General features: G+C 43.0%; 1 protein-coding gene and 1 pseudogene across 2 annotated transcripts; both read right to left on the bottom strand.

The window, feature by feature from the left end:
• Positions 1-13,602: 13,602 nt before the first annotated feature.
• LOC147852570 (uncharacterized) lies at positions 13,603-15,113 on the bottom strand (annotated as a pseudogene).
• Positions 15,114-16,437: 1,324 nt separating this feature from the next.
• EMB2786 (COMPLEX 1 LYR-like protein) lies at positions 16,438-25,907 on the bottom strand. 2 transcript variants are annotated; one of them, XM_087334497.1, is made up of 6 exons: positions 25,802-25,906; positions 24,726-24,808; positions 18,519-18,563; positions 17,166-17,263; positions 16,985-17,073; positions 16,438-16,903 (listed from the first exon to the last, which is right to left on the bottom strand). In XM_087334497.1, the coding sequence occupies exons 2-5, from the start codon at positions 24,756-24,758 to the stop codon at positions 16,986-16,988; spliced, it is 264 nt and encodes an 87-aa protein (XP_087190623.1). In that variant the 5' UTR covers positions 24,759-24,808; positions 25,802-25,906; the 3' UTR covers positions 16,438-16,903; position 16,985. The 2 variants fall into 2 exon arrangements, with proteins under 2 accessions (XP_087190623.1, XP_087190624.1); XM_087334498.1 differs by lacking the exon at positions 18,519-18,563 and having other exon boundaries at positions 25,802-25,907.
• Between the last annotated feature and the right edge of the window lie 46,182 nt (positions 25,908-72,089).

Consider the following 72,089-nt stretch of genomic DNA (forward strand, 5'->3'; position numbering starts at 1 on the left):
CGAACCGTTCCGTTATCTTTTGGTCCAAGCGCTTGTATTAAATCATTTCATCCTCGAACTTCTTCATCATTCCCAACTCATGATTGAAGACAATGGTATGCATATATTCCTTGTTGGCCCTTCAACAATTCTCTACGATATTAAGCTTTCATCTTAGTTACTTACTTTTTTTTGTCTAGGGGGAATACCTCCCTATGCACATGATCTGATTTCGACCACTGACATCCATTGCATCTATTAGGAGTGGACAACATCACAAATGTTTAAAGCTAAGAATGGTGTATCTCGATTCTCAACCAAGCTAATTCATTACCTTGAACAAGTCTTCAGCTTTTGACTACTATGAGTTTAGAATGGATATGAATAATTTTCTACATTTATTATAGTTGTTAAATCACACATGACATAAATGTTTTGCTGAACGCCCATCAAATCTTGACAATGTTATAATTCCCTTTAGAACTTTGCATCTCGTTTCAAAATGAAAAACAATATGTACATGTTCATTTGTTTGGTGATAAAATTGTTACAAAATTAACTTCCAAAGTGTTGATTGCCTATTACAATAATATGACAGTAAACTAGTAGTAATAAATGTGAATTTAAGAAGTATTTAGATTATGGGTATCACCAAGGCCCAAGAAGGTTAGTCGTTTTTTGTCACCTCAATTCATGGGGCTAGTGTGAATTTGACCCCATTCATTTTCTTTGTCATCATGCCATCCATACGACAACGTGCATATACATCGTTACAACTCGAATCCGTAATAAGTTAATATCATTTATGAAAATTGTAGATGTTCACACTTGCTGACAAATGACAATAAGGCTGTAGTTTATGACAATGCTATTATTTTACAGTCAGTATGATTTAGTAGGCAGGCTCTACATGTACCTTAAGTGATAGAATCTACTTCCCAGTGCACATCATTCTATTTTTTTTGAGAATTTAGACGAGTGCATGTGCCTAGTGGTCTTGCTCTAAAGCTAAAGGAGATTATTTTTAAGTGAAATTCCACGGCTTAAGAAAAGAGTTCTACTATAGGCATAGGTTTCATACTTGTTTTCTACCCAACCCATGTCCATAACTTGGAATATTGCTTGAATGAAATTGGTGGTGCTGCACACATCTGTCACAACACAAATGACCTTAACCCGAAGCACGAGGTAGCCACATGTCTCTTTCATGAAGTTGTTTGTATAAGAAGAAGATTAACTAATTGAAACTGATTGTCACACACACAAATAACATCTGACCGTTGAATTGTTTTGTATCTACACTTTCAAATTTTAAAGCACAAAGTAAGGGTTTTGAAATAATGAGAAAATGTACCAAGTTGGAGATTCTATGAGCCATTAAAGTGTAAACCTCCAATGTTGGCATAAAAGCGAATGGGTTCTTAAGGGCCTAAAGTATCATTTGAGCCGATAAATTTCACCAAGTGAAGTCCAAATACAATCTAGTAACGTTTTTCTAGAGCTTCTTCAAAAGTTTACTTCACAATGCACATGCTTGATTTAACTTACGATAGCATTGTACTTAGTGAGCATTGATGTAAAACAACTACTTACGAGTATTTTCACAAAAAATCTCTCTCTTTATGCAATAGAGGGAGAGAGATTTTTTTATTGTCCTTGGAGGTCCCATATGACTGATGTAACCAAAGTAGATGATGATCGACTAAATGTCAAAATGTCATCTCATTTTAAAGATAGATGGATATCTTTCAAATGTTCGTGGGTGACCAAACATTGTACGTGGGACAAGGTGAAGCATGACAAGAGAGTGTATGTGTGTGGTTGAGAGAGGTAATAGAGGAGGAAGAAGAAGTGTATTAAGGTCTTGACCATCAAATGCCGATGTTACAACTTGTCTATGAGACAAACACCATATACTTGCACATATGTTGTTTTGGTCGCTTGAGAAATAAGAACGAACGAAAACCGGATAAAAAGGGAGATAACTTCATAGTAGACACTAGGAAAACGTTCGGGAATTTAGAAGACTTGAGGGTTTTTTGGGGGTTTCGAGAAGGTTGGCGAACAATACATGTATACATGTATAGGGTATGCTCGATCGGACTTGCCCATAAACAATAGATTTGTAGCCCCTTATTATGGCGATGAGAGTTGTGATATGATGATCAAAAAGCTAATTATAAAATAGATAGAAAACAACAAAAAGTCATTGTCATGATGATGGTCACTATGATGATGGTGGTCATGATGATGATGATGATGATGATGATGATGATGATGATGAGGATGATGGTCATGATGATTGATGGATGGGGTGGTGGTCCATTGGATGGATCATGAAATGATGGAATGGCACACACATACACATACACACACTATATATACATATATACTATAGTCTATATATATGTGTGTATGCATTGGGAATGATGCTATTTTTTCTTGGGGGCAGTGAATGTCACGTGACACTTGTGCATCCACTCAAGTTCTGCCATGTGTCCCCTCCCTGCCTAGGTTCCTTATAGAAAAGGAAAATAAAAGGTTTATCTCTTAGGGTCCAAAAACAAAACCCTTAGGGTTGTTCATAGCTCCAGAAAAGGCATTATTTTGTCCCATGGTCCCAAAAACAACCCTTCGCTTGTTGTTCATGGCTCCAGAAAAAGGCATTATTTTGTCCCATGGTCCATCCATCCTCTTTTCATCCATTCTTTGGGTTCTCATCATTTTTCCTTCTCCTTTCTGGGGCTCCCCGACCGACATTACAGTTCCCTCAATGAAAACTATGCAACACTTGCTAATGTTGCAATTTGAGCGATTCTCTTTAAAAACCTCCTCCTCTTCCTCCTCCTCCTTACTTCATGTTGAAGACATTTGCAACATGCCCGTGTGGGTGAAGAATAATCTCTCAACTTGTTGGCCCACTGTGATGATGCACATGTATTTTAAAACCTAAAATGGTCAGACTATATTGGACCTTGTGTCAGGCAAGGTCAACAAGGTCAACATCCTTAGGTTGCTCTCTTGAGTTACATTCCCTTCCAACTTTTGTCCCTTCCTAAAGGTTGGACCTCGAGTTAAATCGATTCCCCTTATCCTCCCCCCTCCCAATTACACAATGAACAACTACTATTGCAATTTATTTATTTCCAAAAAAACTACTATTGCAATTTTATTTCATTTCTTATTATAATGTAATTGCAATGTCATGAACTTAACCCAATGTTACAACTTGAGTGGCATCTCCCCCCAACGTGATGGTATAACAATGGATTATGTTGAAGAATAAATTGTGTAGATGGTGGTTGGTCTACTTTGGTGTCGATTCAACTCATTTCCAAAACAACATACTTTCCCATTTCTTGTATTACTTGTCGAGAAAAAACAGAATCCCTGCACATTTTTCTTGATATCTATTTTTAAAAAAAGGTTGTCAATATGCTTTGAGAAAGTGTCATACCCTTTCGAAAATTGTGTGCATGCATTAAACTTAGGGCACAATTTGGCACATTATGTGAGTCAAATGCTAGGTTGAGATATATTACACTGTGGGTCACAAGTTGTGATAACATAATGCTTTTTATTTCATTTCTTTATGGGAGTCGATTTAATGTATCATATTCACAACCATGAATGGAAATGATAGTTATGAAATCCTAGTCACGACAGAACTACTATTGGCTCTTATCCGAAAAAGTGTTAATTTGTTGTTAGGTGGTGACTTGCATTTGTGAAGACAAGAAGGGAAAAGAGCATTTTTGTGAATGTGCTCTTATTCTTTAGCAGGTAATGGAGAGGTAAAGTTCTCTCATTTGTTCACTAACTTTGATGAGGTTCAACTCGCACCAAGAAGTGTGAACGTTTGAAAAAGCATAGTATTTCGATTGATGGGGAGGTTTTCTTTGTTATATGATTAGAAGCACTTTCTTGCCAACCTTTGATAAACTAAAAAACAAAAATCCCAACAACACCTGATCAAAGTCAGGAAAAACTTCACCTAGTTCATGTCCTTGAATCCTCATCATGTAAAAGGAAGGGTGTCCTCCTTTTATCATTTTTTGTGACTATTCATCCTCAGAATTTTCATAAAGCTACAAGAGATAAATCAATGCTTCATGTTGGATAAATAAAGGTGACACAACTTGTTCTCTTTTCTTCAGTCTTTTTAATGCTTTGTTCTCACCTTTTATCTAGGGTTTTGTGCATTGAAGCCTTTAGTAGGCACAAACCTCGTAAGGAATGAAATGAAAAATGAATCACAACATGGATATGTCTTCAACCAATGGTTTCTTTTACATATAGATTGCTTATAAACTAGAAAAAAAAGAAAAGCAATTCTTCATCAATCAAGAGTCTTGTTTTAAGAGCATAAGAACACAAAGTACATAGGCTTTTATACTTCACATCTAAATTTTGCTTTTCCACATATTTCATGCTTTCGATAAGATACAATTCCAAATGTCTCACCCATTGGAAACTGAAAACTTGCATATCTTTTATTTGGGAATGTTTAGGATTCATGTCTCGTTAAAGAAAGATTGGCACATACATTTAAACCTAGTCATTATAGGACTCGGGGGAATCAAAACTAACACCACCATTCATTTCAAATGCTACAAGCTTGGGTATGCATTTCATTTGATGGGATGTTTCATTTTCTTGGAAATTTTTCTAAAGCTCTAACAATAAGAAAGATATATAATATGTAAGATAGATGCATATCTATGAATAGTTTACAATGCATATGCACTAGTTTGTGAGCCTATAATTGTCAATAATTGAATGGAAGTCATGGTGTGATATGATGTATAGGCTGCACACCGATGGTGATGGAGGTAAGGTAAGATACATCATTATCCACAAATGGCTAAATACTTGGTTAAATACCGTCGATGTCCATGGTACACATATCGTAGAAAAAGACTTGAAGGATACAAACCAATCATTGTCTTCCTTAACTAATATAGTTATTTGGCCTACAAAAAACTTCGATAAATTTTAATGATGTATGCACAATATCATGCTCAAAAAGGTGGTTAAGAATTGTGCCTTTTATGGATTGTATAACGTAACCGTAAAATGCCAAATATGTGCTAGGTCCATGCACACAATAGTAATACATGGACAAATCAAATGGTAGGGATGAAACAAATGAAAAGCATGCCGATCTCCCCTATTGTCTTTGTTTCATATCTCTTAGTCCAAATGTGGTATGAATTGTGGTGATATTGATGTTTTGCATTCTTGAGTTTCGTTTTACCTATATATTCCATTTCTATAAACTTATTTGCAGTGTAGCTTCTTCGTTGTAGTTCATTGGAAATAATTCGTCTTAGGATGAATTCAGACATGAAGCATGATGCAAAAGCTAGCACAGGCAATCCAAGATTGTTGACCAACAATCTTGGCTGTAAAATTGTGTGAACTTCGCCGTGGGGCACTTGTAAAGATCACCTCCATTGTATATGGTATACCTTTGTCATATGCATAGAACCACCCTTGCCATATATAAGAGATTAATGGTTATATTCAATGTATAGGATATCTCATATCCGACCAATTCCTATCATGATAAATATAAGAACTTAGAAGGTAGTGCTATATAAGCTAAACCCCCATCTTGTGTATGTTGTTTGTTAACATTTGATTAGTAGTATTCTTATAGTTGTAATCTTCCATTTATTTCGTAATATATTTTATGATCTTTGGTATATTCTCGGCAATGTCTCTAAGGAAGTGTGGCAAGTGTGAACATTTTGATTTGGACATTGACATTCAGTTACGAATAATTTGAGTGTGAATAACGAAGTCTTGGATGTATGGAACCTTTGAAAAGCACGATACTTGATGGATGTAATTACCATGTTAACTTCATCAACCCACTCTTACCAAACATAGGTCAATTTGATGCATGACAACTCAAGAAGTCATTGTATGGCCTCAAGTAAGCATGGAGGGCATGGTACTTGAAGATCATGTAGTCATGCAATACCATCTACTTTCCCATGCCGATGTCAGGCAGTTCCCTATATTACATGTGAGCCAACTCACATGGTACCACATGCATCCACTTCTATGTTGATGACCCACCATCAAGAAAGTGAAATCTCTATTTGTTGCCAAGTTCAAAATGAAGAATATGGACAACGTTCACTACTTCCTTGGAATCAAGATCATCTACACAGCTCATGGCATCTTCTCTTAATGCTAATACATCTTGAACTTGTTCACATTCAACATGGCAGATTGTATGCCGATCACAACTAAGCTTGATAATGACTTTAGCAAAGGCAACGGAAGCTCATTGATCAACATGATTGTACGACATTCTTGAACTAGATCGGGTTGCAACAATAACAAACTCGATCATTCACATTGTGTGTGACATGTGTGGGAAGACACATATTTGCATTTAAGACCACCTCCCTTGTTGTACCTGTGTCGTAAGTGCATATTTACACTAGACCATTTTTACTGCATTGAAGTTTTCTAGTGTAGTGAACCTTTACATGTTTAAGACTGCACAATATTGTTGCTTGCAAAGGCACTACCTAGTACCTAGTATTTGTTAACAAGAAAATCCAACATTATATGTTATGAGAAGAACATGGTTTGGATTCTAGTGTTTGGTTATTAACCAAAGTTATGCTACATAAATATCATATCCAAAAACATGTATGTAATAGATTATATACATATATAGACATATATATAATGAATATCATAGATACTTTTAGTGACACATGAAGTCAATAATTCCTAGTATATATGCTATTTGAAAGGTAATGCATTATGTAATTTATTACCAAAGGTTTCAAACTAAGAGAAAATACTATTCAAACCTCCTTCCTCCCCCAAAAGTGGGAAAATAGATAGAATACTTTGGTCTTTTATGAGTAGATGTTGATAAGAAAAGAAAGAGATCCCCACTCATGATGTGAAATGATGTGTTGTATGATTTGTAATGCAAAAGCAATTTGATTATGATTGTTGACTTGGATCTTGTGACTTAATAAAAAATCTCCCTAGGTGGAATATTGCATATGTGATTACTAGTGCCAAGTGGCTCCCTTTATCCTAGTACTGAAACATGAAAGGGACATTAATGGAATCTCAACAAAATACAAGGGTAAGATATGGGATGGTCGAAATATCATTATAACCATGATCATCTTGCATATAATCCATGTTACAACAAAGCAAACACACTTAAGTAAGATAAACATTCATGTCATACTCTGGAGTTTAAAAAAAAATGTTAAACAAGCAAGACACTAACAATGTGATAGTATACAATCAATGTTTACAAAAGAGTAGAGCTCACAACACTACTGTTCTCTTTAGCCAATGAAAATGAATTAAAAAGTATACGTGAAGATTTAACATTTTGTTTTATAGTCATCGGGTCCATTTAAGGAATCATTTGTCTAACTTGCTTTGATTACATCCATAGAATGCCCTCAATTTTTGTTTTATGTGTCACTAATAATACCCAAATGCCATATGAATGCTAGGTATTATCATTACAAATGCAAATGTTTCATGGTGAACCTTTGGTCCAGATTTTGTTTTACAATGGATTTTAGTGAAAAATAACTCTAATTGCTAGATATATCACTAAGATGTGTCTTGGGGTAGGGACCATGTATAGTTATCTTATCACTAGTCCAATTTGAGAAGACAACTTCGTGTCTTACATAATCTCCTATATCATTACGTCTCATCAATGTTTGAAAAAAAAACTCAAAAAAACTACATCACTGAACCATTATAGGACAACATACATGAGTGATTATCACTTCTTATAATTTTTTTTGGTTTTAGTTCAACATTTCACATTACTTTATAAGTTCAATTAGTCATGTCAAGGAATAGCTACACACTTTGATGTCACCCTTTCATCGGCCTTCCATCACTATCCAATCTTTTATACAAGCTAATATGCTCCATCTTCGATGTCTTGTGAATGTCTAATATGCACCTTAAATGCTCTTGTCTAACGATAGCATAATCTTTCTTTGAAGAATCAATAGAATGGAAAGTTACACATCATTTACTTTGATCTACGATTCAAAAGGACATAAAGAAGAGTTAAATTTTTTACTTGTTAGTGTACTTGCTGATAATATTTATTAAAAAATCATACTTTATTTCTACTAAAAAGCTTTATACTTCATAATGGATATTTCTTTGTAAATACTATACCCTGATCAAAATTTCGGATGATTTGACAACTAATCTATACATGTATGTATTTATATATGTGAATGATGATATGAAGTCTTTCATGCACTTGCTCCCAAACAATACCTTTCTTGCATCACATCACCCATTGGTTACTATAGTTCCTTGTTCATCAAAATCAAAACCTTGCTATTTGGACTTCCCCTACAAAACCTAGAGGCCTCCACCATTCTTTCTCCATAGCCTCCATTTTGCACTCAGATTTGTGTAACATACAATAAATATGATTTTAATCAATATTGCTTAATTCCATTTACCCCTCATGATCATTTTGTGGTATCATCTTTGCATATTTTTTATATTCAAGGGCTGACAAGTATTGATAAAGTGTGTACATGAACACATTATTGGATGCGAGCAAGAAACATTGTAGATATAAATCAAATGATTAGTTAGATGAAAAATTAAACAATAAATTTCGAATTCTATTCTGGGAGCTGTGCATAATATATAACTTTTTCTCACAATATAGCATAGATAGTCTGCATTGTATGTGTGCTCAATTACTTTGGTGAAGGGAATATTGAAATGGAACACAAACTAGGAGGAAAAAGTAACCTAAATCATATAGCTAACATTAGTGGTGCCTTACTAATAATGGATAACCTTTTGACATCAGATTCATATCTTAACTACATTAATCCAGATTATATTTACTTGGAACATGGAAGCATACCAATATTTCACAGATGTTCGTTAATAACACATTACATTGATGCTTTCAGCACATGGATGTCAAGGACAGTGATATTTATTGCACATGAGCATGAATTTAGTTATGTGGGCTCCAAGTGGATTTATTTACATAATCCAGGTTTGGGTTAATTATTTAGTGCATGTGGGCACACAAAAGGAGAGAATCCACAATTTCGTATACAAAGTAAAGCCTAAGTTAGTGTTCAAGTTGTCCATCACAAATACACTTGAAAATCCTAGACATTTTCCATGTTTCATAATATACCATGAAGCTTTCAACACAAACTATGCATGTGAAAAAACTTAAAATAAAGATTGAAACACAACAATCCAAAAACATGAGTAGGGAATGTAAATTGACAAAAACCATTAGGACCAAAATCCTGTAACCCAAAATATATGATGGTAATTACACTAAAAAATAACTTCAGTGGGTTTATCAGTGTGCATACACAAAGCCTTGATGGTGGCTCAAATGCCTACACTAAGGTTAGATTCTTTGTAGAGAAAATGGGGCTCCTTCAAAGATTTGGGAGTCGGACCAATTTGTCAAGTCACTTTTTTTGGCCAGCTCTTGTAGTTTTAACCTAAATTTTCACAAATTATGCAAAGATGTCCCAGCTTCTGAGCCTCAAGTCCACTGATGATTGATCTCATATAATTTATAGGTTACGATGCCACGAATAAAACATGCTCAGGGATACCATCTACAAATTCTTTATCCTGCTCATCTCTCAATAAGGAAAATCCAACACTTACTGATATGTTATCAAATGAAGCCAACACATCTGCCCATTCCCGATCCAAATTGACAATGTTAATTCATAACACTCTACTAGTTCTATATAATATGCCAATACTTAACCCTCTGATTCTTTCCTGAATATTATCTTCCATGGTGTAATATTTGTTCAATCAGTTATTTAAGGCATCATACAACAATATGTCGCTAAGCAGTTTCTGACCAACATCGACTTCTAATTCAGTTCAGAGGTCATCCAGTGCAACCTTTTAGCCAGCCGATTCTTTGGTTACCATTACGTTGTAATCCACCTCCAACACAACAAACTTTTGAACCCTTCAACACAACATTGAAGGTTTTCTAAATAGATTTCAAAGCTATACTCATAACTATGGGAGATAGCTTCCTGCAAAGGAACATAGGAAATTTTGTATACATTATGTTTTTCTTTATGTGTCAGTTGAGCAATCAAATTCAATCGCCATTATACTCATAGAAAAAGAAAGAGAAAGAAAGAAAGAAAGACAGATATATTAACGTCTTTTAAGAGGCCAAAATGGCCTATAAGACCAAATAAGAGATTACATCTTGAGTGTTGTCTCGTCTTTGAGAACAAATCAAAATAAAATAAATACTACACAGTAAATATAAAAGTAAATAAGATGAAAAGAGAAGAAACGAGGGAATCTGGTTTTTGGCACATGTGAGATTCTCAAGTTAGGTATATTGTAGCTTTTGTCTTCGAAAGATCTCTAGTATAGGTCGATCCAGAATGGAAATGTCTCCAAAGCAAGGGAAGCACCTACCATGGCGGGAGATATTGGTTTTTATCTATCGATGACAAGGGTGTCGAGGTCGTGGTCCATGGGGGCAGGGCCTACGTGCACGGCAAATTGCTATCGCCCGATCAATTGTAACCCCTTTGTTATGTCCTGGTCTGGAGCCCATTTGTGTATCCCGTGATGGACTTGTCGGATTAGTAGGAGTGATGGGGCTAAAGAAAGTTGTGATTGTTCTTTGTGGATGAGCTTGTGTGGCTGTATTCTTCAACAACTTTTCCCAATGTCTCTTGAGCTCTAGCAAGAAAAGTCCTAGGCATCGTTGGTCCTCATATTCCATTACCTTGCGTAGTGGGCCAAAGCCTTGTTTAAAGAGGCAATGGTATCTCCCTCTGATTTCATAAAAGACACTACAATGACAAACATAGTGTTCCTCAGATTCCACTCCTTGATGACACAATTGGCAAATTCTCTCTTCTAGAGGTAGTCGTGTATATCTGCCTACCTCAACCTGTAGCTGATGTGATGAAGTTCTTAGCTGCCCTATCACACTACGCAGCGCATAGGATAGATGTATGTCCATAAAATGTGGCCTGATGATGAATCCATCCTCCGATGTATGTAAGAAGTGTGTCTTATTGTGGGCCATCTTTGTACCTAGTGGTATTTTGGGGCTGATCCATGTTATCTTGTTTTCCAAGTTAATAATATCAATCCGGATCACTCTATTCTTTTCCACTTTGGTCATATTTAGGTGGGGACAGTCCAAGCTATATTGGAACGGCGGTAGTGCATTTATACTCATGCCATGTGACTCGAACCATTGCTGCATTTCAGCATACCAACAATGAGAGTCTCCATTTCAGCCAGTTGTCTTGATGACATAAGTGCCAAACTTGGGTACCTTCGTTTAGGTAGCTCCCAAAGACATTGGAAAAATGTCACTGATCGGAACAATGCCTCGGTTATTATAGGTGTTGCTCCCATCTCTGCCTGGATTATATCGTGGGGCACCGATGCTTTGCTCCTTATTATGCGAGCAATCATTGACACTAAAGGTCTCTCTAATTCTTTCCAATGATTTGCCTTGTTAAGACTCGGTCCCCATGTTTCTACTCCATAGAGAAGAGTTGGTGTGACAAGTGTATCAAATAACCATAGCTTAGTCCATGGCTCTTGGAACTGCAGATGTGCATATCCATGAGAAAGTTGGGCACAAGCAGCCTCCTGTAAGGAGAACCTACGTTTTGTAAATGTTACTCCTAGGTATGTGTAGCAGCGTGTGTATTCCACCTTTTCCCCTCCCAAGAAGAATTCTGGTTCTGATCTTGTTACCCATGCTTGAGTGGTGTTAAACACCATCACTTTAGTTTTGTCCATGTTGATTGACAAAGCTTTGTCCGTACAAAATAGTTTTAAGGCATTTTGATGTCTTTGTAGTCCCTCCAATGGTGCTAGCCACTGCCTCTGACAAGCCCTTGGGAGACCACACCTTTCTTGACACGGATTCATAGAGTGCATAGACTCCCCATTGCATATATGTAAGAACACCAAGGGCTTCTAGCCGCTGCATAAGCCGAGCACGTGGCACAATGTCAAAGGCTTTTCGGAAATCCACAAAGCAGCTATAAATCCTCTTATTGTGGGCTTTGCCCTCCTCAATAAGGGCCCGGAGGGTGAATATGTGATCCAAAGTTGTGAACCCCTTCCGAAAGCCTGCCTGTCCAACTGAACGGCAACCATTTTGCTCTGCCCATATACTCAATTCTGATTCTAGAATCAACCCATATAGTTTAGCCAAGTAATGGCCAATCATGATTGTCCTATAGTTGTTTGGCATCATTGGGCTCTCCACTTTTGAGGATTGGCACAATGGTATGCTGAGTCCATATAGTAGGGAAACCTTCACACGTGGCTCTATTAAAGATGTGTGCTAGCAATGGAAGCAAGGTGTCGCGGGCATAGATAAAGTGCTCACCCACCAATCCATCATGATCTTGGGCCTTCCCAAATTGTAGTCGATCAATGGCATTTCTTACATTTTGTGGTGTAAAGAAGGTTGATTCATGTGGGCGTGAGGCATTCGGGTGGGGAAGAGGAGGTTGCCCCAGGACATCATATAGAACCTTTGCATATTCATGCCACACCTAAGGTGAGGTTAGTTGTGTGGTGGGTTGCCTCTCATTAAACATTTTCGATGCTCTTTTACTCTCTTGTCCTAGGAACAAGTGATACAAATGATCTTCAAATTTAGCCAAATACAATCGCTTCTTCTTCCTTACAAGGCGTTGGAAGGTTGCTCTTGCTTGGTTGTGTGTATAAATGCCCCGAGTTACATCATGCTGCAAGCATCTCCTTGTATCATGACATTCCTCATCATACCAACTATTTTGTATTACTCTACCAAGTTTGGGGGGATTGGTTGTTGTGTGAGGAAAGGCATTTGTGGCTGCTTTATGCAATGATTTGGACAATCCTTGGGTAAGTTCTTCAAGGGGTGCGAAAGGATCTAAATCTAGCATGCCATTGTATACACCACAACTATACACATCAATTGTCTCGCGAGTAAATAGATACTTAGCCAGCCCACTCTCCTTAGCATATACATCCTTTGTGCATTCATCCTTTACCGCGAAGCGTAGATATGCACGATCTGTTGCCAAGCCAATAGTGAACACTTTTATTTCAGGTATAAGAGATGGAGATCCCATTAGATAGTGAACTATGCTTGCACCCCCTTTTGGGTTCCAACATGTCAAAGCATCCCCTTTTGGCCATTGTGACAAGACATTATATATCACAAATCCATGCGCACTTCCCAAGGCTAGAAAGTCTTTTCCATATTCAATTATAGCACTCATATCTTTAGCTTGTCGCTTTTGACCAACCTCTTCTGCCATAACTTCTTCATAAATAGCCTCGTTGGTGTTAAACATAGTTGTTTGTTCATCCTTGGTTCGTGCATTAAAATCTCCTAATAGGATAATGTCCCCCATAGTAGCAAATCTTATGATATCATCATATAGAGGTAGATATGGTGATTCACCTAGAGGTGCAAACCTTGAGTAAGCAGGTGTAAAGTAGTAAATTGCAATATATAACTCCCTAAGATCCCCTCTTTTTATTCGTATGCACATGTAGCGTGCATCTACATCCTTATGGACAACATGCACTCTATCATGGAACTCCTTTTTGTATAGCACAGCCACTCCTCCCAAACCTCTAGTGTTTCCTCGTGTCCGAGGTTGGGGTGACATATCGACTCCCATCTATATCCTTGTACCCTGGGGAGTTTGCTAACCATGCATTGGTGAGTCTCTATATACATAGCAATATCTGTGTTTTTCAATGTATCTTCAAAATATCCGACATCTGTCCTTAGAGAGCCGTTGCAATTCCATATGGTCATGTGTAGGGTCTCATAGGCCATATATCGTCATGCGGTTCTCTTCTCTGTAATAATGACCTTGCCATCTCTATATGTGGCCCATTTTCCTTCATTTCTTGCATCAAGCACTCGTGGCATGTTTTCTTTGCGGTGTGCCACTTGGGCTGGAGTGAGATCGTCATCTAAGTATATTTTTTCACTCTTGAGTGCCTTTCTTTTAGAGAGGAAAGCTTTTTTCCTGGTCAACATCCATGAAGTGGATGATAAGGGCTTTAGCTCTAGACTCATCTCTTCCCACCCTCCATGCCGAAGCAAAAGGAATATCTGAAGCTCCAATCTTTGTTTTGAGATTCTTGGCATCTTCTTGTGGACTTCCTTTTTCTGCCCAACCAACCACTCGTACATGCAACGCACGAGCTTTCCTCTTGGCTTCTTCTTCAAATGTAGCATTCATCATTGTCGTCCTATCCATGGATGTTCCTTTTTGCTTTTTCACTACCTCTATCCAAGGAGCATTTGCTTTAATTTCGTTTTGGGCGTGCTCAACTTGAGCCTTGGCATCTTTGGCCATGTCTGCCCATGTTTGCATTTCCTTAGTGGCATTGGCTTTCACTTTAGAGATGCATCTTTCCACTACTTCTTGTCCTTTTTCTAAATCCACTTTTATAGCTCCTAAATCAACCTTACTTGAGGATATTTCATCCTTAAGGTATTGTGTCATGTCATCCTTGAGCTCTAAGTGTGATTTCTTCACATGGCTTATTATGTCTTTCCGCATCTCTTCTAATAACTCAATCTTGAGAGAGGCATACAACTATGTTTTCTGTTTCTCTATCTCTTTTTTTATTTCTTCTTTTAGTGCTATTTCTATATCCTCTCTAATAAGATTGATCTCTTGCGCAATCAAATGGCGTACAACTCTGTTTTCTGTTTCTCTATCTCTTTTTTTATTTCTTCTTTTAGTGCTATTTCTATATCCTCTCTAATAAGATTGATCTCTTGCGCAATCAAATGGCGTAATAGATCATGTTTCCCATTTTCGACATCAAATGGAATGTTGAATGGGGCCTGTGTTCTGGGTGCCTTGTGAACCCTTCTAACGCTATTCAGGGTGCTTCCATCCCGTCCTTTTCGTCTATGGTATCTTCTTGGGGTCTTCCATGGATTTGGACCCTCGCCGTGCGTGTTAAGGTCCATCTTTTCATTTTCTGTCCATTCAGATTCCATGGTGTCTTAGGACAGCAGGTATAGGGTGTGAAATGTTGAGGGTAGAGGGAACAATATAGATTCCAGGAATTTCTATTGGCCAGAAATCACAGAGGAACAGATTTGGTAGAAAATGCAGGGAATCAGATTTGGCTGAAAACGCAGAGGATCAGGCATTGCAGAAAACGTAGAGGAAAGACATTGCAGAAAACGCAGAGGATTAGACATTGCAGAGAACACACAGGGCAGACATTGCAGAAAACGCAGAGACAAAGACAGAGACAGAGAGAGAAAGAAAGAAAGATATATGAACGGCTTCTATGACCACATTTGGCCCACAGATATATAGAGAAGAAAACATATGCGAAGGCATGCAGTAGGAAAATGGATGATGATGATGCAAGTAGCTTGGAAGAGCATAAAAGTGGTGAGCATTTCACCAAGAAAAGTATGCAATGGAACTCATATGTATAGACTGAGTAGTTCCGCCGTACACCAAGAAGGAAGGAATGAACCTTATGGAAGACTACTTCGGCATCAATTTCGTGCTTGAGGGGGAATAATGAGAAACTCGATGAGCTGGGCACGGGTTCACTTGTGCTTATGCTAAGTCTTGCTAAAATCAGACCACATAGAACAAAATATGGTCTAGACAATGATAAGAGTAACTGAAATTACAGACAATGATAAGAGAGACAAATTGCAGACAGGTATTATCAAACTGCAATAGAAAGAGTAAAGGAAACACTAAAGCTCTATTGTGGATGGCATGAGAATATTGGAGTTTCATAACATAGAAGTTCCCAAAGGAGTGTCTTTATCCAACAGGAAAGTGGAATCCGGTCTCAACGTCTAAGGTTCATGGCTTCATAGTGTGACCTTTATAAAAGGAGGGAATCTGTTTCAGATCCTGTCGATATCAAGATTGGTGGATCATGTAGCACTCTGCGGATAAAAAAGGATCAGACCATAGACTTAAGTAATGATAGCTGAATGTGATTGTCATGTAATCATAAGGGAAGAAGTAGAGTCCAAAGGATCACGCTTATTGACCACAGAGAGCTGGCCAATCCTCCAGCAAGAAGATGGAGCATGTGCCTTTCAAAGAAAAACTCAAATCAGATGTTATTTCTTAAAAGCAGTCTTTATGCATTTAAAAAATGTGAAAACAAACAATCAGATGATATTGACCAAGCAAACACCATGAACTTGTAAACCAAGTGCATTGACAAAGGAAGACAAAAATTCACATGCAACTACCTTTTCCACAAGGGTTGGACTACATATGTCCATATAGTCGACTATGTCACATGGGCTTCCTCTCCAACTTTCTCTAAAAAGAGCTTCTAAAGTAAGGAGATTGATGAAGGATAGAAAAAAGGGCTATTAGTCAAGCAAGATTCAAGTTAAAAACGTCATCAACCATAAGATATTCAGAAGTAAAAGGCTAGTCTTTTTCTTTCTCTGTTTTTGATATTTCGTTTGGACTCACAGGGCTTGGCTTCATGAAGCATATATGCCTCTGAGATAATGGTAGTAGATCTACAAGATTATTCAAGGAACATATAAAACTAGATTATTCAGGTTTGATAAGCATTCTTCAAGATGAATGCAATTATAACATTGCAGCATTGTAGAAACAAACATATGAAAACTTACATTATGATTTTCTTTGTGTACTCTTCGCAACCTATACCAATGATGCAACTCATTGCAGCTATTGCAAACATATTGCTACTAGCAATGAATAAATCACACTTTTCAAATATGGACATAAGCTTGAATTTTCACCATCTTTTTTCTGTTGGAACTCCGTTTGGACATGAAGAGAAATAAAATTGAAATGTCTTTCTAAAAATCTTTGATCCACACCTGTACCGTCAAGAATGTTAAGTTAAAAGGTTAAAAATAATCTGTGTTTAAGCACATAACTGTGTACAGAAATACATATACCTCAACTTTGCTGTTTTGCATCCTTGACTCCTGCCTTTTCCCCAGCCCTCGTCTCTAAAATAAGATGATTGAGAAGACCATTGACAGCACTGCATTCATCATCAAGGTATTTTATTTGGTGTTACGGACGTAATTTTTTTTATACCTGATTCAAAGTACAAGAAACAGGAAGTTTACGTACGCTTGCTTCAATTCTTGCACTTTCTGAGTGTCAGTTTCATGCATATTTCTTCGAAACTGCTGGCGAATCATTTCTTTGAGAACCTCAGAATTGCCTCTCTGCCATTACAAATCAATTGATAAAAAATCAAACTAAATAGAAGAGACCATCTTAAAAAGTCAAATAAATTTCAAGGTATAAAAAATATACTTTCTTTATGGCCTCAACACACAAAGTTCTATTATTAGTTGGGTATGAAAAAGATGGAAAGTTCTATTTTCTCAGAGACCAATCATCTATCAATTTTGTTAAAGATTTTACAACATTGTTTGAGTTAACAGGTTTTATCCACATTGTTGCAAGCTTTGACGAGACAATATCAGCAATTGCAATCTTTGATCAAGTCTCATAAGCCATTATGATCTTTACATTGATGTCTCTATTTCTTTCTATGGATTTCTACAAAGTAGGAACATGTGGACATATTCCATGAGTTCAGTATGACACTGAAATATGATCACTGGGCCAAAACTTCATTAGGCCAGTGTGATGAAGCATTTATTGATGAGTTTCAGAACAAACTTAGGAATGCCACGCAAGCTTTTGTAGATTGGAAATCTCTAGCTGCTTTGGGCAATTTTTTCCATAAAGATAGTGTCAAAATGCTGATTTATGCTCTCGAAAGATTAGGATGGATGGCAATTTAGAATATCCTAGAACATTGAACACAGATACATATTAGGAAAATGAATTCTTTTAGATAATAGGAAGGGAAACTTTCATTCCATGATCACCACTCCTGTATTGTATACAGAAAGCAGACTGGACCACAACTTTCTTGGTTAAATGCATCTATGCACTTTAATAGGTCAGGGTGGGGCACATATCTTCTAAACATATGAAACAGAGGCACTGTAACATGGTTTCCTACTCAACAAAGCCAAACCTCTTTATGCACTCTAACAAACGGGCAGAATCAGCAATTACATCTGACTTTACACAAATAAAAAAGGTTCAAGAATTCGTAATAGACAATACTGGTTCAATATATATGTCGGAGGTGTACATGAGCGCATAATGTCTATTGAACTAAGTCTAATAAATTGTGCCATAATCTAGAAACCTTAGAACCGATAAGGCCTCCAAGTGCAATATACTTAGATTAGCATGTGGCCAGGGGTATATATTCGCTCACCTGTCATTTTTGCAATTTGAAGCAGATATTATTAGTGGATATCCAGATTGATGGATACAAATTCTCATTGTGTTTAGTTCAACAAAAGAATCCTAAACAAAGTTAGCTTATAATAATTGAGAATTGCAAACATACAGATATAAATTATTTGAAAATTTCTATTATTGCTGAGCCCCAACCTTCTTTCCTTCTAATTCTGCACGACGCAAGCACTCTCGATAAAGCTGTACAAAAACTGATATCATTGGATGAATATGGAATTATACCAAGTTGTAGAATTCAATTAACTAGCCAAAAGTAAAATGCGAGAAGAAATGAGCCAAAAAACAACATTGAAACTTATTGAGATAATAACAAAGAGAAATACATTCACATCGCTTTACTCCAAAAAATTAACGCCAACCGTTAAGACACATTAATCTTAAGCTAGGTTTAAGAATCATAAACTTATTAAAAAACATTTATTTATGTTAAATGATATTCAAAGTTCTTGGGCAGGTAATGCAAATATAATCATCCATTGGATTGAATCTCAAAATTCATGAAATACAGGATTGACATATTAATATTTGAAGAGTAAAAGTTTGCATTCCAATTATGAATCAAATATGTGCTTTCTACTCATTACTCCCATGTTTACTCCACAGTTTCTACATATTAAAGCCATTCGGTAAATGAAATAAGAGTATGGCAAAAGTATAATTTGTAGCACTTAAAGGTTTCATACATCATATATAATATACCACCATAACATAGAAACCCCTTTATAAATATGGTTTTTTAAAGGTTTCGGTAGTTTAACTTATAATATGGCAAATGAATTGTTAGATAAAGGTGGTCAGATTTATTTATTTTTTGGACAAAGAGCCAAAAAAGGGGAGAATGTTTTGGGTGTGAACATTAAAAAGGTGAGAAGATTGAGTTGCAATTTCATTTTGCTAAGGTGCAAGAATGAATGTGTTTAAAGAGCAAGACTTAGTTGAAGGTCCAGGAAGGTTCATTCAAATTTTTAGAAGTATCAACAGAGAATCTTTGTGATGGTTTTACCTAAGAAGTTCAGATATTTGAAGGTGTTTTTCACTAGTTCTCTGGTCCTGTCAGGACCTTTTTTACTTCTTACAACATTCCTTTTGGCGTTAGAGACCATAAAATATCACACCTAATTCAGCTACTAGTCCTACCTTCATATATGCCATCCAACTGAGTTCCACTACACAGGTTAGGTCACTCTAATAAATTAACTCTATTAGTTGGATAATATAATATAACAATATATAATCTTCAAGAGGTAATAGAATGATAGAAAATGACGACTATTTGTCACACATTACACCTTGGGAGGGATTCTCCCACACAAATGTAGCATCGGCAATGAGAGAAGTAGGTGTAATGAGCAATGACACAGATTGTTATTTTTCTCCTTGAAGTATTCTTCCATTTAAAGCCATCACGTGATACGTTGCATTGTTGTGGCTGTGTATGCACTCCTTTGTGTTGGGATTGAAGGCCCTTAACTAGAAAAACGAGTTTTCCAGAGCTGTACTACGACTTCTAAAAGAATATTTTGTAGTTTGAATCCTTGGGACAAGATTCAAGTTAGCATTAAATACGTATTTATGAGGCCATGACTTAGCTGTCCCATCAGCATTCAAAGCTCTCCTGTAAGAGCATATTCTATATATCTTGGATAGCACACACGCATATATATACATACATACATACATATATATGTATGTATGTGCACCCCTACCTTGTATATATTTTTTAAGCAGTTGGCTTTAGTTTTGCAGAACTGCTTCTACTTGTTTAATCCCTCCTATGTGTTAAACGCCATAATTGTTTTCAGTTTCTATATATCTGCCTTTAAATATTTCAGAAAAATGTCATCCTACCTTCCACTTCCTTACAACTGGTATCAGAGCGAGCATTGGATCCTTTCAAGATCTCCATTGCTTAGTCTTCCACCTTGAATAAGTGGGAGTTTTGTCTTTTGTGTCTGTTCTGTATTCCTTCTTTCACCATGGCAATACATCAGCAATAGAGGGGTAGAATTCAAGAAATTTGATGGCACTGGATTCGACTTATGGAAGGTTAGAATGGAAAGCACACTTTATTGAGAAGGATGTGCAGCAGCATTGGATGATGCCACTTGGAAATTGCTGATTCATAATGCAGTTGCCCACATTTACTGGCAAGGCTCATTGTTGCACGACTTGAAGATGCCAAGTCTGCAGCTGAACACATTTCCACATTCAATGGTCTACTAAATCAACTTCAAGATGTAGGATTGCAAATCTTCGATGTCAAAATGAAGGCAATCTTCTTACTCATGATATTGCTTCTACTGTGACCGTAAAGGGCATACAAGGCCTGATTGTAGATTTTACAAACAAGAGCTTGAAAGAAACAAGAGGAATCAGAAAGATACATCAAAAAAGACAGATGATGTGGACAATAACAAAGGAAAAGAGAGGGAGAAGGCAACTATAGCATCTGGAGTTATGATTGAAGAGATTCATGAAACGGAGGACACATTGTGTGTTGCAGATTGTTACCTGTATAGGTATGAAGTTGCCGAAAGCCGGAAGCAGTGTGAAAGGGCTGAATAGCTGAAAAGTAGTTTGAAAGCCAAATAATATATATATTGCCGAATTATATGTAGTCGAAAATAGTTATTGCTGAAATATGTATTATGTAAAAAAAATGTAAATAGTAGTCCGAAACGGTATGAATGTTGAATGACATTGTAACTTGACTTTCAGATTAGAAACGGTGTGCCAAATGGCATTGTAACTTCCATGTCTTTCCTATATAAAGGGGGCATGTGTATTGTATGGGGGAGGCTTAATAGAGAGAGATCTTTTGGCTATACACTGTCTGTGTTTTTTTGTTATATTTTGATTTCATAAATTAAGTGTTGTGTTGTTCATAAGCCGATTCAGTTGTAGCCGATTCAACCATTAACTAGTTACAATTCGGTTCATTGCAATATCTCCAACCATGATCTTTGGTGAAGGGTGTCTTGTGATAAGGTATCCGACCTGTGTTATTGAGAGGACGATTCGTTCTGTGAGAGGCAGCGAACAACGGAGAATGGATGCCGTCCAGTCAGATTGACGACGAACCAATCGCACGAAGTAGGAGAGCACATGCTCGGGAGTAATACTGAGGAGTAGTGGAAGTGATCCTGCTTGATCCGTCGTTTCCCGAACATATTCGGCGGGTAGCCGGACCAGCTTTTCATTCAGACAACGACAGTAACAATGAAGGCCATAGTGGCATGGCTGACTTTGCGGCAGCCGAAATGACCTTACACACACTAGCTGCATTAGAGGAGGATTCAACCACGTTCTCCAGCTTCGAGACCCCTAGCTATCACAGTTCAGACGAAGACACGTTTGACACCCAAAGTGTTCGTTCAAGCCACCGTCCCATTAACGACACTTCGAACGTACGGGCAACAGAGACCCATGTACAAACACCATTGGACAATCCACGAGGCGACGAAGAGGACATGATGTCGTACCCTTATCCAAAATACAACGACAAACCCGATGTTGAAGCACACATTAGGGCATTCCTCACGACATGGTAGGCGAACCATGTCTCACAGAGATTAGCCGCAACCGACACCGACATGTCAAAGATTGCTGAATTCTGCTTATCGCTAGAGGGCCAGGCATCTAATTTGTTAGAAATATTGAGAATCGATTAGATAGGTATATAGAGTTACAACCACAGAGATGGATATATGAAAACAAAACTTCTATTACATATGAGAGTAGCTCACAATGGTAGTTCACCCATGCGCTCACACCTTAGAGTTTAGATGGGATCTAAACCAGCTCACTACAAAATTAGTGGGGACTGATGATCAGTCCAACCATTGTGTAAGAAAGTGGATTATATTCTATGGTTGGTTTGAGTATAACATTAAATGTGCAAGTCAGTTGATAGTAGTGGAGATATTCCTTTTCTGTCAATTGACTTGTCATTTAATATGACCCAACTCCCTAGATACAAGCTAGTGCTAGATAGTACTTATCTTGAAGTCAATGGCACATACTTCAAGACTTAAGTACATCGTAACTTGCCCACAAAATATTCTAGTTGACTTGATTAGCCAATCCTATTACCTATTTCACTCTTTCCTAAATCCATTGTGTCCTACGCATCTACGGTTTCCTAGATTAACACCTTATCGACCCATATGATCGAGTTGCACACTAGCCGCTCCTCATTTGGGGCGCTATCACAAAATGTGCACTCTAAGAGCACATATGGGGATAGATTTACAACTTGGGGCTGATCATTGATTATATTTAACACGCCCTCTCAATGGTCAACCCATTGAGTTCACTTGGAATTGGGCCAATTCCTAGTCGTCGAAGGTGGTGTTGTAGTTGTTCTGCTTCAAACGCCTTTGTGAAGATATCCACAACATTTTCTGATGTTGAACACCAATCTCATCATTTATTAGCTCCTACACATAGTGATATTGAATCTGTATGTGTTTAATACATGCATGAAATACAGGGTTCTTGGCAATGGCCATGCAACTCTGATTGTCACACCTCAATACTGTTGTCGTCCTTATTGGAACCGCCACATCCATAAGGATTCTTCTTAGCCAAACTACCTCGCATGCCACTATGCATGTGCTTTGTATTCTACCTCCGTTGAAGATAGTGCCACTGTTGGTTGTTTTTTACTACTCCATGAAACAGCTCTAGAGCCTATTGAAAACAAAATCCAGAAACTGATTTTCTAGAATCACTATCTCCAACCCAATGGTTGTTTTGCAAGAGAAGAGCTTCCTTCTTCCGAAGGTTAGAAATCTCGGGTTTTGGAATTCTTCTTCTTGCTTATGGGAGGTCTTTTTTAAGTTTAACAATTTTCTTTATTCGAGGTGTTAGGGTTAGAGAGTTTTGTCAGTGTCACGATTAGTGAGTTAGTTGTTCTTCTCTCAAGTTGTGGGTTCTAGGATTTGGTTGTGAAAGCTCAAGCTTTAGATTCTTCATCATAATGATTATGGAGAATTTATGGTTTAGGTTTTCTTCATCTTCTTGTTGGGCAAGAAAGATTGATGAACAAAGTTCCAAAAGGGAACAAAAACTAGGGTGCATGGTAAAACTTCATCAAGAAAGGGTAATGTGCTTGTGTTCATGATCTCTCTGCAACAAAACTCGAGGATTTTCCATATAGTGAGCTTTCCACAACCACAAAACTCAATATGTTAACGATCTCAACTGGCAAAACCTCCGTTGGACTTTCCCAATGCATAGGTAGATCAATCACCCAAACGTGGATACTCATGATAGGAAACATACATCGAGGTTACTCTAACTGCCTCCATTTGCCTCAAAGTACACAAGGATTGGAATCGACTCCATTGGACGAAGGACCTCATACACTTAACCATAGTATGAGCCATACTTACCATAGGTGCATTCGCATTCAAGAATGTTTCAATCATTCGAGTATGGTAAAAACCATACTTTTGTATTCATTATTTATTGTAAGGTAAAAAAAAAATTAAGGTAAGAAAGTGAAGGTAAAAAGTGTAAAAAAAAAAACATAAGAATGTTTTGATAACATACGCATTCGTTTGCATTCATATGAAAAAGAATGTTTGCCAATGCATTCAAGTATATTACATACTATGCACTTAACCACAACAATAAAACACATTGCTTATTGGCCCAAAATGGAATTATACTTCAAGGATGACGCTAGTATTTGACTCACTAGCCGTTTCGCCCATTGTCAATCATTTGCCAACATTTTTTGATGTTCAAATAACACAACACGGCAAAATTTTGACATTTTCCTCCATGTTAGCGATACTTCCCAGTAGGTGTGTCAATTATGGACACGCAAATACATATAGGAATCTAATTAATACCTAGAGTAGCCATAGAAAAGTAGTTTTTTGAATTGAAAGTTAAGCGGAGAATGTGCTTAAACCTAATAGGAGAGTTAATAGGAAGGTGGTATCTAATGCACACCACATTATGGCACTTTACCTTGTATAAGATCTTGTTAAACATTAATCAAAATAGGGGAATCCTTGCGCAATATTGTTATTTGGTTAATTAGTTTAATCTTTCCATTCTTAGTTAGTTGATCAAGTGCTTATTATAATATCTTCTATGATTAATTACGTGCTCATTTTTTCTCTTATCCTCTTATCCTCTTGATCATTACACAACACTACATATTATCAGACTAAGAGATCAAAAAATGTACATAGAGTAGCCTACGCTGAGTAATGGGCTCATTCAAAGAGCAGTTGTAATTGGGCAGTTGGAATCTGCTCTATGACCAATACCACCACATAAAAAATGATGAAGATAATGAAAAAGTGAACAGAAAAAGAGAGTTACCCGTCTCATATTGTCTAAAGGTTGTGGCTTCATCTTCCTTACAGAATAACAAAAGAGAGGTTTCTCTTATTCAAGCAAAGGACCTAATATGCATTAAAACGTTTTTAGAATCTTAAGTACTTAGAACTATAAAATTTCATTATGTGAGCTTTGTGGCCCTCTTATTCAATAACAAGTCAATAACTTCTTCCTTACGAAAGAAGAGAGAAACCTCCTAGTTTGACATCTTTGCTGCCCCTCCGAAATATTTTAACCTCTTAAAGATCTATTTCTCAATACCCCAAATTGACCTTTACTAAATGTTGATATAAATGTCTTTCTTCCGTCCACACAAAAGAGCAAGAATTAACGGACTGTTCATTGCTTTCAACATAAAAGAAAGAAATTGACAACCATATCCTCAATCTTGTTCTGATTCTATCCTTGGATTGAAATGTCAGAAAACAGATCATATAATATCCATAGTCTCACACAAAGCCAACTTTTCAGGATCGCCTACATGCTGACATGTATATATATTTGGCCATCTCACACAACCCATCTTATATTCAAATAAAAACCCTAGAGATTCCGAAACCCATGGTTGCTTCAAGCTCTATAAGAGACTGTATAAAAAAATACCTATAAACAATGTACATGGAATATTCCAGAAGCTAATATAGCTTCAATATCTATAAACAAACTATAGAAAACCCTGGAAATTCTAGTCCCTAAGGTAGCTTCAAGCTCTATAAAAAAATGTTGAAAATTTAAACCCAAAGGTAACTTCGAGCCATGTAAATGTGAAAAAGATAACTGGATTTCTAAACCTTCAAGAACTATAAGCAATGCACAAATTCCTTAGAAATTCTAACCCTTCGAGCACCACAATGTAGACAAACCCTACAAATTCTGAACCTCAGGTAGACTAAACTCTAAAACCTCAAATAAGAACTGAAAAGAAAAAGCTTAGCAACGTTAAAAGACTTCAAGCTATATAAACATTTGTATACGAAATAAATCAATAAAACGTTACTTTCAGAGTGCAACAGATGAAACAGCATATCTAATTCAATAAGAAATAGAAGAATCCATACCTAACGATGATGACAATGAAGCTCACACGCACACACAAAGAGCAGGGAAGGAGAAGAACCTCTCTCCGAATCCTTTACAATAATGTCCCCTTCAAAATGACCCTCTTAGGGCTGAGAGGCACACAGAAATGGTTTGAAATGCCCACCAACATGATTTTGTTAGCCCGATCCCCGCCCATCCGGAACAGACTCTTTTTCCTGCATTCACCCGTTGTCCGGCCGGCCATCCATGAGAGGGACAAAAAACTCACGGAGGCTACTTGTGACAATGAAGTTCACACGCACACACAAAGAGCAGGGAAGGAGAAGAAACTCTCTCCGAATTCTTCACAATAATGTAGCCTTCGAAATGACCCTCTTAGGGTTGACACGCTAACAGAAATAGTTTGAAATGCCCACAAACATGATTTTGTGGGCCCCATCCCCGCCTGTCTGAAACAACTGCTTTTTCTCATGTTCCCCTGTTGTCTCGCCAGACATCCATGAGAGGGACAAAAAACTCACGGAGGCTGCAGATGGTGCGCTTCTTCTTGCTATACTTTCTGGTGTTGTTTCCAGTTTCCATCGCACGCTCGTGGGATAAAACCATTAATGAGCTGAAGTTGTACAACTTCTTGTTGTGTTTTGGACACCGCTTTGTCCGGGCATTCGTGGAGAAAAACGTTGAAGTATGTTACTCCCTCCTGGAGAACACCTTCGATTACTCCTCATGAGTAATCGGGTCAAGGAATCGTGGTGCGTAAGAGACTAGTGGCATGAGGGGTGGTTGGATCGTTTAGGATAATTGAGATGGACACTCTACGAATTGGCTACAACCAATTCGTAGTTACGTCTTACGGACCGAACGTATGTAAGAAAAGATAGATCAAATTAAGACAGACATAGAGATTACCCATAAAATGTATATGTATTCTATTATAATTGCATATACTACAATACAATACAGTACCGAGTAAAATCGGTAACATTCACTCACTCTTTTCTAATCTAGATCTAGGCTTAGTCTGCTCTAGGGACTTCTCTTCAATATCTTCTGTCTCTAATTCCGATCCCCCCTCTTGTGTTCGCCACTTCTAGATATATATAGCTTCCTTCTAGCTAGACACGTTTCAACTACTCCTCCTTGATATCCGGCTCCTACCCTCGGTTGTTCTTGCTTGGCTTCTTTTGGCCTTTTCACATTTGTCCCCACGGTCTTTTCTTATTTGTCCTTCGGGATCCGTTCATACTTTGGCCCTTTTGTCCCACCGGTTAACACTTGGCACGCTCATGGGACAGTGCCTTGCACGTCGAACCCGAAAATTGACCAAAAGTTGAAGTCCGAAAAAAAATCGAAAGTATTGCACTTCAAAAAATCGAAAGAATCGAAAAAAATTGCTATGGTACAATAAGCCTACTCCAAAATTGGCATAATGCCTTCCGCATGCTCCGACTCATCCTAGTTGAGGTCTGCCAAGAGATCAACCCTCAGCTCTGGCTCTACATTCTTTGGGATGGTTGCTTGTGCTGGTTCGCCCTCTTGTGAGGTTTCCTCGGTTTGCTGAATACTCTCCTCTTGAGACTCCTTTTCTTTTTCCGAACCCGTCTCCTACATTGGCTCTTTCTTCTACTATGTTGTTAGTTGTTCTTCCCTATCTTGGCCTCTCCTTTCCTCAGTTACCAACTCCTCATTGTGTGGCTCCTGTGTTGCTCTTTCGGGCAGGACTTCCGTGTTGCTTGTGTAGAGGCCACTACGTCCTTCTCGGCTTGGAGGTGCTCGCATGCGTACCCATCCATTTCGATGGCGAGAAGGAGTTGATCGTCATTGAATTCCACAAGAAGGGGGTCCCAATCGTAGTGGTGTGCGTTTAAGCCAAGGCTTGGAACTCCTCAATGAGGTCTTCTCTAAGAACCTGAATGTTATTCTCATCCATTTCGAAGAATCCACGACCCTCCTTCTTCCGATTATTGGCAGCTGCTCAGAATATTTGCAATTCGGCTGCTTGAGCCAACCATTCGTTCCATCCTCGAGCTAGTGCCTCTTCAACCTTCTGGTTCAGCTTCCGTCGGTGTGTTGCAACTAAAACCTGTTGGGAATATGTCCCTCCAGTGGGAGGAAGAACCAATTGATCAGAAAGCCGACAGTCGATGACAGGGAAGATCCGACTGTTCGGAAAGCTGATAGTCGAAGAGTCGAAAACAGTGAGTCGACTGTTTGGAGATTCGATTATTATTATTATAGTAATAATGATGATGATGATGTGTGGAAACAAGTCCCTCCAGATGGGAAAGAGAGAGTCCCTCGGCCGAAACCAGAAACGTGTATATATCCAACTCGGGAGACTATAATTGTAAATAGTCTAAGTGTGCGCCCCATGAGGGCTACGTATGTAAATAACCAGAAAGTTGTGTAAGTATATATGCAACAAGGGCAAACTCAACATATGAATAGAGTGTAAAAACAGTTCAGTTAGAGAATGTGTGTGAGAGAGAGAGACAGAGAACGTGAGGGAAGGAAGAGCCATGCCATAGCTGTGTGTGTAACAGCAGACGCGAAGAGCCCTGTGCGGCTGATGCACTCGTGAGAGAGTGTTGTAATCTTCTCGCTATTGTATATCCACTATTTGTATAGTGAAGAATATGTTCACGTGGTTTTCCCCGTTTTAGGGTTTCCACGTAAATCTCTATGTACATATGTTTATCTTGTCTTTTTGGTGTATTTTCTGTAATTCGTATTTCAGCGCGTAGTTCGTTTATTGTGATCTATTCTGCATCGATTTCTCAACAAAACCTTGACTCGCTCTTCGCCCATCTCATACTTGACACGAAGAGTGTTCATGTCCTCTATGGCGGTCACGACGTCGAGTTCGAGTTGGGCTTTCGTGAGTTGGTACGAGGTGCTTATTCCTACGACCTTGTGCTCCATAACCTCTGCATGTTGTTCATATTTTCGAAGGAGTCGAGTCTTTTCCTCTTCCATATCTTGCTTGTACCACGCCAGGTCTTGTTGTGTTGTAACCTGCAGCTCGTGGAGGGATTCTTCCAATGTGTACTTTTCGCTCTCCAACTCGCGCAATAGTTGATGTTGTCTACCGAAGTGTTGTTGTAGTTCAGTGTGCTCGTTTCGGATAGTCAAGAGTTGGTAGTTTTGTATAGTGTAAGCCTGTTGATACCCTTCCTCTATCTCATGGATCTTGGCAATCGATATCTCGTTGGCGGCCTAAAGAGCAAGTACGCATTGTGCTTCCATATCCTGGAGCTGGGCAGCTGATTCGTCATTGGCAACTTGAAGAGTTGTTGCGGCTTTTGCTTCCATATGTTGGAGGGCTTTTGTATATTCAATCGTCTGTGCGTTGAGTTGTTGCTATAAGTCGGCTTCTTGCTTTTGTGCCTGTTTGCGGATGCGATCAATTTCCTCTTTGGCCTCCTGGTATCGTTCTTTGGTCTTCTCGGCAATCGCCTTCTGGGCTACCATGTCTTCTTCATAGTTGTTGTGTCGGAAGGCAAGGATGTGTTGTGTTCAGTGGCAATGATTGAGGTATGAGTTTCCTCGGCATGGTAGATAGGTAAACTAACCTGTGTGTAGGCATCCGCCTTACTAGTGTTGGGAGGTGGGAGGGCGAGAAGGTCGTTTTTCCCTAAGCTTTCGATTTCCTGGAGCTTCCATTCAAGCTCCATAATTTTGGCTTCAAAAGCCTGCCAAAGCTCTATTGTTGTCTTTGATTGTTGTGCGCCTCTTTGCTGCATATAGCCATGTCCTTGGCCGCGAAGGTCGTTTTGTCCAATTCCCAGAAGGCTTCTACTAGGGTTGTGTTTAGCTCAGACAGCTCGATGAGGAGGCAACTGCTCTTGTTTTGACGTTTTCGGCCGATTTTCTATAGAGTTGGCTCTTCGCCCGACTCGAGTTCTCTTGCGAGATCTCGTTGAATCATCTGCTTTTCTGCATGTTCTTCGGCCATGCATGCAACGACTGCTACCTGGACTCGAGCAAGGAAATCTATGAGCTTATAGGAAGCCTCGTGTCGTAAAATCTCACTCAGCTCATAAGCTGTGGTTGGCAGATCTTGAAAGGTCAGCACGACATCTTCCGAGATCTTGGAAGCGTATCCCTTCTCTACGTCCTTGGCTGAGATAGAGTCGCGTCGAGGACGACATCCACGGTCTTGGCCGCTGTGACGACCATTTGTAGATTGCCCGTTGAGGAGTGCCTTTCTTTCTCCTCGTTGTGCCTTTGTAGATGGCGGTGCTTCTTAGTGGGGCTCGATTGTGCGAACACCTTCGGTGTGTCCGCTGTCGAGAAGATTGTGGTTGTGTGTCACAACTACCGGGGTTTTGTGACTTGCGGATGATCGGGGTGACAAGGCATAATCGTAGATGGTGCGATGACAAGAAGCTGAGAGACAAGATAAATGTGACCACTTCAACTCACTTACAATATTTATTTGCCAAAAGTTACTTGGCAAGACTTGAACTCACGAATTGTATTTGAGAAAAAGCGTTTGAGATAGACCACTTCAATCTCTTTCTATTTATTTGTAAAACAACTACATACAATATTTATTTGCCAAAATTTACTTGGCAAGACTTGAACTCACAAACTCTATTTGAGAAGAAATGTTTGAGATAGACCACTTCAATCTCTTTGATTTCTATTTATTTGTGTTTCTCTTTCAGTTTATACTAAATTTATATTACAAAATTTGATTACCACAAGAGGTTGTTATAAGATGATTCAAACTAACAACCTTTTGTTTACAAAGAGGTATCTGAGATCCACCACTTCAACTTCTTCCGTTTCTTATATTTCTTTTCTTTTCTTTATGCATGCCACCATCTTCTTTGGCGAGCTCTGCATCCCACACCCACGTGAGCTTCTACACTCGCTTTTCCTTCCTCTTCTTCCCCTCTTTAGCCACCATGGGCGTGGCTTATATAGGGTGGTCAACCGTCCTACCACCCTCTTGAGGCGGTTGACAAACCGCCTCATGCAAGTGGTTGGTTTTTTTAAAATTTTAAAATTTTAAAATTGATTTATTTTTATTTACTATTATTTTATCTATTGATTCTACAAATTCGATTTTGTAGTTGTACATTTGAGAAATTATAGAAATAGCCCTCATTTAATTTTGACTCCCTCTTTTGACATAATTACATTTGTGTCCCGAGTAACATTAATCCTTCCGAAGCTTGTATCTTGGGCTCCTAAACTCCAATTCATGAACCGAAAATTTGCACATGCTCCTCATCACAAGCTCCATATAGGAAATTTCTTTCTAAATATTTTTGACATTGTTTTGACATCGTGAAGCAATAACTTCCCGACACCACCGAATCCTCTCTTAGCCGTTTAGGTCGATCCCCGGAGGGTTGTGTCTTGTTTTGGACAGAGGGTTTCCGGGTCTCCTCCCGGAGTTCTTGTCGAGAGCCTTGTAGGGTTGTCTAGGGCTTTGCCATCGGGACTGATGGTTTGGGCTTTTCGCGCTCCCAGATGGTGATATCCTCGACCGGTTTTGTTGCGTTGGTGGCTTCTGCTTGCTATGAAGTTGTGGGAGTCTGTCCAGGAACGACGTCCTACCATTCAACCTGAGCAAACTGCATGGCCTGTTGTCGCTTGGTCTAGGTGGGCGGGGCAGGGAAGGCAAGGGTTCTCCGAAGAGCAGCAACGAGTGGGGTGGGTAGAGCATAAACAGGTAATGTGTTAGGGTAGGTATTAACTTCTTCCCTACCTGCAAACCTGAAAGGCCGGGTTGGATGCCTTCCCCCGTGATGGAACCCCAATCAATTACACCACCTTCGTAGGTGGTGATGATGATCCCTGCTCTCTTTTTGGGCATGCCATAGTGGGTGGCGTGCACACAAGTGACCTCCAGTAAGAACTTGGCCACTTCTTCAAAGAACGCTTTTGGTCTGCCCGGTGTGCGATAGGCCTTGACCGAGACAGAGTACTCCCCGAAATGGGCCTCGAGAATATTTTGGGGTGGACCCTCGATGTCTTGATGGTCACCTGGTTTCAAACCCAACACCGACCGAATAAGATCATTTGTGATGGTGTCAAGGTGTAGTCGTAATATGATTTCCTGGGCTTTGGGGTGAGGTGGTGCATCTACCACTTTCAGGTATCCCCTTAGGTCGTGCCTGCTCAGCCAGGTGCAGAGCTCCATGGATGCTTCGATCGACATGGTGAGTGTTGTAGTTTGGGGAGAGAGTGGAGAGGAGGGCTTTTGCACAAGGAGTTGAGAAGGCGAAGAGCTCGGAGAGAACGTAAGTGAGTTCTTGGCCTCTGTGGAATCACTATTTGTAGATGTTGTGGTTCCCAATGAGCGGCCTTGTGCCCTATACTAAGAATCTTCCTTGCCATTACTACTATTAACACCACGTGTCGGAATGGTCTATACTTGCTTTTCCTCGTACTATGTGCATGCTCTTTAAATACATGATTGGTGGGCTCTTTTTTTCTTTTTCTTTTTTCCACTTAATATATGTAACTTAATATACATTTTCGGTAGGTGGGGTAGTTACCGTAATTGGGGCAAAGTGCCCCTGTGAGCCGCCGTGTCACCTACCCCGGGCCTTCTGTGGTCATGTCGTTTGTCGAAAAATGAGTTGGGTTGGGTATGACAGAGATATGGCTTCACTCAGAACCCATTGACCCACTTTAGCATAATTTCTCCTGCCAATCTTCCGAGTTGGAAGGTTCCATTAAACTCATCAATAATCCAGAACTGGAGTTTCCCCAAAATTGAGCTGAGTCGAGTTTGAAAAACCAGAACTGCCTTGCCGATTTCGAATAATTGCTCGTTTGGCGATGCTAACCTTGCTCCAAATTGCTTAGACTGGTAAGCCGAGCTTCCCCGAGTTCGAATAGTTGTTCAAATCACTTCTGTTCAGACTCGGTTTTGGGTAGTCATTCAAAAAAATTCACGTGATTGGAACTTGGAATTTGATCGGCATGACGGCTTCTAAGCCGAATGCTAACCGAAAAGGCGTGGACTTAATGTTAGGCTTGAATGTAGTGACTTAATGTTAGTCTTGAATGTAGTGTGTTGTGCAGCTTGTCATACCAGTCGGTGCGATTCTCGTTCATGATTTTCTTGAGGATGGTCTGCAACGTTTTATTTGTCGATTCAGCAAGGCCATTCACTTGCGGATAGTAAGGCATGTTTCTCTTATGTACCGTCGTGTAATGCGTTGTGAGTTCTCGAATAATTTTGTTGATGAAATGCCCACCTTGATCGCTCACTAACTCGATCGGACATCCGAATCTACACCAAAGACATTGGTAAATGAATTTTGTTGTGGACGCTGCCGTGTTGTCCTGAAGCACTTTTGCTTCGACCCACTTGGTTTCGTAATTAGTAGCGGCGATAATGTATTCGTTTCCAGTTTCGGTTGGGGCTGGCTTGAATGGGCCCACAAAATCCAATCCCCACTTCTGGAATGGCTCGAGCAATAGGATTGGCTGGTGGGGCATTCGCGCCCGCTTGGTAGGTTGACCCATGCGTTGGCAGATATTGCATTATCGGCAGAATTCGTGAGCATCCTTCTGTGTTGTCAGCCACCATAAGCCACTCTGCCAAACCTTTCGGGCCGTCGCATCGCCTACGTAATGTCCCCCATCAATTCCATAATGGGCTTCTCGGAGGATGGTTCTTTTTAGAATTTTTGAACCATTTGGTGCCATATTTCGTCCGTGCCTTTGTGATATGTGTCAGTTACGAGGCAGAAGTTCCAACTTTGAATGGCGAACCGCTTTTTGGTGTCAAGGGGCAAGTATTCGGGTGGAAGACTAGTGCTGACGAAGTATACCATTTCGTCTATCCACTTATCTTCGGATTCCGGATTCAGCAAAGTGGGGGCAATTCCGAAAATGTCCGCATCGAGGAGATTGTCATAAATGCTTTTGGTTGGTTCTCTCGATTTGAGTCGATTGAGGTAGTCGGCCACCGCATGTAGTACGCAAGGGCGATGATGTATATCGAATTCAAACTCTTGTAAGAGCAACATCCATCGAGCTAGTCTTCCGGTCAATGACTGCTTTGTTACCAAGTATAAAAGGGTCGAGTGATCGACATGGAACGTGAATTTTCGGTCGAGAAGATAGTGCCGAAACTTGGTAATGCTGTAGATCATGTTGAGAGACAAGCTCAACATTCGGTGCGTAGAACCATGCGCACAATAGGCCGTAGCAGTGCGTAAACCACGAGGCCGTTGGAAAGATATTCGTCCAAAGGAATAATTTTGGGAGTAAGTGTAGTGGCTCATTTATGAGCGTCAAGTACTATCAGTACTTGTATCAAACCGATTGTCAGGGCTTGTATATAAGGTGCTCACTGAGCACAAAGTATGTACAGAATAGAGAGTCATTATTTTGAATTTGAGTTTTCTGTTGTCTGCTCTCTCTCTCTGCATCTCCATCTCCATCTTTGCGTTTTCTGTGTTCTAACCAAATTGTCTTATTCCTCCGAACTGTGTACTCTGTGTTTATGCACACGCTTCCGCACAACGTATTCTTTTACATGGTATCAGAGCGCGAGGGTTGAAGTCTTCTGCAGCTGATAAGAAAAGTTTGTGACGAAATAGAGTTGAAGTTGTTCGCTTTCGGAGAAGAAAAAGACAGTACTATGGACAGAGGAATGGGAAGCTCACTTCCGACTGAAAAGCTTGACAGAAGCAACTACGCATCTTGATCTTACAAGATGCACCAGTACCTGCTCGGCCATGGCTATTGGAGTTATGTCGAAGAAGAAAATGATGTGGCACCCGACTCGACACACAAGGACTATCCGGCTTGGGAACAAGCGGCAAGCAGAGTGTTGTACTGCTTCGTGTCCTGTGTGAGCGATCAACTTTTGAGCTATATTCGGGATGCCAAGATGCCGAAGGACGCGTGGGCAAATCTCAAAAGGATTTTCGCAGCTAGCACAACAACCAGAAAGTTGCAGCTCAGACAGGAGCTCAGCAATGGGCGATAAAGAGATATGTCGGTGGCTGATTACACCACCAAGATCAACAAAATCTGCAACTCTCTTGCCTCCGTCAACGTGAACGCCGAGGAAGATGAAATGGTGCAGGTTTGTCTTGGTGGCTTGGCGTCAAAGTTCGGACCTTTCCGAATGGTCGTCTTCACGAGGGAGATTATGCCTTTGTTTTTCGAGCTTCGGTCAATGTTGCTCGTAGAAGGAAACCACGCGGGTGCGTCGACGAGTGCGCACGCCGATGGCAAGATGCTTTACACGGAGGATGATAGGCCCCGTGGTCGTGGTGGACGAGGTGGATTGGTGCACAATGGAGGTGACTGAAAAGAGCAGAATATACGGCACAATCGAGATGTTGGAAGAAATTCCGAACCCTCCGCAAGCAAGGGGAGTCATGGCGGCGCCGGAAGACGACAAGAGAAGACCGCGCTAGATTGTTGGTACTGTGGCAAGAAAGGCCACAAGGAGAGTGAGTGATGGAAGAAACAAGCCGACTCGGACAAAGCTAGACCGAGCGGAAGAGATGCAGGAAGGCGTCAAAGATCGCACTACGCTGAAGGCTCGGAACAAGCCAAAAATAGAGCGGGCCCTGCCTTCGTAATGAAGCATAAGGCTAATTCTATGGCCATGAACACCTCGAAATCAAGAGAGGTGTGGTATGTTGATTCCAGAGCGTCAAATCATATGACGAGTCACGAGGAATGGTTCTCATACTTGGAGAAACCGGAATCACAAGGAGTGGTTGAAATGGGAGACGACACTCCGCATACCATCGAACATGTCGTCGAAGTTCCTCTCAGCCACGTCAGGCAGAAAGGGAAACTCATGAATGTGTTGCACGTCCCGACAACAACGAAGAACTTGGTGTCGGTCGGTCAGATCGTCCACCAAGGTATGCAAGTTCGATTCACGCACCTCGACTGCTTCATAGAAGAGGAAGGCAAAGTAATTGCGCAAGGGCGCCGTGAAGGCAGGATGTTTATCCTTGACACTAATCAAGCCGGAACCGCGTTGTACGTGAAAGGAAAAAAGGTCGAAGCGGATATCGAATTGTGGCACAAGCGGTTCGGCCACGTAAATTTCCCTCAGCTTCATGAAATGCAGACGAAGAACATTGTTTTCGGGTTGCCGAAATTTCGTGGCTGGAATGGCCAAGTCTGCGAAGCCTATCAGATGGGAAAACAACACCGACTTCCATTCCCCAATGAGCGTAATCGTAGCCGAAGTCCGCTGGATTTTATCCATTCGGATGTGTGGGGTCCGGCACAGAACGTGAGTCTCAGTGGAAGCCGTTACTTTGTAACCTTCATCGATGACTTCACTCGGCACACGTGGGCATGCATGATTGAGAAGAAGAGCGAAGTCTTCGGATGTTTCTTGAAGGTGAAGAGCCTTGTGGAAAGGGAAACGAGGGCGTAAGATCAAAAGCCTACGGTTCGATGGCAGGAAGGAGTACTTCTCCAACCAGTTCACAAGTTATCTACAAAAGGAGGGATTTCGACGCGAATTCTTGTGTAGATATACGCCGAAGCAGAACGGCGTAGCCGAGCGGAAGAATCAAACGATTGAAGAAGCAGCCAGGGCAATGCTTGAAGAGAAGCATATGCCGAAATTCTATTGGGCCGAAGCCGTGAAGACGGTTGTCTACCTGCAGAATCGGACTTCTGCTAATGGAGGAGTGTCGCCACATGAGTTGTATTGCGGGAAGAAGCCAAACTTGGGACACTTAAGGATCTTCGGCAGCATCGCGTATGTGCACGTGCCGAAGAAGAAAAGGAGGAAACTGAATGCTAAAGCTGAGAAATGTATCTTGGTTGGCTATTTAGATGAGCAGAAAGGGTATAAGTGTTATAACCCTCGAACAAAGGAAGTACGCGTAAGCCACGATGTTGTGTTCGACGAGTCCACTTCGTGGTACCTACCTTCTCCACCAAAACCTCATGACTCCATTCCAATTTCTGAAGAAGAAATCAGCGAGGCTGAAATGCCTCCGCATGATGAGGACATCGGAGCTCTGAGATGGCCAACCAGATGATAAGACGGCGAGTAGTGGAGACTTGGTCGTGCATTCCCCACGTAGAAAGCTGAGGAGACGGCTTACGTGCAAGGAAAAAGGCAAGAAGAAAATGTCGGAATACGGCTTCGGCAACGCCGAGTCATATCGGAGTGAGTCTGACTACGGGCAAACTGAAAAGGAACCTCCACGGAAGAGGTTGACAGTAACCGAAAAGGTCGTGAAATCGGGTAATCACGAATTACGCCGATCTACCCGCCTAAAAAACCCCATAAAGAGATACGGGTATAATGAGTACGTGGCGGAAGTGCGTGAGTCGGAGAGCTACGCAAAAGCAGCGGAAGACGCGAACTTGCGTTCCGCAATGGAGGAAGAGATGCGCGCATTATCGGAGAATGAAACCTGGGACCTAGTTGACGCACCAAAGGGTGTAAAGCCGATCGGCTGCAGATGGGTGTATAAGGTGAAATACAACACCGATGGCTCTGTCAACCGCTACAAGGCCCGTTTAGCAACGAAAGACTACACGCAAAAGCACGACATGGACTATGACGAGACCTTCGTGCTTGTCCCGAAGTTGACTACCATGCGAGTCCTACTAGCCGTAGCAGCGGCAAAGGGGTGGCACTTACATAAGATGGATGTAAAGAACGCATTCGTGCAAGGTGATCTTGAGGAGCAGGTGTACATGGCACAACCCCCCGGTTTTCTATCCGAACAAAACACCCCGGTAGTTTGCCGATTGAAGAAGTCCTTATACGGACTAAAGCAAGCCCTGCAAGCTTGGAACACAAAGATTACACAACTGTTGCGTAGGATGGGGTTTGCACCCTCGAAATCAGACTCTTCTTTATTTGTTCGGCAAGGTCAATATGGACCGGTCAGCCTGCTCTTGTACGTTGATGATTTAGTCATCGCTGGTGCCGACCTTGACGAAATCCGCCATGTGAAGTCTCAACTTGCGGCATCGTTTGAAATGAAGGATCTTGGAGATCTTCATTACTTCCTCGGGATCGAAGTGATTCGTACCTCCGAAGGCATATTGATCAGCCAACGTCATTACGCGTTGAATATGCTCTTCAAGTTTGAGATGGCAAACTGTAAGCCTATCTCAACCCCTCTGGATAGGAATGTAAAGCTTCGCCAAGATTCGGGAAAGGCGTGCGACCCGACACGGTTCCGATAGATTGTCGGAAGCCTCATCTATTTGACTATCACTCGGCCGGACCTCAATTACCCAGTTGGCATGATCAGTCAATTCATGTCGCAGCCTACGACCGAACACTTTCAGTGCGTGCAACGGATATTGCGATATGTGAGCGACACAAAAGACATGGCGTTGCTATATCGAGTAGGCCTCGCGGATAGTTAGTTGGCTACACGGATGCCGATTGGGACGGAAATGCCCACGATCGTCGATCCACATCTGGATACGCATTCTCATTAGGAAGTGCGGCGATCGCGTGGAGCAGCAAAAAGCAGCCGACAATAGCACTGTCGAGCACAGAGGCTGAATATCGAGGGGCGACTATCACTACGTGCGAAGTCATTTGGTTGAAACGACTATTACGGGATCTGCATGTAGAGGTGTATGATCCGACGACGATCTATTGTGACAACCTCAGCAGTATCCACCTTGTGAAAAACCCTGTGTTCCACGCCCGGACCAAGCACATTGAGGTGCATTACCATTTTGTCCGCGAGTGGGTCCTTTCAGGAGAAGTCGAATTGGTGCATGTTTCGACTGATCAGCAAATTGCCGACATCTTCACAAAACCTCTTGGTCTCGACAAGTTACGACATTTCTCGGGTGTGCTTGGGTTGCATCACCTCGACACGCCGAACTTGAGGGGGAGAAAGGAAGAACAGGGACAAGAGCGTGAAAGGAGCGGAGGTAAGCATCACGATGGAAGTGACCGTGACGCGGAATCGGATGAAGAATTCGATTTCGGGCTGGCTGAAGAAGTTGAAGAAATGAGAAGGGTCGTAAGCATAAGAAGGAGCCAAGGACAGCCGAAACAGGGGGAGATAAGGCCAAGACTAATGTGGTCAGATGTTGTCAGGGGCCTAAAGACAGGAGATGAATTGGAGACAGCCAATTCGGATGCGGGTGGAATTGAATCAGAAGTGTTCGATTCAATCAAAATGTTCGATTCGGATACGCCGAATCAACTGAAGGCCATGCGGAGAAAAGGGCAGTGAAGGACACACCGACACCACGATAGCAAGGGACCTGAGAAGGGCCATATGAGCAGACAAGCCGACCGAAAGGGTTGAGGAGCACGAGCGAGGTGTGAAGCTAGAAGGAACTAGAGAGTAGATCCGGCGGAGCAAGTGGAACCTCAAGTTGAGCTTGAGGGGGAGTGTTGAGAGACAAGCTCAACATTCGGTGCGTAAACTGGGTGTGTAGAACCATGCGCACAATAGGCCGTAGCGGTGTGTAAACCACGAGGCCGTTGGAAAGATATTCGTCCAAAGGAATAATTTTGGGAGTAAGTGTAGCGGCTCATTTATGAGCGTCAAGTACTGTCAATACTTGTGTCAGCCCGATTGTCAGGGCTTGTATATAAGGTGCTCACTGAGCACGAAGTATGTACAAGACAGAGAGTCATTATTTGGAATTTGAGTTTTCTGTTGTCTGCCTCTCTGCATCTCGATCTCCATCTTTGCGTTTTCTGTGTTCTAACCGAACTGTCTTATTCCTTCGAAATGTGTACTCTGTGTTTACACACACGCTTCCGCACAACATATTCTTTTACAGATCATGCCAAGCTCTTCTGTTTCCGTGGTCGAATAATTCCATTCGGCAGCCGAGAGACGTCGGCTAGCATAGTAGACTGGGCGGTACCAAGTCAGAGGCATAATCTGCATTAGGGCACTCCCAATGGCCACGTTAGATGCGTCAACGAAAACATGGAAGGGTTGTGACCAATCGGCTGGTTGTACAACCGGCGCATGAGACAACATGATGTTTAGAGCCTTGTATGCTTCGACTTTTGTTGCCGTCCATCGGAAAGGTGTTTTATGAATCGCTGCATGTAACGACGTCACGAAATCGGCCAAATAGCGTAGTATTCGGCTATGCCAACGAATTTGCCCTAAAAACCGACTAAGAGCCTTTGTGGTGGTTGGAGCCAGAGTGGCTAGGATGGTATTTACTTTGTCTAGATCCATTGTGATCCCCTCTCCACTCACGATATACCCGAGTAGGGTACCACTCGATCTGTTAAATGCACATTTCGCCGGATTAAGGCTTAGCCGAGCTTGCCGACAACGTTCCAAGTTGAGGCGTAACTGTTTGAGATGCTCTAGTTGGCGGTCATAAACAACAAAATCATCTAGAAATACTTGCATGAAGGTCGGAATATATTCACTGAAAATCTTGGCGATGCTACGTTGGAATGTAGCATGCACTGTCTTCAACCCGAACATCATTACTACGGCCACAAAAACACCTCACTCGGTCACAAATGTTGTCTTTTCCTGGTCGTCGGGGTGCATTCGGATCTGATTGTATCCGTTGAACCCATCCAGGAAGTTGTACCTCTCGTGGCTTGCCACTGCATTCAATATGCCATCCGTAAAAGGAAGGGGAATGTGTCGGCAATTGTTTTTGCATTCAATTTCTGATAATCGACACACACCCAAAGTTTGCCGTTTTTTTGCGGAACAACAACAATTGGGCTAAGCCACATGGTACGTTTTACGGGCTGAATGAACCCAACTCAGAGGAGTTTATCAATTTCTTCTTTAACCTTCGCCGCGTAATTGGGGTTCATTCTATATCGGCGTTGTTGCACCGGTCAGGCATCTTGTTTAAGATGAATTTGATGTTGGTAGTATCGAGGATCTAACCCTTTCATGTCGCTATACGACCAAGCAAAAACATCTTTGTAATCGGAGAGCAAGCTTACCAAGACCAATCACTCATCGTCTGCGAGTTTTTTCGCTATTTTCAACGGTCATGGGTCCTCGCTTGTGTCGAGGTTGATTTCCTCGAGCATGGACACTTTTACTCGTTGTGATATCGCCAATTCTCTTTCGAGAGCTTCTCAAGCATGTCATAGCTCGTCCACCAATTTCAAGTCCTGACACATCAATTGAGTATTCTCATTTCATGCCATATTGTCTCCTTCATCTTAAATTATCTTTGTCTTCATTTTCTTGTGTCGTTCCTAGCTTCTTAAGTTGCACACTCTTAGCCCCATCATCCGTGCTCCGTTCGAGTCAACGGTTGGTGTGTCCGTGACAGTCGAATCATTTACGACAATTGAGATGGACACTTTGAGAATCGGCTACAACCGATTCGTAGTTACGTCTTACGAACCGAACATATGTAGGAAAAGATAGATCAAATTGAGACAAACAAAGAGATGACCCACAAAATGTATATGTATTCGATTATAATTGCATACACTACAATACAGTACAATACCGAGTAAAATCAGTAACACTCACTCACTCTTTTCTAATCTAGATCTAGGCTTAGTCTGCTCTAGGGACTTCTATTCAATATGTTCTATCTCTGATTCCGATCCCCCCTCCTATGTTCGCCACTTCTCAATATATATAGCTTCCTCCTAGCTCGACACGTTTCAACTACTCCTTGATATTCGGCTCCTACCCTCGATTGTTCTTGCTCAACTTCTTATGACCCTTTCACATTTGTCCACGTGGTCTTTGTTGGGAGACAGGTCCCTCCGGATGGGAAGGGAGAAGAACAGTGCCGATGAGAAACCGTATGAGGAGTACCCGGCTACGGAGAGCCGGATGATACAGATCCGGTGAAGACCGGATGAGGAGTATCCGGCTACGGAGAGCCAGATGATACAGACCCGGTAAAGACCGGATGAGGAGTACCCGGCTACGGAGAGCCGGATGATATAGACCTGGTGAGATCCGAATGAGGAGTACTCGGCTACGGAGAGCCGGATGGTGCAGACCCGGTATGAACCGGATGAAGAGACATATTCGTAAAAATGTTTCTGAGAGTCCATCGAGGCTATATTTGTAAATAGCCGAAAAGTCATATTAGTATAAATATGACTTAGGGCAAACTTTTAGTAACTGTTGTTATTATTATTTCTTGTCTGCGTGAGATCATAGCGCGCAATAGTGTACAGAGAGAGAGAGAGTGAAAGAGGTTGTTGCCTCTGTTGTAACCGCCGCCTGTGGCGAAGATCGTGAGCACGAGGTCGTTGCCTCCGTGAACTCACTGCTGTACATACTAACCTAGTGATAGTTTGTAGCCTGTGGGCTGCCGTGGTTTTTTCCCTAGTTTGGGGTTTTCCACGTTAAACATCCTGCGTACTCTTCTCTTCCATTGTGTCGTGTTTTTTTTTTTTCGTTCCCTGTTTTCTATGTATGATTCTAAGCTCGGTTGTGGCCGAGCGTTGTGCATAAGGAGTGTTGAGTTCCCGTTAGTCTTTTCCTATTTGCCCTTCGGGATCCGTTCACACTTTGACCCTTCTGTCTAGCAATGGGCGCGATTTCGGCTCAAACCGAACCGAACCGTCATGGCTTAACAGTTTATTAGTTCAAAGATAAATAAACCATTTGGTTTGGTTTCAAATATTATGATCCGGTTTGGTTTCAATTCGGTTCGGTTTTGAATTTCATGGTTTAGCGGTTTAGCGGCTTATTGGTTTATCGGTTTCGAATTTCAAGGTTTAGCGGTTTCGGCTTATGTGGTTTGGTTTAAAGGTTTAAAGGTTTAAAAGTTTAAAAGTTTTGAAGGTTTAAAGGTTTATGGGTTTATAGGTTTGGTTTGGTTCCGATTTATGATAAACTGATTTGGTTTGGTTCTAAATTGTTCATAAACGATTTGGCTCTAAATGGTTCGGTTTAAATGGCTTCATAAAATTTAAACAATTTGGTTTGGTTTCAAGGCCAAGAAACCAAACCGCGCCTATTGTTACTTCTGTCCCACAGGTTAACAAAGTATAAATATAGGTATTTGCCTTCTTCTTGTGTTTTGTCCGTGTTTAGAGAGTTCGTAAAAAAAGAAAAATTGGGTGGAAGAATGATTGCTTTTCGTTGCCTTTTTGGTGTTGTCTTTCCACCGCAAGGTTGTTAGGTACATTAGATACAGTACGGATACCATATATATATATAACGTATTAATACGCGTATAGTACCTCCCAATTTAAAAATACGTTAATTACATTTTTTAATATGTTAAATACTTATAAAATACATATAGTACGTTATACTTCTAGAATTTGAAAATTATTTACCTTTCTAAAAAATATTTGTAATATTGTAAAAAACATATATGTTTACACAAATTTGTGATGTACATTATCGTTCTACATCCTAAAATGCATATAAGACATTTGAACATTTCACATCCTAAAATACTTATAATATGGATGTCGACATTCACTTATTCTATAAATTAGTGTAAGTGTGCATCACGATGTTCTACTTCAAATTGTAATTATTTACGATTACGCCTTCATAGATTGAGGAATCGTCTACGATTATTACACTCAGGATAGGTTTCTGTCTTCTTTTCTCTCTTCTTCATCATCATCATCTTCTTCTATCTTCTGTGATTATCACACTCAAAGTCAGGACATGTTTTTGTCTTCTTTTCTCTCTTTTTCTTTTTCTTCTTCTTCTTCGTCGTCATTATCTCTTCCGTTCTTCTTTCTTCCTTCTTTTTGTTTTTTTTTCGCTAAAATCTTTTTTTTCTTTTGCTTTTTGTTAGGGTTTTACTTACATTTTTTTATAAATACGTATTATACCTATTTTTTCAAATGTATGTTAAGTATTGTATTGGACAAATGTACATGATATTTGACTGAACAACATTGAGGTATAGTATGTACTATACAAATTATGAGGTACTATACGTATTTAAACATTAAATACGAGTACATAAACAACCATGGGACTCTAGCGGCTCATGAGAAAAACCTATTGGGTGAAAGAGCTATTGATTTTTATTATGTAGTTGGCATTGATGTAGTAGAGAGAGATTATTGACATCCACGTGAAACATAATACAAATTATGAGAAAAGGTTGAGTCTCAATGGCGAGGATCAAACTTGGGTCTAGGGTTTAGGGGATGATGCACGAGAGTAAACCACCAAGACAACAACCTGAAAAGCAAAATAGATCATGTGAGGTACACGTAGTAACGATAAAAGAAAAGCTATGAAACTTCACATCAAAAAGTTGTCTTATGTTCAAATTTGGTGTTTATTAAAAAGAGACATGTGCGGAGCATACATTGCATGGAGAACACCTTCCCCTAGCCATAGGAACCCATGACTTTACAACCTCTCTCTCTCTCTCTCACTCACTCGATGAAAACACACAATGGTATTAATAAATGTGTGTAAAAAACACAAATTACAATGGATAGCACGATGGAGTATGGTCACCACTACATGGATAGTGGAACATGTTGAATTGTCAATAAGCAAGACAAACACTCCACTGAGAAAATAATTTCTACTTGCTCCAATAAAGATTTTTTCCAAAATAGCCAATTATTTCTACCCAAGGTTGGGTACCTATGCACATACCTTTTAAAGGATTGAATATTCGAGACATCATATGAGCTTCTAAATTTAGTAGTGCACCCTAGCCGTTTTGGGGTACATATATTGTTCCATGATACCCAACTCATAGCAATTTTTTACTCTTTCTTCCACAATGTATATTTAAATGAACAAGCTAATCAATCAAGTGATTTCTTTGTCCAAGGTAATATTGAAAAAATAAGAAATCATTATAACTTGTACCACTTTGGGACGAGTACTAAACAGACAAGCTTGAGACTTCCAATACATAAATTTTCTAAAATGGTTCATGATATCCAATTCAAACTTTGAGATGGTGAGATATCAACACCAATAGGGTAACCTACGTGCCAAAACATATTCCCTTGATCCAATATTTGGCCATAGCATCCAAGATCAACCAAATCACTCTAAGTGCATCTAATGAGCATTGATTTCTACATATTAATATGTAATCCTAACGTCAATGCAAACACATTCCACACCTCCATGGCTTTGGCTATTGTCGGGAACAATACTAAGATAGAGAAGGGATTAGTACTAAGAGAGGTGTAGAACTCTCGAGAGAAGGAAATAGTGAGAGAGAGAGATCATGGGTGGTGGCAACTCTTACAACGTAGTTGGCATTCTAAATTGCCATTTGTAGCAAAGGTCTTCATTTGGAGAGTTTTGATTGGAGGATTTCCTTTGGGATTAGCTCTAAAGCGCCGTGGACTAGCAACGGGTAATTGTTTTTTTTTCACTGTTCAAATGGAAGATAGTACTCATCGATTTATACAATGTCCGATTGCTTCTCAAATTTGGAGTTACATTTCTCAAATTTGGCAAGTTTTATCACGATGTTATTTGACACCTAGACAATGGGTGGGTGTTTGCACAATTTACACAGGTGGACCCAAAGTCAGAGAAGGAGATCGTTTTTCTATTTATGAGACATTGGGGATTGCGTCATAATTGGAATATGCGCAACGCTTTTGTATTCAATGGTAGACATGGAGTGAAAGCATATCTACGAAAGTTGAAGGGAGTACTAATGTGGAAATTTTCTTTATTGGAGCAAGTGGAAATCCTTTCTTTAGTGGAGTGTTTGTCTTGCCTATTGGCAATTCAACATGTTCCACTACCCATGTAGTGTAGTGTAGTTAATGGGTGACCATACCTCATGGTCACATCCATTGTAAGTAGTGTTTTTTACACACATTTATTAATATAATTGTGTGTTTTCACCAAAGACAAAGAGAGAGAATGATGATAACAAAAGATATATATTATGTGAAGAGAATATATATAGTAGTAGTTAAGAGGCTTAAGACTGCTGTTGAACCGATTTGGTTCGAAATAATGCCTTGTGCCTCCTTATATAGTGTTTTCAGGAGTACTCCTGAAGTTTCTAGAATGTTCCAAAGAAATCTAGAATATACATCAATTTTCTATAGTGAAATAATAAATGAAAATAATATCCTTCGTATTACAATGTATGGTCTAATGGCAAGGGCTTGACCCATGTAACATAAGGTCATGGGTTCGAATCTTGCCATATCATGACACTATCTCCCCTTTAAAACGACGAGTGTTACGAGTCGGTTTGTTTGGATATTGACGATGGAAGTCTTCAAGAAGAGCACGAGCATTGGTCACATTCTCTATTGGTTCCCAAGTACGCTCGTTGGGACTATATCCTAGCAAATCGACCAAATAGTAGAGGTCGTTGGGACTATATCCTAGCAAATCGACCAAATAGTAGAGCTCGTTGGGACTATATCCTAGCAAATCGACCAAATAGTAGAGCTTGTTGCAAACAATCTTGGAATCGAGAATGGCGACAACCTCGTACTCATGTCCATCTTCAAGTTCGATCGGGGGTGGAGGTGGTTTAATACAACCTGGGATAGTGTTGTCCTGATAGGGTTCTAGAAGAGAACTATAAAATACTAGATGTATCCGTAGTTGCGGAGGTAGATCGAGACAAAAAGCGACATCATTAATTTTTCCAATAATACGAAAAGGACCCAATCACCGATAATCCAATTTATCGCATGGGTGAGTAGTCTTGATGTGTCGTCGTAACAACCATACCCGATCTCCAATGTTAAAACTGGATGGAAGCCGATGAAGGTCCACATAATCCTTGTGTGTTTGTTGAGCTTGTATCTTGCGTAGCCGCTCCAAACGATCCTCTGCACAAGGATTTGTGGGTAACTCCGGAGTTTCAAAAACACACCACTAGGGATAATAGCCCGCATAAGCATAAAATGGTGTGACCTTCGTCAATCAGTGGACAGAGTTATTATACGCAGATTTGGCGAAATGGAGAATATCCGTCTAGTCATCTTGATGATAGCTTAGAAAACACCAAAGATACTCTTCCAGCGTTTGATTTGTTCGTTCTGCTTGTCCGTTTGTTTGCAGGTGGTAGCCGGAGGAGAGGTTACAAGTGACCTTGAACATTTTGAAGACTCGGTGCTTCCAAAATTTCCAGACAAACTGGGGTCCACGGTCGCTGATGATACTATCGGGGAGGCCATGATGCCAACAAACCTCAAGCATGACAGTTTCAACGGTTTCTTCACTAGTGATTTCCTTAATACATGGCAGGAAATGGGCCATCTTCGTATATCGATCTACTACTGTTAAGATCATATCGAATCCCTTAGAGATTGGAAGATCTGTGATGAAATCTAGAGCAATGGATTGCCATGGCTCGCTTGGAATTGGTAATGGTTCCAATAAACCATATGGATGGTGTCTTGGCATCTTTGCTCTACAACATGTATCACATGTCCGAACATAATCTTCGACAAATCCTCGCATATGAGGCCACCAAAATGATCGTTGTACTAAATCTAACATTTTAGTACTACCAAAATGCCTAGTTGTATATGTGTCATGACAATTTTGGATTGCTTAAAGGCGACAAGAACCATTAGGAACATACAAGAGCTTCTTAAAGAATACCAATCCATCATGATATTCGAATCGTCGATAATCCATACCTGGTTGTTACAACTATGAATGAGATGTGAATTTCATAGTTGATTTATCATGAATTTTGTTGAGCGGCAAGTTGAATTGGAGCCGGATCGTCTAGATAAGCCTGAGCCGGTGAGCGAGACGGATCGGTGAGCACCCGGTGAGCAAAAGATCCGGTGAGCTGGGGAGCTGGGGAGCTGGGGAGCCGGTTAGCCAGATCCATCAATAACCGGAAGCCTAGTAGCAGCTAGACTACTAGGGAGTTATTACTCTCGTAGTTAGTGTTAGACGCTCGAGTGAGCATTGAAGTACACCGTACTTCTGTCAGTCCGTATGGACCTGTATAAAAATGTTCGTTGAACACATACGATGTACAGAGCGTTGATATAATTTTTGAATAGAGATTCTTGTTCTCTCTCTCTCTATCTCTCCCGCGTACTGTTAAGCTCTCCATTAAACCTGTTCTCTATTTTCTATTTTTATTGCTTCCACACGCTATTTGTTTTTACATGGTATCAGAGCGCGAGGGTTGAGAACCTCTGCAGCCGACATAGTTTGAAAGGAAAACTTTCGTAAAGAACAAGAAAAGAAAAATGGATAGAGGAATGGCTAGCTCGCTCCCGATGGAGAAGCTCGACAGAACCAACTACGCATCTTGGTCATACAAGATGCACCAGTACCTGCTTGGGCATGGTTAGTGGAGCTATGTCGACGGAGCTAATGACACAGCACCTGATACGACACACAAGGACTTCCCGGTGTGGGAACAATCGGCAGGCAGAGTGATGTACTACTTTGCGTCCAATGTCGGAGACCAGCTGCTGAGCCACGTCCGAGATGTTGTTGGGAGACAGGTCCCTCCGGATGGAAAGGGAGAAGAACAGTGCTGATGAGCAAACTCGGCCGAGGCCGAAACCGGATGAGGAGTACCCGGCTTCGAAGAGCCGGATGGTGCAGACCCGGTGAGAACCGGATGATGAGTGCCCGCCAAGATCCGGATGATGCAAGCCTGGTGAGGAGCGCTCTCCGGATGAAGAGACATATTCGTAAATATGTTTCTGAGAGTCCATCGAGGCTATATTTGTAAATAGCCGAAAAAGTCATATTAGTATAAATATGACTTAGGGCAAACTTTTGATGTGGTTGTAATTATTGTCTGTGCGACATCAGAGCGTGTAACTGTGTACAGAGAGAGTGAGAGAGAGGAAGAGGTCGTTGCCTCAGTTGTAACCGCCGCCTGTGGCGAAGATCGTGAGCACGAGGTCGTTGCCTCCGTGAACTCACTGTTGTACATTCTAACATAGTGATAGTTTGGGTTTTCCACGTAAACATCCTGTGTACTCTTCTCTTCTTCGTGTCGTGCATTCTTTCACTGTTTTTTCTGTGTATGATTCTAAGCTTGGTTGTGGCCGAGCGTTGCGTATAGGGAGCTTGTAGTTCCCGTCAAGTGGTATCAGAGCGAAACGACACAGAAAATGGACGATTCGTTAGGAGGCATGTTCAAGCTCACCGGCTCCAACTATTCTGTGTGGAAGTCGAAGATGAGGGACATGCTCGTGGTTAAAGGCCTCTGGCTGCCGGTTCAGTTCGGGGACAAGAGACCGAACAAAATCGACGCCGCGATATGGGAGGTGATGCACATGAAGACAACGGCGTACATACGGTGCTTCATCGACATGAGCCTGTACAACAACTTCAATGAAGAGAGCAAGGCTCATGAGCTCTGGGAGAAGATCGACATTATGTTTCAAAACAAAAATGTTGTTAATCAGGTTTCGGTATTCCGGAAGCTAGTAAGACTCCGGTACCAAGATGGCTCCAGCATGGCGAAGCACATGAATGCCTTCCAGGGGCTGATCCACCAGGCAACATCATTGGAGGTACCTCTCGCCGATGAGGTATTAGCACTACTCCTGCTCGGTTCCCTCCCAGATAGTTGGGAGACGTTGGTTGTCACCTTGGGCAACGCCGGGACGGAAGGGAAACGGTTATCCCTAGCAAGAGTAAAGTCGAGCTTGCTAGATGAGGAGGCGCGTCGGAAAGATAAAGATACGAGCTCCGACTCCAAAGCGCTCCTTACCGAATCGGAACGCGGAAGACAAAGAAACCATAGTCCCCAGAACCGGGAAAAGTCGGGGACACGGTCAAAGTCAAGGGGGATACCTACTTGCTTCTATTGCGGCAAGCCGGGACACTTCCAGAAGAACTGTCGGCATTTCCGAAAGGACAAGGAAACCAACGGTACCGATTCGAAGTGGATACCGGACCGGAACGGTAAAGACCGGAGGGGAACGGATCGGAAGGGGACGACGGCAATCGCGGCAAGTGAAGAAGAGTTGATGCTCATCACCGAGGAGAGTGAGATAAACCTTGCCGGCGACGAGATGACCTGGGTGGTCGACTCCGGAGCGTCGTTCCACCTTACCCCGGACCGGAAATGCTTCTCGTCCTACTCAGCTGGTGATCACGACTGTGTCCGGATGGGGAATGAAGGTACATGCCGAATTGTCGGCATAGGAGAAGTATGGTTGTCAACACCAACCGGATGCAAGATGCTGCTGAAGGAGGTTCGACACGTTCCAGAGGTTCGTCTGAACCTGATATCAGCCGGTCGGCTAGATGATGAAGGCTACACGGGTAGCATCCGGAACGGTGTTATGAAGTTCAGCAAAGGGAGCCTGATTGTGGCTCGGGCTCGGAAGGTAAACACGTTGTACTTGATGAATGCCCGGTTATGTCCGGAGGAAGTGAACGTGGCATCCGACACTGCCGGTGAGCTGTGGCACAAAAGGTTGTGTCACATGAGCGAGAAGGGGATGAAGAGGCTTGCAGACGACAACCTCATTCCAGTGAAGAACGTGCACTTGGAGAAGTGTACTGACTATCTGGCCGGTAAACAAAACCGGACCTCCTTCCGACCAAGGCCACCGATGAGACGTAATGCACCACTGGAGTTGGTGCATACTGATGTGTGTCAAGTGGACACGAAGTCACATGCAGGATCGCAGTACTTCGTGACATTCATAGATGACCACAGTCGGAAGCTATGGGCCACACCGTTGAAGACGAAGGATCAAGTGTTATCCGTCTTCAAAGAGCTCCACGCGAGAGTGGAAAGAGAAACCGGTCGGAAACTGAAGGCGGTTTGAGCAGATAACGGAGGTGAATACCGGGGGCAGTTCGAGGAGTACTGTCGCTTGAAGGGAATTCGGCTCGAATTTACCGTGCCGAAGACGCCGGAACTAAACGGGCTGACCAAGAGGATGAACCGGACCAAAGCTTCGAAGAAGCGAAGGATGACACCCATAGCCGCAAATGGTTAAGTGACATGCAGGATGAGATGGATTCCCTGCATGAGAACCATACGTACGAATTCGTGGATTTGCCGAAAGGAAAGCGGGCACTCCAAAACAAGTGGGTGTACAAGTTGAAACCGGGAGATGCCGGCAACCCTCCGAGATACAAAGCCAGGATCGTGGTGAAGGGGTTCCAGCAGAAGAAGGGCGTGGACTTCGACGAGATATTTGCCCCGGTAGTAAAGATGACCTCCATCCGGACGGTGCTGAGTTTAGCAGCAAGCATGGACCTCGAGGTAGAGCAGCTAGACGTGAAGACGACATTCCTTCACAACGACCTCAAAGAGGAGATCTGTTACCGGCCGGCAAAGGAGTCCAGAGTGGGAAACGGAGAGTTAATTAAGTAGTAGGAATGTGGTTGTAATTAAGCTATGAGTGTGGACGGACGGACCGGAAACGGTATGCCGTTCCGGATCCGGACCGATCCCGAACAGGTGCGGATGGCACCGTTTGTAATACAGACCGGAAACCTATTTAAAGGCCCGGATACAATGTAATAGTTAGCGGTTAATTAATGAAAGCTTAAGCATTGTTATCTCTCTGTGTTAATTGTCGTTCTGTCGTAATTGTTATATCTTACGCGTGTTATGAAAGACGATCCTAATAAGTAACTTAATTAAGTCGGATTAAGCGTTGAAGTCTAATCTGGTTGCCGTAACACCCTTTGGTGAAGTGTCTCCCGTAGACACCCTGTGTTAGGCCATTGTCCGGCCCTAAGAGTTAACAAGATCTACATGCAGCAACCGGAAGGATTCGTGGAGAAAGGGAAGGAGCACCTGGTTTGCCGGTTGAAGAAGAGCCTCTACGGGTTGAATCAAGCCCTCGGCAATGGTACCGGAAGTTCGATTCCTTCATGGCCGATCAAGGGTACCACAAGACGCAGGCCGATCACTGCGTGTTTGTGAAGAAGTTCGAAGGAGGCGACTTCCTGATACTCCTTCTGTACGTGGATGACATGTTGATCGTCGGACGGGACCAAGTCAAAATACGAATGCTGAAGAAGGCTCTCAATCGGACCTTCTCAATGAAAGACTTGGGTCCGGCAAGACAGATGCTGGGGATGCATATTATCCGGAACTGGTCAGTGAAGCAATTATGGCTGTCACAGGAGAAGTACGTGACAAAGGTGCTTCACCGGTTCAACATGTTAGATGCGAAACCGGTCGGATCGACACTTCCGGCAAACTGCAGGCTATCCGGTAAGCAAAGCCCGAAGACGAAAGCAGAGAAGGTGGATATGATGAAGATTTCATATGCCTCTACCGTCGGGAGCTTGATGTACGCAATGGTGTGTACCCGACCGGATATAGGATACGCAGTCGGAGTGGTGAGCCGGTTTATGAGCAATCTCAGCAAGGAGCACTGGAACGCGGTCAAATGGATACTTTGGTATTTGAAGGGCACTTCAAATATGTGTCTCCGATTCGGCTCCGGAAAATCTCAACTTGACGGTTTCACCGATTCGGACATGTCGGCTGATGTGGATACCAGCCGGTCCACATCCCGGTATGTAATGACATATGCATGGGGAGCTGTTTCGTGGCAGTCGAGGCTGCAGAAGACGGTTGCGTTGTCAACCACGGAGGCGGAGTTCATGGCGGTTGTGGAAGCCGACAAGGAAATGTTATGGATGAAGGACTTCATCGGAGAGCTCGGTATCCGGCAAGATGAATACCGGTTCTATTGCGACAGTCAAAGTGCCATCCACCTTGCTAAGAATGCGGCCTACCATTCCCAGACGAAGCATATCCAACGAAGGTATCACTGGATCCAGGAAAGAGTAGATGACCAGGAGTTCGCACTGACGAAGATCCACACGGCCGAGAACGGGTCAGATATGCTGACCAAACTGCTGATACCCGACAAGCTGGATGCATGCCGGAAGAGGATCAGACTAGTAAGACACCCCATGCCGGAGTGAAGGGGGAGTTTGTTGGGAGACAGGTCCCTCCGGATGGAAAGGGAGAAGAACAGTGTTGATGAGCAAACTCGGTCGAGGCCAAAACCGGATGAGGAGTACTTGGCTTCGGAGAGCCGGATGGTGCAGACCCAGTGAGAACCGGATAAGGAGTACCCGGCTATGGAGAGCCGGATGGTGCGTACCCGGTAGAAACCGGATGAGGAGTACCCGACTTTGGAGAACCGGATGGTGCAGACCCGGTGAGAACCGGATGACGAGTGCCTGGCAAGATCCGGATGATGCATGCCCGGTGAGGAGCGCTCTTCGGATGAAGAGACATATTCGTAAATATGTTTCTGAGAGTCCATCGAGGCTATATTTGTAAATAGCCGAAAAAGTCATATTAGTATAAATATGACTTAGGGCAAACTTTTGATGTGGTTGTAATTCTTGTCTGTGCGAGATCAGAGCGTGTAACTGTGTACAGAGAGAGTGAGAGAGAGGAAGAGGTTGTTGCCTCAGTTGTAACCGCCGCCTGTGGCGAAGATCGTGAGCACGAGGTCATTGCCTCCGTGAACTCACTGTTGTACATTCTAACATAGTGATAGTTTGCAGCCTGTGGGCTGCCGTAGTTTTTTCCCTTAGTTTGGGTTTTCCACGTAAACATCCTGTGTACTCTTCTCTTCTTCGTGTCGTGCATTCTTTCACCGTTTTTTCTGTGTATGATTCTAAGCTCGGTTGTGGCCAAGTGTTGCGTATAGGGAGCTTGTAGTTCCCGTCAGATGCTGGGACGCCGAAAGAGGCTTGGGGAAACCTGAAGAAGGTGTTTGCTGCAAGCACCACAACCCGAAAGCTGCAACTCCGACAGGAGTTGAGCAATGTCCAATAGAAGGACATGTCGGTGGCTGATTACACGACCCGAATCAAAGAGATCTGTGACTCGCTTGCCTCTATCAACGTCACTGTAGATGAAGACGAGATGGTACAGGTCTGTCTTGGGGGCCTGGCGTCTAAGTTCCGAGCTTTCCGGACAGCAGTACGTACGAGGGAGAATACGTCGTCATTTTTCGACTTACAGTCGATGCTCCTTGTAGAGGAGAACCATGGCGGTGCATCAACAAGTGCACCCACCAACAATCGGATGCTGTACACGGAGCGGATCGGCCCCGTGGGCGTGGTGGACGAGGCGGGTCGGCACGCAATGGAGGCGGCCGGCAAGGGCAAGACCGACGACACAGAGACTGTGCCGACAGCAGTTCCGGGACTTCCACAAGCAAGGGGAGTCAAGACAAATCCGCCACGGAATGTTGGTACTGTGGCAAAAAGTGCCACAGAGAAAGCGAGTGCTGGAAGAAGCGTGCCGATTCAGACAGATCTGGATCCGGCAAGACCGGTCGGGAGAATCGGTAAAGCTTGCACTACGCACAAGGATCGAGAGGATTCGGAACCGGGAAGACCGGTAAGGGTCCGGTGTGGTACGTCGATTCCGGTGCGTGAAATCACATGACGAGCCACAAAGAGTGGTTCTCCTTCTTGGAGAAACCGGAACAACTTGGAGTTGTCGAAACAGGAGACGACACTCCTCACCCAATCGTGCATGTCGGAGAAGTTCCCCTGAGCCACGTCGGACAGAGGGGGAAGCTGATGAACGTATTACACGTTCCGACTATCATGAAGAACCTGGTGTTGGTCGGACAGATCGTCGACCAGGGAATGCAAGTGCGCTTTACGCACCTCGGGTGCTTCATCGAGGAGGAGGGCCAGATTATCGGGCAAGGGCACAGAGATGGGAGGATGTTCATCCTTGACACCAATGACGTCAGCACCGCCTTGTTTGCCAAAGGACAGAAGGTCGAATCGGACATTGACCTGTGGCACAAGCGGATCAGCCACGTCAATTACCGACGGCTTCAAGACTTGCAAACGAAACAAGTTGTTTTCGGTTTGCCGAAGTTTAGTGGCCGGAAGTCCCAAGTATGTGAAGCCTGCCAACTCGGGAAGCAACATCGGCTTCCATTCCCCGCCGAACAAAACCGTAGTCGTAACAAGCTCAACCTTATTCATTCGGATGTATGGGGACCGCCACAGAACGTGAGTCTTGGTGGGAGTCGATACTTCGTCTCCTTCATCGATGACTATAGTTGGCACACATGGATCTACCTCATTGAGCGGAAGAGCGAAGTCTTCGACTGTTTCCGGAACCTCTAGAGCATGGTGGAACAGGAATTAGAGAGGAAGATCAAGTGTCTGCGGTTAGATGGCAGAAAAGAATATTTTTCCGGCCAATTCAATAGTTATTTGCAGCAAACAGGAATTCAGAGAGAGTTCAGTTGCAGATACACACCAGAGCAAAACGGTGTGGCCGAAAGGAAGAACCGATCTCTTGTCAACGCGGCAAGGGCAATGCTGGAAGAAAAGAGCATGCCCCATTTCTACTGGGCGGAGGCGGTCCGGACGGCCGTCTACATCCAAAACCGGATCAGTGACAAGGTGTCCGGGCATGAGCTGTATTTCGGGCGCAAGCATATGTGCATGTGCCGGATGAGAAGCGAAGGAAGCTGGATGCAAAATCGGAGAAGTGCATCCTCGTTGGCTACTCACATGAGGAAAAGGGGTATAAGTGTTATAACCCCCAGACGAAGCAGGTCCGAGTTAGCCGCGATGTTGAGTTTGATGAGACGGTATCATGGTATGCCTTACCAACTCTGACTTCTGACCCCGACCCGATACCGGAGGATGAGGCTAGAGAGCCTGAACCGGTCCAGTTAGAAGATGATGAATCCGGGACTCAAGAAGAGAGTCCGGAATCGTTTCGGTTGAGTGGGCCGAACGAGAGACTGGGTCAATCCGACTAGTCAGAAGAAGAACCGACGAGTAGTGAAGACTCTGTCGTGCTCTCCCCGCACAAGGAATCGAGGAGACGGTTCACGCGCAAAGAGAAGGGGAAGAAGAAGATGTCGGATTATGGAACCGGTATTGATGAGTCGGATTGGAGCGGATCCGACTCCGGAAAGGAAAATGACGGTTCTTCGGCATCGAAGACCGAACCGGCCAAGAAGGGCCTCAGACCAGGTAACGGTGGGTTACGTCGGTCAACCTGCCAGAAGGAACCTGTTAAGCAGTACGGGTACAATGAGTACATGGCGCATCACTATGCGTACATGACCAAGGTGGCGGAAGTGCGTGAGCCAGAGAGCTACGTAGAAGCGGCAAAGGACGCACATTTGCGTGCCGCTATGGAAGAAGAGATGTGGGCACTTGATGCCAACGATACATGGGACCTGGTTGACCCTCCCCGTCACAGTAAACCGATCGGATGCAAGTGGGTGTACAAGGTAAAGTACAACGCCAACAGTTCAGTTAACCATTACAAGGCCCGATTAGTGGCGAAAGGATACGCACAGACCCACGGAATCGACTACGACGAGACCTTCACTCCGGTAGCGAAGATGACGACGGTTCGTGTGGTGTTGGCGGTTATAGCGGCAAGGGGGTGGCATCTTCACCAGATGGATGTGAAGAATGCATTTCTTCAAGGAGATCTTGAAGAAGAGGTCTTTATGAACAAGTCGGCGGTATGCCGGCTGAAGAAGTCACTTTATGGCCTAAAGCAAGCCCCCCGAGCTTGGAATGCGAAGATGACGCACCGGTTGCGTAAGATAGGGTTTGCAGCCTCCAAGTCTGACTCTTCGTTGTTCATCCGGCAAGGTCAGGACGGTCCGGTTTGCATATTGTTGTACGTTGATGATCTGGTCATTATCGAACCCGGACTCGATGAAATCAGCCGAGTCAAGTCCCAGTTGTCGAATGCGTTTGAGATGAAGGACCTGGGGGACCTTCATTATTTTCTTGGGATCGAGGTGATCCAAACCCCCGACGGCATATTGCTCTCACAAAGGCACTATGTGTTGAATATGATGTACAAGTTCGGCATGACGGAATGCCGACCCATCTCTACTCCCCTAGACCGGAACCAGAAGCTCTGTCCCGACTCCAGACCGGCCTGCGATGAGAAACGGTTCCGACATATTGTCGAAAGCCTTATATATTTGACCATCACCCGACCCGACATCAGCTATCCGATTGGTGTGATTAGCCAACTCATGCAGAAGCCGACCGTGGAGCATCTTCAGTGCGCGCACCGAATATTGCGGTATGTGAGCGGCACAAAGGACCGAGGACTGTTATACCAACACGGTATAATCGAAGAGCTGGTCGGTTACACAGATGTCGACTGGGCCGGCGATGCATCAGATCGCCGATCAACCTCCGATTACATGTTTTCCCTAGGTAGCGCGGTTGTTGCGTGGAGCAGCAAAAAGCAACCAATAGTTGCTCTATCGAGCACTGAGGCTGAGTATCGGGGTGCTACCATTGCCACTGTGAAGCCATTTGGCTTCGACGACTGCTGCAAGACCTACGAATCGAGGTACTGACCCCGATTCTGATCTACTGCGACAACATAAGCAGCATGCAGCTCGCCAAGAACCCCGTATTCCCTTCTCGCACAAAGCACATAGAAGTGCACTATCACTTCGTGCGTGAGCGTGTCCTAAGCGGTGAGGTCGAACTTCGGTATGTTCACACGGATCGGCAAGTTGCCAACATCTTCACCAAACCACTCGGATCGGACAAGTTGCAACACTTCACCGAAATGCTTGGTGTTCAGCATCTCGACGTGCCACACTTGAGGGGGAGAATGGGCAAAGACACCGGAACGGGCAAAGGCAAAGAGACTGCCACTTGCGCCGGTGAGGGAAGAACCGACGAAGGGAGAGTCAAGAAGAAGAAAGGAGCCAAGTCGAAAAAGGAAGTCGACACATCCGAACAAGTCAAAACAAGTGGCAGCGGCGGCAAAGTCAAGAAGGACAGAGCCGACCGGAAGAAGAAGACCAAGACCCAAACATGGTCTGATGTGGTGAAAGGCCTGGAAACAGAAGACGAATCGGGAGCAACCGATTCAGACAAGAGCTGGAACGAATCGGAGACAATCGATTCGGCTCAACAAACAGATTCGGAAGAACCAGATCAATTCAAGGCCAAGAGGACGAGAAGGCAGCGAAAGTCGACGCCAACACGAAGGAATCGGTGAACCGGCACGCACCGAAGTCACAGCAGCGAGGGAGCTGAACAAGGCCTGTTGAGCAGACAAGCCGACCGAGGAGGTCGAGGTGCGCAGAACAAGAGGGGTCGCGGCAAACAGAACCAGACCGGACGAGGAGCGCGAGCAAGGCAGAGTGACGCCAGAAGGAGCCGAGCAGAAGGACCGGTTGCCACAGACGTTGACACTACGACCGGACCTCAAGTTGAGCTTGAGGGGGAGTGTTGAGCGGCAAGCTCAATTGGAGCCGGATCGGCTGGATAAGCCTGAGCCGGTGAGTGAGACGGATCGGTGAGCCGGTGAGCACCCGGTGAGCAAAAGAGCCGGTGAGCTAGGGAGCCGGTTAGCCAGATCCAGCAGTAACCGGAAGCCTAGTAGCAGTTAGACTACTAGGGAGTTATTACTCTCGTAATTAGTGTCAGACGCTCGAGTGAGCATTGAAGTACACCGTACTTCTGTCAATCCGTATGGACTTGTATAAAAGTGTTCGTTGAACACATACGATGTACAAAGCGTTGATATAATTTTTGAATAGAGATTCTTGTTCTCTCTCTCTGTCTCTCCCGCGTACTATTAAGCTCTCCATTAAACCTGTTCTTTGTTTTTTGTTTTTATTGCTTCCGCACGCTATTTGTTTTTACAAATTTCATAATTGATTTCGGCGGCATTAAACTTGCATGAGTGGAAAGCAACATGATGTAGCTTTTCATCATCGCCTTGTTGTGAAAGAATGCTACCCTGTCATGAAGACATACATCTTGGCTTATCATGACATTCATCTTGGCGAACCAGGAATCGAACCCATAACCTCTTGGTTTACATATTGTACTTTAACCATTGTAATAACATATGTGAGATGTAATCATAATAATTATATGTTTAGTTATTACGAGATATTTAGAACATTCTAGATTATTCTAGAATGTTCTTGAATATTTCATGATTATATTTATTATTATTATTATTCATAAATATCTAAAATATTCTAGAACATTCTAGAATACTCCATAAGGGCCTATAAATAAGAGTCCATACACTCATCACAACTCATTCGGTTCAAACTGTCGTGACTCTTGAGTAGGAAGCAGAGAGAGAGAGCGATGGCGATAGAGATAACGATAACGATAGAGATGGCGAGAGCGGTAGAGATAGCGATAGTGATAGAAAGAGAGTGAAAGAGGGAGAGAGTGCGAGAGAGAGAAAAGTATAAGTGAGAGATAAGAAATGGGAATGCGATTATATTATGAGAAAGAAGATTACAAGGAGTAGGCTAAGGGCTAAAGACTGGTGTTGATGATGTTTTGAGTCAATGCAAACTCGCGATCCATGAAACAAGAATTGGCTCCGGAATCTAGGAGGGCAGAGGCTAGGGCGCGATGACCTGTAGATGTGCTAAGCTCGACTTGTGCAGAAAAAACTCCCAAACCCAGTAGTTGTAGGAGTCATCGATGGTCGCCCTATAGCATCAGGAGATATAGTCGAAGAGTCTGAACCAATTCGTGTAGTCCTAGGTAATTTGGCTAGTGTCATCTCATTTAACATCATTAGTAGTCCGGAGCACTCTCTAGTTCTTGGTCTTCCTTGGTTTGAGTTACATAACCCAACCATTGATTGGAGAAAAAGAACTATTGAAGAGGTCACCGTACAATCCAAGTCTCTTGAAGCTCCAACTAAGGATCTAGGATCCCCCACAATTTCAACAATCTCTATACATCAATTACGAGAGGATGGAAGAAAGGAAGACATGATGGTATTTGCGGTTTTAGCAACTCCCTCATCTAGCTCACAAGAATTGGGGGTCCAACTACCAAAGAAGTACATAGAATTCTCCGATGTGTTCGATAAGGTGAAGGCTAATAGACTACCAGAGCATCGACCATATGATTGCCCAATTGATTTGCAGCCAGGAAAAGAGCCTCCATGGGGACCAATTTATAATCTTTCGCCCACGGAGTTAGAGGTTCTTCGAGAATATATCAATGAGAACTTGGCAAATGGTTTTATCCAACATTCAAAATCTCCTGCTGGTGCACCCATCTTTTTCGTTAAGAAGAAAGATGGTACGCTTCGTATGGTCGTGGATTATCGAGGCTTGAATAAAGTGACCGTTAGAAACCGATATGCTCTCCCATTGATCTCAAGCCTTCTAGAACGCCTCAGTGAAGCAAAGTATTTCACGAAGTTAGATCTTCGAGGTGCCTACAACCTTGTTCGAATTCGTCCTGGGGATGAATGGAAGACGGCGTTCCGCACTCGCTATGGTCATTTTGAGTACACAGTGATGCCTTTTGGCCTCACGAATGCACCAGCAGTCTTCCAACATATGGCGAATGATATTTTTCGAGACTTCCTCGATATCTTCATCATTGTTTACCTGGATGATATCTTGATCTACTCAAAAACTCAAGAAGAACATGATATACATGTTCGCCAAGTTTTGCAACGGCTACGAGAGTATGGTCTCTATGCAAAATTGGAGAAGTGTAGTTTCGACCAACGTCAAGTGGAGTTTTTGGGGTACATAGTCTCTTCAAATGGCATCTCTATGGATCCATCAAAGGTTCAAACAATTTTGGATTGGCAAACACCATAGTCCGTGCGAGATGTGCAATGTTTTTTGGGGTTCGCAAACTTTTATCGCAAGTTCATCAAAGACTATTCAAAAATTGTGTTGCCCCTCACTCAACTGACGCACAAGAATCGATCGTTTGTATGGAGTATAGATACGAACTCTGCATTTGAGGGTTTAAAGCAAGCATTTACATCCGCACCAATCTTAATCCATGTCGATCCAATGAGGCGCTTTATACTTGAAGCTGATGCATCGGATTTCGCACTCGGAAGTGTACTATCCCAAAATTGGTGATGATGGTGAACTGCACCCGGTGGCTTTTCACTCACGAAAATTTGAAGCCGCAGAAATCAACTATGAGATTCACGACAAAGAGCTTCTTGCCATTGTGGATTCTTTTCAACAATGGCGTCATTTTCTGGAGGGTTCTTCTCAGCAGATTATTGTCTACAATGATCATAAAAATCTAACATACTTTCAAAGTGCTCGAGTCTTGAATCGACGACAAGCTCGTTGGGCGCAGTTCTTAACTCGTTTCGATTTTGTAATTCTATATCGCCCTGGGATGCAACAAGGAAAAGCAGATGCTTTATCTAGACGTTCGTATATGGAACTTCAACCTGGAGAGGCCGCATTTGAAAGCCAAAAGCAAATCCTCTTAGGTCCTGATCGTCTACGAATAATGGCAATGCATACCATCAACACACCGGGAGATTCAAGGCTTCTTGATTCCATTCGTGAGCAGATTGCGACTGATGCGTTCACCCAAGAGGTTTTGAGCCATATTATCCCAAATCGTGCATCTAGCTCCCAAACTCAAAATCCTCGTCTAGACTACACCCAGTTTAGTTGGCATGATGGGTTACTTTTTCGACAAACTCTCTTGTATGTGCCTGACGGTCCTTCTCGACTCAAAGTCATGCAACAATGTCATGACACACCAATGGCGGGACACTTCGGCATCCACAAGACTTTTGAGTTGATTTCTCGCCGATATTGGTGGCCACGGCTTCGCCATTTTGTTACGGATTATGTTCGTAGCTGTGATACATGTTGCCGATCAAAAAAGCCTCGACATCATCCATATGGCTTATTACAGCCAATGCCTATTCCGGAGAGCCCATGGAAATCTATTTCCTTGGACTTTATTACGGATCTTCCACCTTCCAAGGGATTTGATTCGATTCTCACTGTTGTCGATCGTTTTACGAAGATGGCACATTTCCTTCCATGCACAAAGACCATTACTAGTCAAGAGACAGCTGATTTACTCATGCGGGAGGTGTTTCGCCATCATGGTCTTCCGGATGATATTATCAGTGATCGGGGTCCCCAATTCATCTCGAAATTTTGGCGGCACATGTTCAGACTCTTACATACTTCTTGTAAACTCTCTTTCGGCTACCATCCAGAGACTAATGGGCAGAGTGAGCGCACCAACCAAACAGTCGAGCAATATCTACGTTGTTTTGTCAACTATCAACAAGATGATTGGGTGGATTTACTACCTTTGGCAGAATTTGCTTATAACAACTCCGAGCATTCTTCTACTGGATATTCCCCATTTTTTGCAAACATTGGGTACCATCCTCGTTGGACGATGCTTGAACATCCTGAACTCCCAAAAAACCCAGCTGCTAAAGATCGGCTCACTCGACTCCAAGAAGTTCAGGATATGCTTTTGCATCATTTATGTGAAGCCCAAAACACTCAAAAGAAGATTGTTGACCGTCATCGGCGTGATTCATCGACTACATTTCAAGTAGGCGATCGTGTATGGCTCTTACAAGGTAGCATTAAAACGACCCGACCTTGCTACAAATTGGATTATCAACGTTTTGGCCCATATGTCATAAGTGGTAAGATCAATGATGTGACATTTCGTCTTGATCTTCCTCCTCATATGCGTCTTCACCCGGTCTTCCATGTTTCACTTTTGGAGCCTTACACAACGAGCTCTATTCCGGGTCGTGTTACACCTCCCCCACCTCCAATTGACGTTTCCAATGGCTCTGAATATGAGGTTGCCGCTATCCTCGACTCCAAGATCATTCGCAACAAACTATACTACTTGGTTGATTGGTTAGGCTATACACCTAATGATCGAACATGGGAGCCTGCCGAACATCTTGCCAATGCCTCCGACATGGTTGTTGCATTTCACAACCAATATCCTCATAAACCAAGTCTGAACTCTTTTCTTCCGACTCGTGCAACTCGTCATCGAAAAAGGGGGATAATGTCATGAAGACATACATCTTGGCTTATCATGACATTCATCTTGGCGAACCAGGAATCGAACCCATAACCTCTTGGTTTACATATTGTACTTTAACCATTGTAATAACATATGTGAGATGTAATCATAATAATTATATGTTTAGTTATTACGAGATATTTAGAACATTCTAGATTATTCTAGAATGTTCTTGAATATTTCATGATTATATTTATTATTATTATTATTCATAAATATCTAAAATATTCTAGAACATTCTAGAATACTCCATAAGGGCCTATAAATAAGAGTCCATACACTCATCACAACTCATTCGGTTCAACACCAGTCTTTAGCCCTTAGCCTACTCCTTGTAATCTTCTTTCTCATAATATAATCGCATTCCCATTTCTTATCTCTCACTTATACTTTTCTCTCTCTCGCACTCTCTCCCTCTTTCACTCTCTTTCTATCACTATCGCTATCTCTACCGCTCTCGCCATCTCTATCGTTATCGTTATCTCTATCGCCATCGCTCTCTCTCTCTGCTTCCTACTCAAGAGTCACGACATACCCAAGGCGAAATCCGACGTGTTTGCCTCAATGATGAATGGTTTTGCCAGATCAATATGAGCTAATGTAAATGCCTTCTTAAGACTCTCAAAAGCCATGTCCGCTTCTTTAGACCAAACAAACGACTGCCCCTTCTTGGTACGTTGTGTGAGAGGCAGAATAAGCTTTCAGTAATCCTGTATAAACGTGCGGTAGAAATTGGCAATGCCTAAAAAGCATTGCACATCTCGCAACGAACGTGGAGTCTGCTACTCTACCACAATTTTGACCTTAGCTGGATCCATAGAGATGTCTTCCGATGAGATGACATAGCCCTGAAATTCCACCTGGTTGCACTCGAAGCTACGATTTTCTAGTTTTGCATAAAGACCATGTTCTCGAAGCTACGTTTTTCTAGTTTTGCATAAAGACCATGTTCTCGAAGCCGTTTTAGTACTAACAGTACATGAGAATCATGCCCTTCTTGGGTCTTCAAATAAACCAATAGATCATCCAAATAGATGATCAAACAAACCTCCAAGAGATCTCAAAATATATCATTTGCCATGTGCTGGAAGACCATTGGTGCATTAGTGACACCGAATGGCATGATCGTATACTCAAAGTGCTCATATCTAGTGCGAAACGCGGTCTTCCATTCATCTCCTGGTCGGATCCGTACGAGGTTATATGCTCCTCGTAAGTCGATCTTTGTGAAGAACCTTGCACCATTGATCTGTTCTAAAAGACTTGAGATAAGGGGAAGTGCATACCTATTCCTAATGGTGACCTTATTCAAGCCGCGATAGTCTACGACGAGACGAAGTGATCCATCCTTTTTCTTGACAAAGAAAATGGGTGCGCCGGCTGGAGATTTCGAATGTCGGATGAAACCGTTTGCCAAATTCTCCTCTATATAAGCTCGAAGGACTTCTAGCTTGGTTGGTGACAAATTGTAGATCGGTCCCCATGGTGGCTCTTTTCCCCATTGTAAATCGATGGGGCAATCATACGATCGGTGGTGAGGAAGCGTATTGGCTTGTACCTTATCGAACACATCGGCATACTTACGATACTTCTTTGGAAGTTGAACTGTGGATTCCTCTTTAGTAGTGTTGGAAGGTTTTACTAATACCGCGAAGAAAAACATTGCTTCCTTGCGTCCTTCCTCACGCAATTGATGTAGCAAAATGGTTGCAATCTTATGAGTAGATCCACGGATTTGTCGATACTGGATTTCTCTTGTTCTCCAATCTATGTCTAGGTTATGTAATTCGAACCACGGTAACCCCAAGACAATCGGATGATCTGGACTATTAATTATATTAAATGATACTACACACACCAAGTTATCTAGGACACCTTGAATTGGCTCTAACTCCTCTATGATTTTTTTCGAAAGCAATGGGACAACCATCAATAAATATTACAGATGTTGGGCAAGAAAGTTTTCTTAGGGATATCTTATGAGCTTGGGCAAATTTCCTATCCATGAAGCAAGAGTTGGCTCAGGAATCTAAGAGTGCTAAGACATGTACTCGAGGAGTACTTTTAGTACTAACCATTACTTGAGCTAAGAACACATCGCTAACTTTCTTAGAGGAAATGGAACCACTAATGGGTTGTCCAACCAAACGGCTCCTATTTTGGCTAGACTTAATCGTTTAACTCTTCTTCTAGTTGACTAAGGATTTCAAATTTGTTTGAAAGGCTTGGGCTATTAGGATTATCGGACACACCTAGAGAAATAGACTCAGGTTTAGTACTATTAGTACTATCAGTTATTTGATTTACCTGCCTTCTTGGCCGATGGGGACAGTTCACTGCAATATGCCCCGGTCCACCGCAATAAAGATATAATCGATTTGCCCAGCGTCGCTGCTTTTCTTCTTCCAATTGTGGTGTCAATTTCCATTGGAGTCGGAGTATTTGTTGGAGACGTATTAAATGACTCCCTTGGGAAAGGCTTTGCTACAACTGAAGCGTAGGTGGGCTCCGATCTTGCCCTCGGCATTTGAAACTAACGTTCCGAACGTCGTTCAAAGAGGCGGTTATCGCATCGTACTGTGCAACTGATTGCTTTTGTCAATGACTTTGGTTCTTCGGGGAAGGTCAATAGTAAATCCTTGACATCATTTCGTAGGCCATAATGAAATTGCTCCATTAATGCTTGGTCATCCCAAGGGATATCAGAGGCGAGTAGAAGGAAATATGCAGCGTATGCAGAGGCTAGATGGTCACCTTGACGTAATCGTCGAATTTTGTTGATTGTTGTCCTTATGTTATCAGTATCTCCAAAACAAGCTTTAAACTCACTTATAAACTCTTCAAAATTGTTTAGTAATGGAGATTCCTTTTCTAACAACGGAGCGAACCATGCCAAAGTTGAGCCACTTAACAATGTGCCTACTAGACCCACTCGTGATGCATCGATGGGATATCGGGAAGGATGCATTTGAATGACTAATTGTACCTGATTAAGGAATCCTCTCAACTGTGATCACGTTCCATCGAATTTCATAGGAAGACCAATCTTGGGTTCTTTATGAATCCCTTGTGTACTTGGACCTTGTTGTTGCAACGCTATAATGGTCGCTTCGAGTTGTTGCACGCGTAACGCTAGTTCCCCATGTTGTTGCGTCTGTTGCTTCTCTAAGGACATTTGTTGAAGATCCCCCAACATTCATTGATTTTCTTGTTCTAATGCGAGAAATTTCTCTTTCAAGCATTGCAACTCCGAGAAAACGGATTGATATTCTTGAGCGCTAACGGTGGCCATAGTATTAGAGAAAAGAGGAATAAGATATTAGTATGAAGGGAGGAACAAGTAAGAAGATAAAGGAAGAGGAGGAAGGAGACCGAAAATTGGTTCAAATTGTCAGGAATAGTACTAAGACAGAGAAGTGTTGTTAGGAACAATACTAAGACAGAGAAGTATTGTCAGGAACAGTACTAAGACAGAGAAGGAATTAGTACTAAAAGATGAGGATTAGTACTAAGAGAGGTGTAGAACTCTCGAGAGAAGGAGAGAGAGAGAGAGAGAGAGAGAGAGAGAGAGAGAGAGAGAGAGAATGATGATAACAAAAGATATATATTATGTGAAAAGAATATACAGTAGTAGCTAGGAGGCTTAAGATTGGCATTGAACCGATTTGGTTCGAAATAATGCCTTGTGCCTCCTTATATAGTTTTTTCAGGAGTACTCCTGAAGTTTCTAGAATGTTCCAGAGAAATCTGGAATATACATCAATTTTCTATAGTGAAATAATAAATGAAAATAATCTTTTGTATTACAATGTATAATCTAATGGCAAGGGCTCAACCCATGTAACCATAAGGTCATGGGTTCGAATCTTGTCATATCATGACGACTATATTATAAGGTACTGTTGTAAGAGAAAATAATGAATCATTTGTCAATGCTTGAGCTATCAATTATTCATTGATGGTAAAACTTGTTGGGATTTCGGTCCCTTCGGATGGGATGGTCGGATGTCGGAGACGAATGCCGACAAGCCCGGTTTCGGTTTCGGATCCGGATGACGGAGACCCCGGCTTCGGTGCCGGATGACGAATGTACCCGGAGAGCGATTCGGATGCAGGGACATATCCGTAATATGTTCGCTATGGGCCCCTGAGGCTATAGTTGTAAATAGCCCAAAGTCATATAAGTATAAATATGACTTAGGGCAAACTGTTTTATTGTTGCTCATCATTTTTCTGTTTTTCCACTCAAGAGAGTGAAGAGGGAGCAGCCGTGAGAGAGAGAGCGTGAGAGAGGAAGAGGACGACGCCTCTGTGTATTTCCGCCGCCTGTGGCGAGGACAGCGAGCTCAAGGTCGTCGCCTTGCAGCTCGCCATTGTATACTTCTCTTTGTATAGTGTTGGCTTGGAGTCTTGTACTCCCGTGGTTTTTCCCGTATAGGGTTTTCCACGTTAATCACTGTGTATTCGTGTGTTTCTCTCTGTGGTTCCTATTTTCTGCTGCATTGATTCGCGATTACTCGGTTGTGGCCGAGGGGGGAAGGTGAATCGAAGCGTCGATTCCCATCAAACTGGTATCAGAGCGACTGTTGCAGAAAATGGAAGGCGGCGGCAGCGGGCAGCCGATGATGATGGTGCTGAATGCACAGAATTACGCCGACTGGAAGATCAAGATGGAGGATCTTCTGATTGTTCGGGACCTGTACGAACCGATTGACAGGTCGGAAATACCGAAGGGGGTACTTGAGTCGGAGTGGAAGCTCCTGAACCGGAAAGCCGTAACGACGATCCGACAATATGTCGATGTAAGCGTCCTACAACATGTGGCGAACGACACCAACGCATATGAGATGTGGAAGAAGCTGTCGGGCCTCTATGAGAGGAAGAATGCGTTGAACCGGACCTCCCTGATGAGGAAGATAGTGAATCTCAAGTACCGGGACGGCGAGAGTATGGTTGAACACGTAAGCACGTTCATGGGATTCGTGAACCAGCTTGCGGCGATCAAGTTCCCGTTGGAGGATGCAATGCAAGCCATCATCCTGATGTGTACATTGCCGGAAAGCTGGGAGAACTTGGTGGTGACTCTCAGCACCTCCTGCACAGAAGATAACTTGTCCTTGCAAACGGTAAAGACAAGTATTTTGAACGAAGAAGCGCGTTGGAGAGATAAAGAACCGGCCTCCGACCCGAAGGCGCTGCTTACCGAATCGGATCGGGGAAGACAATGGAACCGGAGTCCGCAAAGACGGGAGAAGTCGGGGACCCGGTCGCAGTCAAGAGGAAGGCCCACATGCTTCCACTGTGGGAAGCCGGGGCACTTTCGAAAGAATTGTCGGCATTACCGAAAAGACAACGGACCCGACGACACCGATTCGAAGAAGTCACCGGAGAGAAACGGTGCATACCGGGGAGCCACGGACCGGAGAGGTTCGGATCGGCGAGGGCAGGACCGGAAAGGAACAACGGCACTCGCGGCAAGTGAGGAAGAAATCATGCTCATCACCGAAGAAGGTGAGCTAAACGTTGCCGGCGATGAGACGACCTGGGTGGTCGATTCCGGAGCATCGTTCCACCTGACCCCGGAGAGAAGATACTTCTCATCCTACACAGCCGGTGAGCATGGCTGTGTTCGGATGGGAAATGAAGGTACGTGCCGGATTGCCGGCATAGGTGACGTGTGGTTGACAACCCCGACTGGATGCAAAATGCTGCTGAAGGATGTCCGACACGTTCCGGAGGTTCGATTGAACCTGATTTCGGCCGGGAGGCTAGACGATGAAGGCTACACATGTAGCATCCGGAACGGCGTAATGAAGTTCAGCAAGGGGAGCCTGATAGTGGCTCGGGCCCGGAAAGACAACACACTGTACCTGATGAATGCCCGGTTATGTCCGGAAGAGTTGAATGTGGCAGCCGACACTGCCGGTGAGCTGTGGCACAAAAGACTGTGCCACATGAGTGAGAAGGGGATGAAGAGGCTTGCAGAAGACAACCTCATCCCAGTGAAGCATGTGCACCTGGAGAAGTGCACCGATTGCCTGGCCGGTAAGCAGAACCAAACCTCCTTCCACTCAAGGCCACCGACGAGACGTAGCGCACCATTGGAGTTGGTGCACACTGACGTGTGTCAGGTAGAGACGAAGTCACATGGCGGAGCCCAGTACTTCGTAACATTCATCGATGATCATAGCCGAAAACTGTGGACGGCACCGATGAAGACAAAGGACCAAGTGTTGTGCGTCTTCAAAGAACTCCACGCGAGAGTGGAAAGGGAATCCGGCAAGAAGCTGAAAGCGATACGAGCGGATAACGGAGGGGAATACCGAGGGCAGTTCCAGGAGTACTGTCGCTCGAAGGGAATCCGACTCGAGTTTACTGTGCCGAAGACGCCGGAACTGAACGGGCTGGCCGAGAGGATGAACCGGACCATAATGGAGAGGGTCCGGAGTATGCTGGCGCATGCGAAATTACCCAAGGGATTTTGGGCTGAGGCAATGTCGACGGCGACATATGTGATAAACCGATCACCCTCAGTACCTTTGGACGGAGACACGCCGCAGAGAGTGTGGACCGGTAGGGAAGTATCTTACCGGCATCTGAAGGTGTTCGGGTGTCTCGCATACGTGCATGTGGCAAAGGACCGGAGAGGAAAGCTAGATCCAAAGACCCGGCCATGCATATTCCTCGGTTACGGCGACGACGAGTTCGGCTACCGAGTATGGGACCCGGTTGACAAGAAGATATTCCGGAGTCGCGATATCATCTTCATGGAGAACAAGACACTCGCCGACTGGGAGTCGGAGAAGAAGATGAAGAGCTCCAAGTCGACCGGTGAGGATCAACTCTACGAGGAGCAGTCCCGACCGGCAAGGGACCGGTTAGCACTCGAGGATCCGGCCGAAGACGGTGAAGAAACAGAACCGGCCGAAGAAGATGAAAATGATACCGGAACCGGCCCCGATCCCGAAATGGATTCGGATGAAGAAGAAGAATCGGAAGAACCGGTTACCGAAGCTCCGGAACGGAGATATCCTCTAAGAGAGAGAAGGGCCCCCCGGAGATTTCCGGAACCAGAGCACGTGCTGCTAACCGACGAGGGGGAGCCAGAGAGCTTTGAAGAAGCAAAACATGACACCCAGAGCCGCAGGTGGTTGAGTGCCATGCAGGACGAGATGGATTCCCTGCATGAGAACCATACATATGAACTTGTGGAGTTGCCGAAAGGAAAGCGGGCACTTCGAAACAAGTGGGTGTTCAAGCTGAAACCGGGAGATGCCGGAAACCCCCCGAGATACAAAGCCAGGATCGTGGTGAAGGGGTTTCAGCAGAAGAAGGGCGTCGACTTCGACGAGATATTTGCCCCGGTAGTGAAGATGACCTCCATCCGGACGGTGCTGAGCATAGCGGCAAGCATGGACCTCGAGGTAGAACAGATGGACGTGAAGACGGCATTCCTTCACGGTGACCTCGATGAAGAGATCTACATGCAGCAACCGGAAGGATTCGAGAAGAAAGGGAAGGAGCACCTGGTATGCCGGTTGAAGAAGAGCCTCTACGGACTGAAGCAGGCCCCCCGGCAGTGGTACCGGAAGTTCGACTCCTTCATGACCGACGAAGGGTACCTCAAAACGCAGTCCGACCACTGCGTGTTTGTGAAGAAGTTCGAAGGAGGAGACTTTCTAATACTCCTCCTGTACGTGGACGACATGTTGATCGTCGGACGGGACCAGGTCAAGATACGGATGCTGAAGAAGGCTCTTCACCGAACCTTCTCAATGAAGGACCTGGGTCCGGCGAGGCAAATACTAGGGATGCACATCATCCGGGACCGGAAGAAGAAGCAGTTGTGGCTGTCACAGGAGAAGTACGTGACGAAGGTGCTTCACCGGTTCAACATGTCGGAAGCAAGACCGGTCGGATCGACACTCCCGGCAAACTGCAAGCTGTCCAGCAAGCAAAGTCCCAAGACAAAGGCTGAAAAGGAGGATATGATGAAAGTGCCGTATGCCTCAGCCGTCAGGAGCTTGATGTACGCCATGGTGTGTACGAGACCGGACATCGGATATGCAGTCGGAGTGGTGAGCCGGTACATGAGCAATCCCGGCAAAGAGCATTGGAACGCGGTCAAGTGGATACTCCGATACCTGAAGGGCACGGCAAACGTGTGCCTCCGATTCGGCTCCGGTAAGCCCGAACTCGACGGCTTCACCGATTCGGATATGTCGGCTGATGCAGATACCAGCCGGTCCACATCAGGGTATGTGATGACGTATGCAGGGGGAGCTGTTTCATGGCAGTCGAGGCTGCAGAAGACGGTTGCGTTGTCAACCACGGAGGCGGAGTACATGGCGGCTGTAGAAGCCGGCAAGGAAATAATATGGATGAAGGACTTCATTAGAGAGCTCGGTATCCGGCAGGAGGAGTACCGACTCTACTGCGACAGTCAGAGTGCAATCCACCTTGCGAAGAACGCGGCCTATCACTCCCGGACGAAGCACATCCAGCGAAGATATCACTGGATCCGGGAAAGGATAGAAGACAAGGAGTTCGTGCTGACAAAGATCCACACGGACGAGAACGGGTCGGATATGCTGACCAAGGTCCTCACACCCGACAAGCTGGAAGCATGCCGGAAGAGGATCGGACTGGAAAGACATCCCATGCCGAAGTGAAGGGGGAGTTTGTTGGGATTTCGGTCCCTTCGGATGGGATGGTCGGATGTCGGAGACGAATGCCGACAAGCCCGGTTTCGGTTTCGGATCCGGATGACGGAGACCCCGGCTTCGGTGCCGGATGACGAATGTACCCGGAGAGCGATTCGGATGCAGGGACATATCCGTAATATGTTCGCTATGGGCCCCTGAGGCTATAGTTGTAAATAGCCCAAAGTCATATAAGTATAAATATGACTTAGGGCAAACTGTTTTATTGTTGCTCATCATTTTTCTGTTTTTCCACTCAAGAGAGTGAAGAGGGAGCAGCCGTGAGAGAGAGAGCGTGAGAGAGGAAGAGGACGACGCCTCTGTGTATTTCCGCCGCCTGTGGCGAGGACAGCGAGCTCAAGGTCGTCGCCTTGCAGCTCGCCATTGTATACTTCTCTTTGTATAGTGTTGGCTTGGAGTCTTGTACTCCCGTGGTTTTTCCCGTATAGGGTTTTCCACGTTAATCACTGTGTATTCGTGTGTTTCTCTCTGTGGTTCCTATTTTCTGCTGCATTGATTCGCGATTACTCGGTTGTGGCCGAGGGGGGAAGGTGAATCGAAGCGTCGATTCCCATCAAAACTAGTCCAATTATTTCCCCGCATGTTGCCAACTCATGCATATTCACCAAAATTGGGTGTGTGTCAATTGCAAATAATAATGGACTCAATGGGCGTCCTTGTCTAAGTGACTTTGTCAATGGTATTGCCTTAGTAACTTCACCATTTAACATAATGTGTGACATTGCACTTAACCCAACCTCAAAGAGAGTCAGGACATCCTTTCACCCAAACCCACATGAGACATAAGTTGAGTAATAAAATACTATAATATAAGAGAAGGCCAAGGTGTTGAGATTGCCTAATGGCTTATGCGGTAAAAGGTTAATTGGTTGAATCCTATTGTAATTGTGTGATAATTGGTATCAATG

The sequence above is a fragment of the Azolla caroliniana genome, unplaced genomic scaffold (assembly GCF_043228905.1).
Source record: "Azolla caroliniana isolate FFs.n. ecotype wild unplaced genomic scaffold, voAzoCaro1.0.p SCAF_18, whole genome shotgun sequence".
Classification (NCBI taxonomy): domain Eukaryota; kingdom Viridiplantae; phylum Streptophyta; class Polypodiopsida; order Salviniales; family Salviniaceae; genus Azolla; species Azolla caroliniana.

Excerpts from the sequence above, each read along its gene's own strand:
- EMB2786 (XM_087334497.1), bottom strand. The coding sequence starts at position 24,758 with ATGAAGCCACAACCTTTAGACAATATGAGACGG. Across the intron at positions 17,264-18,518 it reads CAGAATTAGAAGGAAAGAAG|AGAGGCAATTCTGAGGTTCT; the intron begins GTTGGGGCTCAG and ends TTGTAATGGCAG. Across the intron at positions 17,074-17,165 it reads GTGCAAGAATTGAAGCAAGC|TGCTGTCAATGGTCTTCTCA; the intron begins GTACGTAAACTT and ends TGATGAATGCAG.